Source organism: Pinus tabuliformis, chromosome 8, assembly GCF_031772625.1.
Source record: "Pinus tabuliformis cultivar Carrire ecotype Pingquan chromosome 8, CPIR1, whole genome shotgun sequence".
NCBI lineage: Eukaryota > Viridiplantae > Streptophyta > Pinopsida > Pinales > Pinaceae > Pinus > Pinus tabuliformis.
Window position 1 is genome coordinate 1025466573 of NC_142294.1, and position 72089 is coordinate 1025538661.

Sequence of the window (72089 nt, forward strand, 5' to 3'; positions counted from 1 at the left end):
GCACATGAGTGAAACCCAGGGTTCTCATGTTTTGTAGGTGGGATTGAATCCTTTGATAGACTTGTAGAAGCCTCCAATGTCTCGAAACATTTTTCGGAGCTGAGCCATAACAAAGTTTCTTGACCGAATTAATAATCAATTCAGAATCACCGTCAATTATAATGTTATGAAGATTTGAGTCCCTCAAGATTTCTAAGCATTGCTCAAGGGCCATGACCTCTGCCCTATTGTTTGTGGCTTTCCCCAAATTACTGTGAAAGATGATTTCTATACAACCCTTTTCATAGTTTCCTTTTGAAGCCCCATCTATATTTACCATAACGTTATTTTCATTTTAGCGTATTTTTTTATTAACTTTATTTTATTTTGACCCATAAAAAAATTCACAAAAAGTTATTTTTATTTTTTTTATTAACTTTATTTTATTTTGACCCATAAAAAAAATCACAAAAAGTTATTTTTATTTTTATTTTCACGAGTTAAAAATGAATATTTTATTAAAAAAATATTATAATATTTTAAAATAACAATACTACATTTTAAAATATTATATTCAAAATCTAGAGTCTAAAAATTGTTGATGGTACTTTAATCTTATTTTAATTTATAAATTTGTTTTATTTAATTTAATCTTTAATCTTATTTTAATTCATAAATTTGTTTTATTTAATTTTATCTTTATTTTTATTTTTATTTTATTTGTATTTATGTATTGGTTTATTTTATTTGTATTTATGTATTGGTCCATGGTACTTTAATCTTATTTTAATTTATAAATTTGTTTTTTTTATCTTTATTTTTATTATTATTTTATTTGTATTTATGTATTGGTAGCACTGGAGAAGAAAACAATATTGGTGAGGCGAAGGTTGGAGAACACAACTCAGGCAATTAATATTATTATATATTTTAATTATTATTATTATTATGTATTTTAATTATTATTATTATTATTATGTATTTTACAGGATTTTAGTTATTATACAGGCTGGGCTAGAGAAGACAATTATTATTATATATTTTAATTATTATTATTATGTATTTTGCTGGACTTTAATTATTATACAGGTTAGGCTGGAGAACAACATTATTATTATTATATATTTTTATCATCATTATGTATTTTGCATAATTAATGGTGAGACTTGAATCTTAAATATATATTATAATGTGTTTTACCTATTATAATTTTCCACTAAAAATAAAACGAAAATTTTTAATTTTTAAAAAAGCACACAAATCAAAACTTTACTTTCATTAAATTCATTGACCATTATCACCATTAACAAAAGATACCATAACGCCACTACTCTTAAAAACAAAATTGGATTAAATTCATGGACCATTATCACCCTCAGAAAATTATCACAATTAACAAAAGATAGCATAACGCCACTACTCCTAAAAACAAAAGTGCATACATTTTCCAGAAAGAAAATCTTAACTAAAAATCCATCTAATTACAAATCCAATTACTGCCATCCCAAAGCCACAAACACATGTTAACACAACAGAAGTTGAATTAATTTATGTAATCCTATCTTCTTGCATAAACAAGTCCTATATTTTTTTATCATCTGAAATATATGTATGTAAATGTTCCTCACTCCATGTTACGTTAAATGTAACAACTAAGAAGTGATAGAAGCATTTTACCTTGAAATAATTCCAAATTATAAGTTGAAATGTCTCCTTGAAATAATTCCAATATAAGTTGCGATGTCTCGTTAACAAAATTCAAATTATAAGTTGAGATGTCTCGATAACAATTTCGAAATTATGATCTGTACTATGATATTTTCCATTAAGGTCTAATCCCTATCCCTTAAAATAATCCACAATTGTGATTTGTACAATCAATTCCATGCCTACACAATAATGATTTGTACACTTTAATCGATTCCTAGCGTTACATTTTTTAATGTCTAATCGTCATCCTTCATCTATCTGGATTTAAGCCTGATTTGATTTCTAAGCTGCGTGATCTATTCCATGATTCCGTCGAGGAAAACTGAATTAGCAGATTTAAGCCTGATTTGCATTTCTATGCTCTGTGATCTATTCCATGATTCCGTCCAGCAAGATTGAATTAGCAACTGTCTGGATTTAAGCCTGCTTTGCATTTCTATGCTCTGTGATCTATTCCATGATTCCGTCGAGCAAGATTGAATTAGCATGTAATAAGTATCAACGGTGGCCAGTGCTAGATATTTAGGAGGAAAAGTTTCAGCTTTACGCCGCTTCAGTCTTCATATTTGCAGCATTCACTTTCAAATTCAAATTTTCATGTTCAGTGTTTTTCATTTCAGTTTCCGGGTTATTGGTGACGGAACCACACATATTTTTTCGTGTTTTGGGATTTTTCACATAAATTTTGAAAATAAATATATAGATCAATTTTACATGTGAAGTACCGTGGGGTACCCTGCACCCTCATTTCAAAAATTCCTGTCCTCTAAGGATTTCATCAATCACTCTTTTAACAGAATCAGATTTTCATGAAACTATTCCCACATCGAGTTTACTCCCACACCTCAATGGGAGACTGATATATATCCATCAATCAAAAATATCCATAAATGCCTGAAATCTCAAGCCCTTGTAGAGAATTCCAATAGCAATTATACAATAACAAAGCCATCTTTAAAAAGACATTTTGCCACGCAATCATCATGTATTTTCGAGCACACTGAATAAATATTATTGTACTACAGATGAAGCATGCTGAATTTTAAATCATGTTTGTATGTAGCGCAAGCAATGCTTCATGTTAAAAATAATCACTTGGAATAGAAAGACTCTTCTAACAGCAAAATTGAGAAAACTAAACAACGCTAGATTTCGAGAATTGCAGTCCGTTAATTAAATGATACAAAACAACTTTCTTGAAGGAAAATTGCTGTGCTGAGCACTGAAAATGTTGAAGATGCCGCAGGTGAATGTTGACTTAACCATAAAAAAACAGGCCACAAACATGTACAATCATGAATTTATGTTTCCCCTCAATGGGGTCATAAATCAATAATCGAGCAAATGTTATATGGTTGTTTCAACCAGGTCAGCTACGAATCAATATACTATACAAAAATTCAAAAATGAAAACAAACAGTGCCAAATCAGCTGAGCCAGGATAGCTAGCACGGTTTGTGCAATCCGTTGCCAAAAATATTTGATCCTACAACATGGTGATAGTCAACAGGTTGGAGAGATTTGAAGCTCCTCAACAGTAAACTTATTGTTTCACGATGGGCTCCTTGTAATTATTTTCTTGGTCAGAAATTTTTTGCTCTGCTGAAATATTGATGTCTCTTCTGCCAGATTGAGTTGACAGTCTCATCATATCAACATCAGAGTCCGGAATTTTGCTGAATTGCTGTTTGAAAACTTCATTTGTGTCAGACTGAACATTCAATCTTTCTTTGTACTCCTGCATTTCTTTTTTGTACCTTTCCTTGTCCTTCAATCCAAAATCTTGATAAACCTGCAATCATAAGGCAAAATCCTCAGCTATGTCCTGGAGCCCGCTAATGCATGAAATTATGTCCTATGTGCCCGCTACATAACACAAAAGAATTTTGTCTTAGCTTCATTTGGAAGAATCCTAGAGACACCAAATGCACATCAGACCAATATCTTACCCCTCTTTCCTCTTCACTGAGTTTATTCCACAACTCCCCAATCATTTTGCTGATCTCTCTATCCTTATCAGGATGCAACGCCTTCAGGCGTGCATGTTGCTCAGCGAAAAAGAAGTTATAACCACTCCTGTTTGGCTTTGGATGATTAGGATCCCTCTTTTTTATTCGCTCCTTTTTCTTCTTCTGGCAAGTACTGTTTCCCGGAGCTGCAGTATCAAAAACATTTCTGTCTTGCAAACAAGAAACGCCTGCAAACTGTGCCCCTAAACTTTCAGATGTTTTGTGATATAATACTCCTCTTAATATATCTGAACCCAGCTTTACAGTTACAAGGTAACCATACTCAAACTTCCCATCAATAACTCCTGTTACAGGTTGATCCACTGAAGATGTGGGATCAACTATCAAAGGGGAGAGAAAAGGCCAAGAGGTGTCAGTCCGTAGGCAACAGAACATTACAATATAAATTATTGTTATTGCAAAACATAGTAATACAAAAGAATGAAGCAGAAACCTCCAACAATTGGGAAACCTCCAACAATTGGCAAGGGCAAACTTCTCTTCTTTCGCTTCTTGACTTCTGGTTGCTTTTCATCTGAACCAGGATGGGCAGATCCATTATCTGATGACTGAGGAACAGGACTTACAGTAGACTGAGGAGCTGCATTCAACATAACAGTACTAAGATAAAATAAAAATAAAAAAAAAACCAGGTCTGATTTGCAATAAAAATGAGTTGTAATACACTGAATACTCAACATACCTGCAGGAAGCTGACCCTTCTTTTGAAAAAAGTAAACATGTTCATAATAACGAAGCAGGGTCATATAGTATTTTCGCAAGCCAAATGATGCACTGGTGGTAGTTGGAGCAAAGTTGAATGCACATGTTATTTCCTTCCATTTTCTGTCTTTGATTACCTGCCAACACGAGAATGTTTCAGAGACTTTCTCGGATGCTATGCAGCTTATATCACATACTACCAAAAAGCAATATGAAGCTTAGGGGAACAAATCTTGCTGCTGCAATAACAAATTTGCAGCAATTATCACATATATTTTGCATATAAATTTTCTGAGGGAAAATATCGGAATTAAAAAATAATAATAACTTAACAAAAACAACAAACTCAATACAGAATAGGCAATAAATCATTTTATTTGTCATTATTTCAAGATCATGTACCATAGATTCTGATGATGCAAGTTTAACACACTATAAAAGTGGTTGTGCAATCGAGTGTTATCCTCACCAACCGTGTTCTCTTATTGTAAGTGAGATGACAAAGCTTCACAAGCTTCCATGGAACCCAATTTACACTAGGAATCATGGTCAGAATGAGGGGAAGAGCCTATCCTTGGAATGAGGGGAAGAAACCAGTGGGCTTCCCCAAGAAATACAAATAAGAAAAAAAATTAAAAGAATAAAAGCAATCAAACAAATATCAGATGACAACAAAATGGAATATAGATTTATAATGAAAGGAAGCATAAAATATAATCTTAGATAAGTATCACAAGCTGCTTTCCATTGGATGGTTATACAAGCAAAATATTCAGACCGGGAAGAAATAAATGAATGTGTATTATGAACAGGGAATTGTACTTAAAACCCAATAAAAACCACTATTGGAAACTCTCTAGGCAGGAAAACGTTGCTTGGAAAACTCAAAACATTTCTCAAAGGCTTGGGATTGTTGTAAATGACTTGAACCCGAGATGAATCAAAATGAGAAGAATCTTGCCATATAACCACTTCTGAGAAATAACAAAATGACAACCAGCCCAATATAATGTAATAAAAGAACAAGGAAGCAGCCTCAACAAGAAAAAGAATAAGGAAATCTTAAAGGGCTGTCATTTTCTGTCCTAAAGAAGAAAGACTTTACTATCTATCACCCGATGTTGAGTGGGGAGATCACAATTTGGCATATAAAGCAACTGCAAGCTATAAATGGCTGTATGGATATCATTCATGAGATTGATGGGCTTTAAGGTTTGGATCACTACACAGCTAAATTCACAGGACATTTGCCAAACTCGTGCCCAACACATGCCCTCACAGTATGCCCTTTCAAAAAAGAATGTGTTTCCTGATGATATGGATTTCAACAGCAATGTTGAGTTCACACCAATGTTATCAGAATTGAACCAGTTGTCAAACTGGTCAACCCCAAAATCAGGAACTGGACCAGAACCACAAAAAGATGAGGATTACAAATTTTGAGAAAAACAACATATATATTCATGTGTAACCATATGAATCCAAACCATTACACACAAATATGCAAGTTTCTCATGTATATAACAAGGGTGCATATAACCAAAATAGCACAAACTGTAATCCATCTCTGAACCAATAACATATCAACAAAGAGGCTCTAGATGGCCTCTAGAGTCCAAAGAAAATCATGCTATATTGGGATCCTCATTGTCAATATCACCCTCTAAGCATTAAAATAAGATATAAAAAGCTTAACATGCCACATTGAGATTTTGTTTGAGTGATGGGTACATTTTACCAAGGGTAATGACAGAGGAATTCAACAATCATTGCCACCAACATCAAGGAGAACAAAGGGCTTGGTGCTCTCAATTAAATGCTAGTTCCAAACCCTCATGCATGACAGAATCCAATGGAAATGTTGCAATCCCCCAATCCTGAAATCCTGAAAATTGTTAAGACAACAGGGATTTTGAGCAAGATCTAATAATTTAACTTTCTCCATATGAAATCCAAAGAGGTTGGAACCACTCAAACATCCTGAAACAATTAACAGTAATGTTAAAAATTTAAGTAAAAGAATGAATTTAAGAATTTAATATTGGTAGGGCGCTAGGGTTGAACATTAAGCTGCCCCACTCATAAATTATTGTTTAAAAAAATTGTGTTCCGAGGATCCTTAATTACATTGTATGTAACCAGCTGATTCCATACTAAACTAACCAGTTCCATGAAAAAAGGCCAGTTCAGTACCAAACTGAATTTTTCCAGTTCAGTGCCACTAGTTAAATCAATTAAAGACTGGAAACGACCAGACCAACTAGTTCAACCAGTTCCAATCTGGCTCTGATAACACTAGTTGGCATTAGCCAACTTGGCTACTCATGCTAGAGACAGATACTCTTGATGATGGTGATCCTCTTGAGGGGTCATCCTCCACACCAACAAATGCAGATATTGGATTGGATATAGAGGAAAATGGAGGAGAGAGGAGTGGAAATGACACTGATTTTGATGATGATGACATGGAGGACTACTGACAGTCATGAGCTGTGAGATTCTTCCATCTACAGTTCTAGTATCTACCCTATTTTGTATCTGTCATTAGCATTCCCACATATAGCAGCAGTGATTCAATATCTATGAAATACATTCTGATTTGATGACTTAATGAGAAAACTGTAGCTTATGGTTATAATTTCTTTATGTTTGCCATTTGATCATCATTGATGTAGTACTAGTTGTATGATTGAATTTGTGTCATCACCATGTAAATGGTGGACACTCATATTTCCAGGTCCTCTTTGTCCCATGTAATCATGTGCACTGTCAAGTGATTTTGCTGCACAGATATATTTTCATTGCCACCTGACCTATATACAGCCAGCATAGAGTTGTATCCTAATCATTATTCGTAATCAATGGTTCTGTCTCAACCAGACTTCTTAAGAACACACTGATTTGAGTTGACAAATACCAGTTTCAACACAATGTCAAAGTATTTGAAAGCATTCAAACATTAAATCAGTTTTCCCTGAAAGGAATTTCATGACCGGTAAAATATGAAAGAAAAGTGCCAAAACCCCTATTGTTATAACACCCTATTGTTATAACAAGAAGCATATTATGGCAGCGGGTAGCCCTATTTTCTATGAGCACTTATCTCCCCATTTGCATCAACCATAGCATCACAAACTCCAAGAGAAAAAAAATTATCCGTGGGGAGTTTTAGGAGTTGTTAAACACTGAAAACATAATCCTAATCTTCAACTCTTCTAAACTTTAGACAAATATTGCTAAGGACACGGCAGCTTGAAAGCAAGAACCTCAAAGAAATCTGCTCAGTAACAAAAAGTGAATGATGTAGGACCTTCTAGATTGCTTAATACATTGTGAACATTACCTAATGTATATCAAATAAACCACAATAATTGAGTACACAGGAAGACAATTGTTAATATAGTTGTGTGAATGTATACCTTTTTCCCAATGTAAATCTCATGCGATTCCCCCCTCTTCCTAGGAATATTTGGAAAGAGGATGGCCCAACCACCAACCACAATAGCAGCTAGATGCCCCCCTCTTCCTAGGAATATTTGGAAAGAGGATGATCCAACCACCAACCACAATAGCAGCTAGTAACCCCAAGGGACTCAGCCAGATTTGAACCTGTAACCTGTGGCTGTCAACAAAGTGCCTTGGGCAAAGGTTTCAAGATCCCCCAAGGGACTCAGCCAGATTTGAACCTGTGACCTGTGGCTGTCAACAAAGTGCCTTGGGCAAAGGTTTCAAGATCATCACTCAACTGCTTGAGCTAAACCTTTTGGGTTCAGAGATAGAGTATAACTGGGGTACCCCTTTAATTAATTAAAAATAAAAATACTACTTTTTATCATATCTGTCATGCAATGAATTAACTATGACTGTTGGGTACACCAGCAAAGATCCATCTTAACTTTGTATCTATCAAGTGCCAAGAGGAATCAAATCTCTCAAGATGTGAACCTCTTTTTCAGTGCAGTGCAGAACTTGAGGAAAGGTTTGCACTTCAAGAGAATCGATGCATTTGATCTATGCTGGTTCTTACCAATGTTGTTAAAATCGCGATCGGGATTTATTCGGCGCCGGGAAAAAAGCGGAAAAAATCATAAAAATCGAGAAAAAAGCGGAAAAAATCGTTTGGCACAAAAATATTCATTTTTTTTCAATTTTTTTAATATCTAAACCATCTACAACATAAAATAAATACATTGACACATAAATATGATAAAAAAACTAATATATAAGATGTTGAATATCATTTCTAGCGCTAAAATCACACATAACATTGAATCATGTCCTGAATAGTAAGTCCTGAGTCCCAACTCAGCCTCAAAATATCAACAAAAAATACAATAATGTATCTCATCATGTCATAATGTCATATACAATAAAATGAAAGTCTAAGACTCTAATCCTATTGATTTCCTCTGCCCCTCTTGCGAGAAAATGTCACTGCTTTCACTGATGTCCTCCGCGCGGACAGCCAAATGAATAAAAAAAAAATCGATTTTTGCATATAAAAGCCCGCTGCCCGCGCCAGTAGGGATTTTTTCACAAAAAATCCCGATTTTTTCGAAAAAATCCCGATTTTTTGAAAAAATCCCGATTTTTTCGAAAAAATCCCGATTTTTTCGAAAAAATCGGTATAAAAAAAAATTGCGATTTGATCGGGTTATCGGGATTTTAACAACACTGGTTCTTACTAATATTATTTATATTTATATAAATCAATGTGGAAAATGTCAAGTTGGGATTAAATCAACAAGGGTCCAAAAGTTGAAAAAGTCCTTAAAGTCGGGAGTTTTTTGAAAAAGTAGGCAAAAAGAAAAAAATACAAAAATATTCATATTTTAAAAAATCCAGACTTTTTCAATAAAATCCCGATTTTTCCACACTTTATAAATCTCTCTCTCTCTCTCACATATATAATATTTCTTTAACATGTTTTATATTTTTTTGATTTGATTTTTTTCTTGTGATATACAAAGCACTGATGATATATATAGGATAGATAATTTAGGGAAAAAAAGTTTGCTGTAAATATTGAATTTTTATAAATGTAATAATTAAATTTAAATATGAAGTTCTGAAATATAAGTTACAATTATGAATCTATATATATATATATATATATATATTACCTTTTAATATATATAAATATTTTTATTTATATGTCTATTAATTATTAGTTCTGAAATATTATGGTTATGAATATGAATAATTATTATTTTAATTTATTTTAATTTGATATGCATATTATGATTTTTACATTCATTTACAGACATTACAACATCTACCCCACATTGGGCTGTAAAGTTCCTCTCAGCCGAATAACATATTAATTATTGGGTTCCACAGCCAAGCTGTGGCATGCCCAAACAGTATCCCACAAATCCAACTTATTCAAGAATCAAAACTTGCAAAGCTCCCAACCTTTTTCCTTCCCTTCTTATTTTTAAAACAGAAGCTACATGCACACTCAGAAAACCAAGTTTCCAAAAATGTCACCCAAACACCCATCCCGCATCTGTACCCATGAACCCTAGCACATATGCAAATATCCTATATAGACTGCAAAGTATTAAACACAGGTGAATAAATTTCAGTTAAACAGCACCTGGTTTGAGTGCCAAAACATAGAGAACGTGGCACTCCTGTTACAAGGAAAGAATACGGTTATTGCACAATATTTCCATTAGAACCAACTTAAGGGTGATCACTTATTCAGGACCGAAACTACTGCTGCACTATATCAGTACACCATACACTCCAAGTTCAAGCCCATCTCCGATTTCTCACATATTCACCAGGGCAGGTTGGGAATTTAGGACAAGGTAAGAATTGAAATAATGATTAGCCATCTTTGTTACATGGCGACAAAACAGGGTTCAAGAACTGCCAAAATTTAAAAGAAGAAATCAATGCCCAAGAAAGTAAACGTGTGGAAAACAGGGTCCAAGAACTGCCAAAATTTAAAAGAAGAAATCAATGCCCAAGAAAGAAAACGTATGGAAGATCTAAGAACAGAAGATAAACAATATGGACAGTAAGAAAGAGACCACATAAAAGCTGGCATTGATGTTTGTAGTTTACTTACATAATCAGAAGTATCTTGTTAAAATTAAAGGAAATTCAGTGAGGACTTGGATATAATGGTCAAGCGTTTGGATTTTTCCTATAACTGTTTTTATATAACAAGCTATAATAGTCGGATAATTTTCTGTATGTCTAAAGCTTCAATTATGCATTTGTTCCCAGATTTCACAAAATTAAGACTCTGATTGTGTTAAACTGTAGCCATCCAAAATAGGACTTTTCTATTTCACTCCTGATTATTCAACTAATTTTGGTATATTTGAAGTAACTCTATATTGTCTATTTTATCTGCCTCAATATGAAAGTACTGCGAATTACTCGTAAACATCAAGGTATCATGGACGCCTTCTAATCCTATTATACATATAATATTATAAACCTTGGCACTTTAAACTAGTTTTAGAAACTTTCCCGATAAAAATATTAGGTGAAGCATTTGTAAGGGCTACACAGCAACTATAATGCATATTTAGACACCAGAAAAGGCTAGTTTTCTAATATTCAATTGTGCAAATAAAACCAGAGTAGCTCTTACATGCGAGTACCTGACAATGTAGTTAAGAGAAAAACGCTAACCAAGTATTCCAACAAAACCAAACCCTTGAATTAATAGGAACAAAATAGAGAAAGGACCAAAATTTTATTACCTTATCAAGGCCACCACGAGCTGTAACCTCAATATAGAGAAGATGCAAATCCAGTTCCTTGCCTCCAATAGTTGGGACCCTAAAGGACAGCAGGACATTTCAAGATTTTAAAACCTTTAAAGCTCCATTTATGGCAGTGAATTTAGAAAATTGATGTAAGAAGATACAAATGCCAACTCTACAATTCTGCTGCCTGCAATAAACCTCAATACGAATATACAATGTTTAAAATATGGTCCTTCGCGTGAGACCCAACCACATTTTGCATCATATTTACTATAACTTTAAAGCTCAGCCTGGTGAGAAGTTACAAAATAGAATGGAAAGGGCTAGTGATTTCTGGCAATCCATTTTGCGAGGGAGGTTTCCAATTGCATCATGGAATTATGATAGACCTACGCATCTCAACTGAACTCTCTACCTATCCGGTAACGATCTGTACATTCAAAGCTGGATCTAGTGAAATGGGAGTGAACTCAACATTTTTGCTCAACCCTAACTTGCTTCATATTTTACAAGCACAAAACCCAGAATTAGCAAAGGCTTACTATTTTCTCCCAGACCATCTATTGCTTCTAAAGCATAAAGAATCAAGATCATGTTGATCGCTTGTAGGAATGAAAAAAATCTATATTCAAACAACGCATAACTGCACATTTTCCTAATCATGAAACCCATTTTTATCACATGGAAGAAAGACCTGGCAAGTCCCTCAACCCCGTCTTTCTTTCTCATTTATCAGAGATTAAAAGTTGACATTTCATAGACACAGAATGATATCTTTTACCAGTTACTCTGCCAAAAATAGGGTCATAACCAAGCTAGAGATTCTCCCAATTCCTGTTTGCTTTATGTTTTCTGTTCAGAATACCATCCAAACTGATAACATGGGGCTGAGAGAGGCAAATCTGTGTTGCTTATTTTATTACTTATCATGATTAATCAACCCTGCACTAGAATTCATATTCAACTCAGACACTAGAATGGTAGAAACATCACTTTGGTACCGCCGTTTTACATTAAATTCGACTAACCCAACAAGACCCTCTGAAATCATTATCGAGTCAAAGCCCAATAGAAGTGGTTAAAACACCAAACCCAGAAAAAAATATTCCCACATAGGCTAAAACTGATGAGGCTTTTCATTTCATCGTGCATACATCACCCCTGCCTAAATCTAATTTAATGACCATAAACCTTTGAAAAAGTAAACATACATTTGCAAAAACCAAGCAAGCCCCCTGATCGGTTTCAATCTAACACCCAGAACAGTTCGACCGCATATTTATTTCATTCACAAAAACCCACTGATTTCATAAGGACTCCACTCCAGCAATGCATTTCATATTGGGGGAAAAGAGTCAGGAGCCGACAGAACCGAAGGAGGAACAGGCCAAGAAAGGCACTTAACATTTAAGAAAGAAACTCGTAGAACTATCAAGATTTTAATGAAACAGTGCACCCACCCAAATGAAGATTTAAACCACCCAACTAGCGGCTGTCAATACCATATATTAATCCATGCCCAAACAGACCATCTACATTACAAATGCATACATGCTTTCAAATATAAAGCGCCAATACTTCGAACCCAAATGAAATACTTACATGAATTTGGTCCCCAGAGCCAAATGGAACTTGTTGAGAGTGTCGAAGAACAGATCACGATTGGCAACGACTTCCTCATGTTTGAAAAGCCGTGAGGGATAGAACCTGCAACCTCCTGCCGACTGAGGGGCGGGCAAGGGCAAGGGCAGGGGCTCACCCGGCGCTGATTGCAACTCCCCTGTACGCGGCTGACTCAACGGCCGTTGAACAGGAGGGGGAGGATGGATAGGTATAGCATGACCAGTTTGGTGTTGGTGATGCTGCTCCGACATAGTAAAAATTATACCATTCACCAACTATAACTATATAGTGCGTTTCTTTTTCTTTTTTTGATTTACAGGCGGATGGAACAATGTTTTAGCTTTACGCTATCACCCAAAAAATTTCATAAAATCTAATATGCTCACCCCCTTACTATTTCCTTGTCATTCATGCACAGCCTATTCGCATGCTTACATCAATCAAAGGGAAAAAAATATGAATAGAAACGTTAATAATAATACTGTCTCGTCTCGTCTCATCTCATCTCATCTGAGCAAACAAACCATACCAAATATCGAACTCTAGACCTTAGCTTGCAGAAGGCGAGGAGGATGAGGAGGAAAGGCAAAGAAAATAAAATAACAGTTTATGCCAAAATCAAAAATCAAACAAACAGAAATCAAAGATAGGGAGCGAGTGCATTGTATTGTATGTATAAATAAATTCATTCTCATCGCCGCGTGTATCCTAATAATGACCTTCGATTAAAAAGTTAATAAATAAGTATGACCACTTAACTAAGGACACCTTCCCACTTTTTAATTTATTAAATGTTCTTTTCTTTTTTTTGGCCTTTTGATTAGCGAGTGGGGGCAAAATATATTTAATATATAAATGTTGTTTATCTATGTTTTGCCCTAATTAGTTTTTTAATTCAACTAGTTGGATTTTATCATTTCATTTTAAGAGGGGTAGTTTAGGGTTAAGTCGGACCAACATTGGTGCATGGTTAGGTTTTTGAGATTAGTAATCCTATTCTTTGGGTTTTCTTTCCGGGTAGGTTTATGAGATAGCATTCCTATTTTTTGGGCTTTCTTTGATGTGTGGTCGTTATTCAAAGTAATAACTATTATATTATATTAGTATATTTCGTTATTTAGGTTTCGTTTTTTACTATAAAAACAATTTAATCCAGAAATCTTATTAAAATGAAAGTTAATAAAAAAATTCACAGAATAACATTACAAAATAAATTCATAATATAAGTGGTTAAATTGTTATACTTACCCACTTAACTTTGTCAATTTCAAATGGGAAAAATATATCTTACTCATTTTTAATGCTTCCTCTTAACTTACACCATACTTAATAAAAATATATATTATATTGAATTAGTAAAGTTATGTACATGAAATATTTTTATTTAATTATAAAAATATAGAGAATTAGTTTCTCGAAAGTTTTAGACATTAGTGTTTATTGTTAACTTGGACACTACTCAATAAAAACATATTATATTGAATTAGTAAAGTTGTGAATAGGATATAATTTATAATAACAAAAAATTATCGCCTTTGAAGAAATTAGTTCATATTTTATTGAGAAGCTTTATTATTATATAAGAATAGAAATAATATGATAGAAGTCTAAATATATTTTAAGTATTTATATTATATGATGTGAAATTAAAAAATTTTAAATTAATTTGGTTTAGTTAATTTAGAAAAAAATCTTCTCCCGGATGCAGGTGCTCAATAAGGATAATAAGGTGGCAGCAGAATGGAACAGCATGTCGCCAGACCACATGGTCCTCCGTACTCTGGCATATAAGTCTAAAAATGGCATTAATACCAGCCATAAATGGTATTTAAGGGAGCATCGTCCTCAACCAGTCTACAACTACCTACCTTGGCTCCACACAAAAATGACCTCCAGTGATAATCTTACCACTGCACCTATCTATTTTCCTCTGCCTGTGCAATGTCTCTGCCCTCAAGCTGCTGCAGCACCCAGCTCTTGCACGACCACCGGGAGACACTGCCACCTCCTCTGCTGCATTGATTTAGGCCCGGGAACTCACTTCACTCAGAGTCTGGCTTGCCATTTCGTCTTCCACTCGGCCTCTGCAGTTAGTCCCTCCTCCGAGTTGCCCATAAATTCTACTGATCCCTTGCATCACTCTGAGCCTAATCCCAGAAGAAATTATCAAACATCTAGTGCCAACATGCCGAGAACGCGTCATCGTATGCGCAGTCGCAGGGGTGGAAGCAAAGGAAGCTTAACTTGTCCCCCTCATTCTCCGGTTTTTGATTCCACTTTCTCTCTGGCCCAGCAGACTACAGGGTGTTACCCAAACACCCGCAGTGGAAGAGGCTGCTCTCAACCTCACCGCCTCCATCCGACGCCCCCTACTTCGCCTCCCAGCGGCATTCCTTCCAATCCTGCTTTGCCTCCCAGGGGCACTCCTTCCAATCCACAGCCGCATCTCCATTCCGCCCAATTCACCTTTCGTTCATCCATGAACAGGCCCATCATCACTGCCACCATCTCCATAACCTTTCACGAGACGGAGCAAGCAATTGAGGGTGGACACCATTCCAGAACAATTGAGGAGCAGGCCACTAAAGGTGGTGGCCACACCAGAGCAGAACTAGCCATGGCTCAAACGAGCACCCACGGAGCAGGGACGCGGCAAACTGGGAAGGAGACGGGACAAACGGGGAAGGAGACGGACCAAGACCAGCATGAAGAAGAAGACGTGGATCCTTACCGCTGTTTCATCGAGGAGGAACAAATGGCGCAGCAGGTAGACAACACGAAGGCTTCACAACAGGCAGGTGTCGACATGGAGGATTACAAGTGCTTCATCATGGAGGAACACTCGTCGTCTCCGCCTAGCACTTAATCAGCCACACGGCTTGCCACGTGTTTGCCACACAGCCCGCCACACAGCCTACCACGTGTCTACTATTCTCAAGTTTCTAGGAATTTTGCTTTCTAGTTTCTTTAAGGGGTTCCGGAAAAACTGATGGTGTTTAGTTACTTGGTTGGTTTTTGTTTCACCTTGAAAAACTGATAAAAAATTATGTGCAATTGTTGGTTTCCCCTGCGTGGGCAGCAAGTTAATTTTTGCAATCGTTTTTTGATTCGGACTGGTTTCCCATTATGGGCAGTCCAGACTCTGTTTCTGTTGTTTTTTGCCAACACTCAGGCATGGATATGCACAGGCTAAGGCCTCAGTGTACAATATTTTCAGTAATAGAATTAGCATAAGTTAAAAAAATAAAATAAAAATAAATAAATAATATACATTAGAAAAAAATCTTATTATTTTTAAAAGTAAAAAAAAAAAATTATTAGATTTTTATAAATATATTAATTAAATAAAAAATGGAATTAAAATTTGTAGTTTTTTATAATTTAATAAAATTATTTAAAATAAAATATTATTTAAATATATAAATATTTATTTTAGGATTTAAATAAAATAATATTAATAAAATAACTAAAAAAATCATTATTAAAACAATATCAATCAAATAAGTTATGATATAATAAATATTTTCTTAAAATAAAATACTAAAACTTATCTAACTATATTAAAATAAATTATAACTAGAATATTATTATAATATTATTTTATAATTAAAATACTATTATTAAAATATTATTTTATAATTAAAATACTATTATTAAAATATTATTATAAGTTGAGTTGTGATATATTATAATTAAAATATTATTATTTTATTATTTTATAATTAAAATATTATTATTTTATTATTTTATAATTAAAATTTTATTATTAAAATAATTATTCATAAGTTGAGTTTTGATAGAGAAGTAAATTAGTGAAAGTATATGTTTATCAATCAAAATTTGATTGTGAATAAAGGAAGAGATTTTGTAAAGAGAACTATAATTTTAAGTTTAAATATTAATAATTAAAAAAATGAATATATATATATATATATATATTGTATATATAGATTATTTTAATAAATTATTATTATTATATATATGTATTTTATAAATGTAAATTTAGATTATTAAGGTAGGAATTATTATTATTATATATATGTATTTTATAAATGTAAATTTAGATTATTAAGGTAGGAAGAAAAATTTAGTTTTTATTTAGAAAACATATTTTTATTTTGCTTTAAATTTTTATTTTTTTCTTGTTTATTTAGTATGGTGGGTGAGAATTTTATTATTTAAGTATTGATGCTAAGTGGACTATTCAAAAATCATGAGAAATTAGTGGGTTAAGACTACTTCTCATGGAAATGGTCATGGATAAATGACTTTCTTAAAATAGTTGAATCACAAAAAATAATATCTAATTTTATTATTGTTTTAAGATAAATAAATTCTAATCATATCGGTTTCAAGACTAGTTGAAAAATTCTCAAAAAATACAAATTAAAAGTAGTACAAGTCAAGGTTATTTTTCACAATTGAATTAGAGCCATTCTCCATCTCCATTAATCTCCCTTAGTTATGGTTCTAACTCCAAAGTAGAATTTGCTTCTTTTCTTCTTGTGTGGATACTTGTGTTTCAGACCAAAAAAAAATTGTTTTAAAAAAATCAAATTTTGAGACACTCAAATCTTGTCATCAATTGGGCCAAAATTAAGGTGAAGGCTCATGATATTAGTTTACAACCCACCCTTTGACCTATCGTGAGTGCATCTTGTCTTTCAAATACACATCATTTATCCACATTTAGGAGGGCAAAAAATGGCAAAGCAAACGGACTTTCAAAAGAGGTGTTGTCTTTTCCAATTGGGTCTTTCCTCGTAAATGAATTTTTTAAGAATAAGCTAGTACACGACATGTCATTTTCTCTAAAACATACATATGTATTACAAAAGTCCAACTTCAATGAAGTATGACACTCAAAGGTATAAAAACTAGTTAATTGTTTTTCAATGAAGAATAATTATTATAGAAAAACTATTTGAATCATAAAAAGATAAAAAGAGGTAGAAAATGATAATTTCTATTAAATGGTTAATAAATAATTAGTAAATATGTTTAGGTAAATTTTAAAATATATATATATATATAATAAAATAATTTTTTGTTTGTAATAAAAATTGATTAGATATATGATCAATAGTTAGCAACATGTATATTTTTTTATTTTAAATAATAATGATATTTTTGTATTTCAAAATAAAATGTAATTTAGAAAATTTATAATTAAATTAATCAAATTTGTTTTAAGAGGCAACTCAATAGGTGAACACTCAAAGATGCAAGGTTCAAATCCCCTTATTGTGACCTAGTTTACAGAGAGGAGGACATATTGTAGATACAGAGAGGAGGACGTATTGTAGACCGGAAGAGGTTTACTATTAGTTACGTGTTTACTATACTAGGTTCCTCTGGGATACAAAAAAAAAAAAAATCAATTTTATGAATTGAAAATGAAATTAATGTTCAAGTCTTAGATTAATCAAAAAATAAACTACATCCATAGTTTTAGCTATAGTCTTGCATGGGGGAAACCAAATCAACAATGGATGAAATCTTTTTTGTTCCAAAGACACTAATAAATTGCTAAACTACAAGTAGCACTATTGGGTCAAGTATAGGCCTTATAACTAGGGCTAAAGATAACTGCGAAAAGAGCACAAAAACCTACACAAAATTACATCATCATATAGTTATCTTATTGTCAACCAAAAGCCAAAAATAAACAGAAAAAGTCATAACAACTAAAAAGAAGTAGACACCTTAATTAAAGCTCCAGAACTAAAAGAAAAACCACCCATGCACAACGAATAGCCAATTATCATTGGCAAGAGCTAATGGGCATACCATTGGGCATTAAATGCCCGGCGACATGCCCCCGATAGCTGTTTAACACACACGTGCGCGGTGATAGATAAATAAAAATAAGCGGGTGTGTGTTAAGAGCTAATGGGCATACCATTGGGCATTAAATGCCCGGCTACATGCCCCCCGATAACTGTCTAACACACACGTGTGCAGTGATAGATAAATAAAAAATAAGTGAGTGTGTGTTGAACAGCTATCGGGGGCGCATGTAACCGGGCTTTAATGCCCAATAATACTATTATCATTTGTCAAAAAAAGTCAACGCAATAAATGTGTTGTATCATGGTCACAAACCAATAGATATAAAGCCCACCACTTGATTTCCACAACCAACTAACCTTAGAGTCTCGGAGCACCGAGAAGAGTGGCTCCTGTTAAAAAGATAATGAGAGAAGCCATAGATTTCCAAAACCAAAGGAGAGGAGAGTTAGGTGGAGATAATGAGAGAAGCAATAGATTTGCAAAACCAGAGAAGAGGAGAGGAGAGTTGGGTGGTGGAAGAGTGCAAGGCTACTTGTGCGAACAACAAAATCTTCAAGTTACCAAATTAATTTTATCCGGATAAGACTTCTCCCTTATCGATTTGAGGAAAGGAAAAATGAAATGAGCAGGGCAAAGGAGATCATTCCAACTCCCCTCTCATCATCGAGAATAGTGGATAGCAGAGATCGCATCCGTCGACCGCCTTCCAGCACTTGCATCTATCCATCCTGAGAAACCCGATCGATCGAAGGGCAATTAATATTGAATTATAAAATATGTTTCGATCCGAGGGAAATTAATTAATATTGAATTAATGTTTCATTTATTAATATTTTTAAGTGTCACTACAACGGCGTTAATAGTTTTGCATTTGCTAAGCCATGGTATATACTATAAGATTAGGAAATTAAGAAATACACGTGTTTTGAGGATGTAATGCATATAATTGAAGTTCCTTCCTTTGTGTTGAAAATAGTAAGGATGAGTTCATTTCAAAATAGGTTTCTTTGTCCATGCCAAAGGCAAAGCTATCTCCATTCCATCTTAAACACATCACATCATGCATGTAAATAGGGTAATCGATGATATAGACCTAATTGATTAATTAGGCCCGGAACATAAATTTTGCATCTAACGATAACGTACCTCTCCTTATCAGTCGAGTCACTAACGTACCTCTCCCGTTAGTCGAGAGTTCGGCAAGCTCACCCTCACCATATGAATAGTGAGCCCCCTAACGGGTCCTACCGGGCCTCGTGAAAAGAAAGGTGGAAAGCGAGTAAACTGATTGTTGAGCTTGCTACCCCGGCCATCCATCGCCGGTATTCTTGAATTTAGATATATTTATTTATATATAGTTTTATATCACAAAATAAATCTTTTTTTAGTATTGAAAAAATGATAAATCATATTGGTTGGTTTGAAACATGTGGCCTAAATATACCTGTGTGATTTTTTCCGAAATTGTTTTCAAATTAAAACCATAAACATTAATCTTTATTATTACATTATTATTATGTTTTATAGATTGATAATATGGTTTTTTCTTCTTTTTTACATTAAAAGATATTTCACAACTCAATATCAAGGAGATGTTTTAGTTTAAGAGAAAAAGTTTTTCAACGTAAATCACATGAAAAAGTTTTTCAAAGTTTCGAACCAACGAGTGTGGTTCGACAAGTTGAAGAATCAGACCATGGCTACATATTAAATAGGGAGAGCAGATCTTCCAACAACTAAGATAGACTGGACATGACAAACGACTATAATTGACCCAAAAACAGCTAGATTTGACTATTCAAATTGCTTAATTATAATAATATTATTATGTTTAAAAAAAATAAAAAATAAAAATAGGAGGAATCTTATTTTAATATTGATCGTGTTTTATTTTAAGTAAAAAGTTAACCAAATTTGAGTCAAAAATAATAAATCTAGGGAATATGATAATGAGTAAATTGTTAACGTGTATTATTAGTTTTTGAATAATATTAATATTATATTATTATAATAGTATTATTCTTATTATTAATGGCTTGGGTAACTATTTAATATAAATTAATTAGTAAAACACTAATAGATCTAGGGAAATTAGTTAGTGTAAAGATTTAATATTAACTAGAATAATATTAATTATTATCATATTAATTATTATTAGTTATAGTATTATTCCTATATTAATAGATCTAGGGATATTAGTAATGGTAAGGATTTAAAATAAAATAATATTAATTTTTATTATATTATTATTATTATTATTATTAATATAATAATGTTATAATAATATTATTATTATTAATGGTTTGGATAACTAACTAATATAAATATCTTAGTAAAGCTCTCTAATGGGAACATAAAATATCTTATACTAGATAATTTAACCCCTTTAGACAGTTATGAAAAGGACCATCTCCTAAATATAAGGAAAAGAACTTGAGGAAGATTAAAAAATCAAAGAATTAAGGATAAAGAAAGCAGCTTGAAGGATAATAAGGGGAAAATTATAGAATTCTAGAACAAGTCATTAATAGAGGGAGGGGAAGAAACTACTAGGAAGAGAGGGCAGGGATCCAGCAACTACTAATCTTCCAACCGTCATCTCTATTGAGATTGCTTGGCTTTTTTCAATCTCGAGGGCTTCCCTAAATTTAAGCTGAGTGTAAATTTAGTGTTTATAAATGAGTGTAAATGTTTTAATGTCACTTTTGATAAAAGTTTAGGATACGCGAGTGTAAACATTCAAATATCGACTCAATAAAAATTTGTTTTGAAGATTATATATGTTTATATTGGGATAGAGACTAATATGGGGAAATGTTGTAGTGTATGCAAACCAATATAGATTCATCTTAACTTCGGATCTACCAAGCATCCAAAACGATCAAATCTCTCAAAATGCAAACTTCTTTTTGAGTGCAAAACTTGAGGAAAAGCTTGCACTTCCAGAGAGATTTGATATTTCTCAATGTTTTGTAAATCCTTAGTTAAGATGGATCTACTTTGGTTCTTTTTCTTTTTTTTTAGACAAAGTTCGGTTGCTATATATTAATCTGAAAAAAAAGAAGGCAGTTTGCCATACATAAGATGCTTCCTGAGCATTCTGAATCCAAGGAATTACAAAAAAGTTACTTTCCTTGATTCTTACTTTTGTTTTACTGCCCCTAAGACTGCTTATACTACTGTAGATTCTTACAAACTGCAAGCCCCAAAATTTACATCTACAAACCATGACTAATCTATGTCTATATGACTGATCTTCCTTGCAGTAGACCCTTCTGGGTCCATGTCTGGTTCGTTCTGCTTTGCACTAGAAGAGGATGATGCGTCTTTGAATTTTTTATCCATCATAAACTTGAGGATGGATATCTTTTCTTCAGCATGGCTGTGTCTGTTACTCAAACTGCTAAACTGTTCATGTAGGGAATGAACTCTATGCAAGAAGAGATTCATCTCAGCCCTATATTTCTCATGGAGAATTCTGCATTGTTCTTCAAGCCTAGCTTCCAGACTACGCACTTGATCCTCCAGGGCTTGCTGTTGTGCACGCACCTCTTCGATTTCTGCTTGTAAGTCCCTGCAATGAAAGCACTGTTCTAGACGCTCCATTGGGTCTGGAAAATAATTGTAGGCGCTAATCAGCGTCTTATCTCGGTGCCTCTGAGGACTTTTCTTACTACTGGTGAGAGCCTCCTTTCGCGCAGTGGCAGCACCGCTCTTGAAAATGCAGAAGCCACTTGAGGGTATAACCTCGAGCTTGAAGAGACTATCGCAAACAGCTTGGAGAGGAGCAGCAGCTATTCCACTCTTGAGACTGTGAATACAAATTTCTCCTGTGGGAAGATGAGTCTGGACACCAGGGGCATATAAAGACTTTTTCGGTATGCTGTGATGGGAGGAAGGTCTGCGCTTCCCAATGGTCCACCGCACCTTCCAACGCATATCTTGGCCAGGATCTAGGATCTGATGGTTAGGACGATTTCCTTCTGCGTGATGTCTGATTCCCATGCTCTGAGTAGATTTCCTAATCTGGATTCTGATACAAGTCCTTTCTACCTTACCTGTGTTGTCCCCTGCGCTGTTGATTTGCCTGCAGTCATGGATTCTGTTGATTACGGTTCCCCTAACGTTGACTAGCTGCGTAGTTCTCATGGTAACGGTTGGAAGGATGAGATGTTATTACAGCTAAGGTTGCCTTTGGAACGTTCACAGGCCTTGTTGGCGTACTTGTCAGCATCTTTATTTAGTCCACGTAATATATGGTAATATCGGACCTCCTCCAGCAAGTCGTGAAGGATCTGGTTCCTACAGTTGATTTGCTGCAGTAGGGTGTTTGGCGTGCTCTGCCTTTGCACCATGAGTCTGATGATGATTGCTGAATCGCCGAAGACTATCACCTTCTTAATTCCTATCTTGATCAGTTGGGTGAGTCCTTGGTACAAAGCCAATCCCTCTGCCCTGTTATTGGATAGTTCTCCCAACCCCCATTCAAAATGAAGAATAGTCTCGCCATTGGCATTGCAGATAAGACCCCCTGCACCTGCTAGGTCGGGATTTGATTTTGAGGCACCGTCAAAGAACATGTAGAACCTATTGCAATTGCTCAGCCAGAGTGCGAATTCCTCTTCCTTGAGCCTCAGTTTCCAAACGCTGCTTGTCTCCTTCGATTGTAGATTTCCTTGCCTTGGTGCCTGGATGCTGGTTTTGTTTCCTTGTACATAGTTGATCAAATTTCTTTCTTCAACGTTGTAATTGGTGGCCTCGATCTTGCCTTGAGTGTGGACTATAATTGCTTCCACCGCTAAATTCTTAGCTTTGTGACACATGACTCTAGTATTGCATCCTTTGTCTTGAAATACCTTTCTGTTTCTTGCCAGCCAGATGCGCCAAACAAGGGTTAAAGGTATAGTATTCCATATCCTTTGCGTTAATTTGCTCTTCTTTTCTTTCCATGGACAATTTTTCCTCCAATTGTAGACAGTTTCTGCAATGGTTGCCTTTGGTTCCCATGTGACTTCCCCGATTGAGGCCATCTGTCTCCAGCAATCATCTGCTACCTGGCAATCTATGAACAGGTGTTGTATTGTTTCTTCTGCTTGACAGCAGTTTGGGCACCTGGACGGTCCCATAATGCCCCTTTTTTTTAAGTTTTCTGCTGTTAGAATCTTCCCTTTCAGGAGAAGCCAGAAGAAGAATTTGACTTTAGGGGGAGCTTCAGCTCTCCAAACCAATTTCCATTGACTCCATATGGCCTGTGGGAAAGTGTTGTCGCAAAGATGTTGATACCCTGCCTTGGCTGTGTATTGAGTTCCCGTGGGGTCCCAGCGATAGCCATCTTGCTTGCCTCTTTGGGTCGGAGCTTTACTGTGCAGAAGGTTCTTTAAAGCTACGACGCTTGTTTCTAGCTCTCTAGGGTAATCCGGTAGTTTCCAACCTGCCCAAGCTTGAGAATGATTTCCCCAATGCGTTATTTGAGCTAAGCACCATATACCTCTGTCATTAAGCCAACTTATGGCAGGAGTTGCCTCTATGTTTGATCCCATAGGTTGCTGTCCTAATATTCTGTCAGTGGAAAAATTAATGCTGCTCCCCCCTCCTGGGACCTTTGATATGTTTTGGGACATAAAGGGTATGACTTTCTTGCAGAGCTTCCAGATTTTTGTGCTGTCTCTATTGGGAATATTGGTGTCCAAGAGTTGATGCCTTGTGCTGTTCAGATACTTGGCCTCTAGGACCGTCTTCCACCATGCTGTGGCCCCTGAAATCAGTCTCCAAATTATTTTAGCTCCAAGGGCTAAGTTCAGCAGTTTTGGAGATCTTATTCCAAGCCCTCCTTTCTCATGAGGCTGAATGACATTCTTCCAGCTAACCAGATTGAACTTTTTTTTCTCCGTTTTTCCTCCTTGCCAGAGAAAGTGTCTAAGAGCTCTTTCCATTTTTTGATGGAAGGCCATTGGAGCTTGGTACAAAGAAAAGCGATAAATGGGCAGAGAGGCCAGACCAGATTTTAGAAGTACAAGGCGTCCTGCTGGGTTCAGCCACATAGATCCCCATTGTTGGATTTTTCTCTTTATTTTGTCAAGGATTTCATTCCATGTATCGGCTTTCAGAGGTCCCATACTCACCGGCATCCCTAGGTATGTGAAGTGGCTCCAGTTTAGCTTGTATGAGACTCCTAGAGTGTTTGCAATGCTGTGGATGGTTTGAGTTGTTGCGTTCCATCCATAGATGCAACTTTTTACCTGATTAACTTTCCCTCCTGAATAATCCATGAATTGATCTAGTATCTTTTTGAAGCGCCTTGCAATAGTGATGGACGCTCCTCCCATCAAGAGGGTATCATCTGCAAATTGGGAGTGATTGATGTTCTTTGTACCTTGCTCAAATTTGATGCCAGTGATTAGACCAATTCTTCGGTTGTAATCCAAGGCTTTGCTAAGAGACTCAGCCATGAGAATAAATAAGTAAGGGGACAGGGGGCAGCCTTGTCTAAGGCCTCAAGAGGATTGGAAAGCAACACAAGGTCTACCATTGATCAGAGGGGAGATCCAAGGATTCGAAATGCAGGCTTTGATCATATTAATGAAGGAGAAGTTAAATCCCATTTTATGAAGCACTGCAAACAGAAAGGAGTGTCTAACCCTATCAAAGGCATTGGCAAGATCTAGCTTTAGGACAAATCCTTTCTCCTTTCGACTTATGCTTGAATGTATGGCCTCTTGCACGAGAAGGATGGAATCAGAGATGTGTCTATTGGGCAGAAAGCCTCCTTGGTTTTCTGAGATCAAAGAGGAGAGAAGAGGCTTGAGCCTTGTTGACAGAATTTTTGTAATTATTTTGTATGCTGAATTGCATAAGGATATGGGTCGAAATCTTGAGAAGGTAGAGGGCCTGTTTTCTTTTGGGATTAAGGCTAGATGGGTTGAGTTGGTGTATCCCCCCAGTTTGCCTTTCCGTAGAACCCAACGTATCATCTTTAGGAGATCTTTTTTGATCAGCTGCCAGTACTCTCTGTAAAAACTAATTGGAAACCCATCAGGTCCTGGAGCTTTGTCTGGGTGAAGACTCCAGATTGCTTTTTGGACTTCTTCTTCTTCTACTTCTTGTGTGAGCCTGTTGTTCGTTTCTTGGGTGACTTCTTTAGTCATGTATTGAAGTATGCTTGAGTAGTCCTCCTCACTTTTGTCCTCTGTCAGGAGATTTTTGAAGTGGATGGTGGCTGCTTCTTTTATGGAGTCCTGGGTGTCGTAGCTGTTCCCTTCACTATCTCTAATTGTACTCACAGTGTTCCTGGTCTTTCTAACTGTAGCCTGCTTATGGAAATAAGATGTATTTTTATCTCCCTCGTGCAGCCATAACTGTCTTGACTTTAACCTCCATTTGGTCTCTTCGTCCCTTATTGTTTGTCTCAGCTGGGAGTACAGTCTTATCTCATTTTCTTTGTCTTGCTAGGAGAGTCCAACAACTTCAATATTTTGTTGCACTTCCTCAAGATTTTTCTTGATGTCCTTTTTAATCAACTCGGGCTCCTGGTAATTAGTCTTTGCCCAGGTTTTAAGAGCCTGTCTAGTTTGCTTCAATTTTGTTTCCCATATATATGTCGGGGAGCCTTCCACATGCTGGGTCCAAGCCTGCCACACCGCGTCTCTAGCTGCAGGGATTCGATTCCAGAGGGAACAATATTTGAAAGGAAGAGGTCCAAGCTGGCAATGACTGTGCAAAGTGAGCGTTATTGGATAATGATCCGAGGCGGAGATGTTGAGGATGTTTGACTGGCCGGTAGAGAAGGAGGACAGATATGCAATATTAATGAGGAACCGGTCAAGCCTCTCCATGATATTGCCTGCTCCTAGCTGCCTATTGCTCCAGGTGTACCTGCGGTTCTTGGGTTTTATATCAACCAAATCTTGCTCCTGCATAATATGCTCAAGTCGGTTTCTGAATGGGTCTGGGCTGAAGTTTCCCCCTCTTTTCTCATTGGCATGCAAAACCAGATTTAAATCCCCTGCAAGAATGAGATTGTTGTCTTGGTCTTCTTCTATATTTGTTTCCAAAGTGTTCCAGCACACTTCTTTTTCCCTGTATTGATTCGGTGAATAGATATTGTATATTTTTACAGTTGTTCCGTTTTCCTTGCTTTCTAGATTAACACTGATCCAGTTCTGATGTATTTTGGCAAAGTTGCAGCTCCATTTACTGTTGTCCCACATTGTTAGGATGCCACCCGAGGCTCCTCTTGCTTCACTGGCACAACCGTTGTAATGCTTTTGCTGATTGATGATGCTGTTGATTTCAGAGTGATCTTGCTTTGTCTCTTGAATAAGGATGATTTTAGGTTTTTCACTTTGGATTAATTCCTTAAGGGCTGCTATCTTGGAGGGGTGCCCTAATCCCCTATTGTTCCAGGATAGCATTTTCATCATGATTTACCGGTAGCATGGAGAGGTGCTCGCCTCTCTTTGCCTTTGTTATTGTTTTCTTTATCCGAATGTCCAAGAATGAAGGATTCTATAGGAGTCTGAGATCCCATAGCAATATCTTTATGTGCACTTTCTTCTCTCTGCTGTTTAGCCGATTTTCTGCCAGGCCCGTGTTTTTTGGGTATATCGCTGGGCGCTCCATGATCCTTTGATGAACTTCTGGTGATCCGAGAGTTTCCCCTGCTAGCTTGGGCTTCATAATATGCTACACTCCATCTCGATATGCCTCACTCTCGTGGCATGATATCAATCTAGTCCATGTCCCTGGCTTATTGTTCAGAAATATTCAGAAAAGGCTAAGTAATGTTGATTGTTAAAGCAAATTTGATGGTGTGTCCCTCGCAAAAGTTTGTTCCCACTCCCCCACCTCTATGTATAGCCTTGTGCTCTAACTTGGACTCTTATCCCTTCATATTGAAACTCCAACTCTCCACAAGAGAGGTCACCCACCACCCCTTATTATTTGTTAGTATATTATCCAAGATAGGACCTTAACCGAACTAGACTCTGAGGAAGCAGGTAATGAGTCTTGTTTCCTATGAATGGCCTTGAGATTCATATTAGGTTTACCAAAGGTGGAAAATCCAATTTGATAAATAGCCACCTTAGAGTATGGAGAGTGCCAATACCTACCTCCACCACCCAAAAAATTTCCCAAGCTCCCTTTCCTTGCCTTATGCTTCCACTCACCCAATTACAAGACCAATCCACAATAGCATGGGGACCCAATTCTCCCAAAGCGAATGTGGTAGAGATATTGGAATTCTAAATATAAACTTTTTGGAAAGTTGATTATAGGACTAAAAAGAAAAGAGCAACTATCATGGGGAGAATAATTACCTAGGTGCCCCACGTCAGGTAGTCATCTAGAGTATTTAATATCCCTCAATCAAACCCAGTTCTAGACTTCATCACCTTATTGAATCCATCGCCATGGAGACTCCAATTTCTAAACTAGTTTTCCTCAAAGAGCTTTTTGAGCTAATATATAACCATTCCTCATATAGACTATCTAGCCTTTTCTGTATGTGCTTATCACCTGAGGGAGGTCTCATTGCCCATCAAAAAGATTGGAAATTTGATTATCCCTTATTGTAGCTTTTAGATTTATCCTCTATCTGGATGGAGTAGCGCCAATTAAAGCGCTTATGTGAGCCTAATTGAATTTTCCCATGCTACAATATATGTTTTCCTTGTCTCTGTAATTACTCTTGTCACCCCTCCTTCATTATTCTCTCCTCACTCTATTAGCCCAAAGGCTCTCATCAAGTGCATCAAACAACTCATAGCAGGTTTCTTTACTGGTTTTTTCCATCATGACGATACACATGATCCTTGCTCCATCCCCCTCCATTAAAACTTGCATGCTTGGCACCTAAAAATTTCTTTGCTCCCACGTTGATCTGCTTAAGTGATTTTACTAGGAACTTTTTTGTTGGCTCCTGCTCCAAGGATTCATTAAGGTATTGTATTTTCTAGCTACAAGGGGTGTGTTTCCATGTCCCTACCTATTGGTCAGATGGGGCAGTGACATCTTGACCTGACCTGCTCTCGTCTCAATTTATAACAAGTTTCTTTTGCAGGGGACATTGGCCAACTATCCCATTCCATGGCTAAGGTTGACGATGCTTCCATGCATCCAAAATTTACCAATACATTTGCACCATGTTCCCTATTCATCTTATATGAATCAATATTAAATCCCTAGTGCCGATCACTAGATTATACTCCTGTTCCAGCATGGATTCTAGTCTCTGACATCTCGAGACTTTGTGTAGGTGGGAGCTTGCTTGTACCCGTGATTTAGGAGTCTCCTTCTATATATAGGCTTTGGTACCCCTGATTTTTAACAAATTCGAAATCAATCCTTAATGTTGAGAGCATTGTTGTGTTATGTTATGCAACCAGCTCACAAAATAGAATAAAAGATAGAGTAAAGCCTTCAAAATCAGCCTCTTCGAGGAGGAAACCTACTTTACATTACACAAATGAACAATTCTTGAATGATACAAATGACAAAACCTCCTTTCTATATATAAGAGTCTAAGGGGTTACAATATAATCAAAGCTGACATAACAACAATAATATAAGGGCACAACAATAACAATAGTGGGCTTTTATGGGGCACAATAATAGCAATATGGGGACAATAGGGGCATAACCATAACAATAAGGTCTACAATGACAATAGTAATGGGGGAATTACTAGTATTATAGGGACCTAACATGCCCCTCTCCTTCAAAAAAGTGTTGTCCTCAATGCTTGAGTAGTTTTGGATGCTTCTGTATAAAATTCTCACCCTCCCATGTGGAATATTCAACGAGTAAGTTCTTCCACTTGATGAGATACTCCGAATTGATTTCATAGATGTCGAGTTCTTGTTTCTATGATTGCTTCAGGTTCCAATATGATTTTTCATTCCTCGTTAAGTTCTGGAAATATTGTTTGAACTGGGAGTTTGTCACCTATAACCTTCTTTAAGCATGAAACATGGAAAGTTGGGTGCACTCGGGAAGCTGCAGGAAGCTCCAATTTGTATGCCATAGCACCAATCTTTTGTAATGCCTTATACGAACCATAATACTTTGGTGATAATTTATTATCCTTCTTATCTTGCTTGAGGGATATTTGTTTATATGGTTGTAGCCGTAGGAATACCCAGTCATCTACATCAAAACTTCTTTCACTGTGATGTTGATATGCCTGTTGTTTCATTCTATTCTGCGCCAAAGTGAGGTTATCCTTTAAGAGTTGGGGAACCTGTTGTTGATGCTCAATGTGATCTTCCACTGCTTGAACCTTAGAATTTTCTCTTAAATATGATGTGATGGACGATGGATGATATCCATAAAGTGCCATAAATGGGGTCATTTTTGTTGTAGTATGGAAGGAGCTATTATACCACCATTCAGTAAGAGGAAACCATTTGACCCATTGTGTATGTTTATCAGATACAAAGCAATGAAGATATCCTTCCAAACATTGGTTTACTATCTCAGTTTTCCCATCAGATTGAGGATGATAAGATGAGCTATGAGCTAACTGAGTACCAAGACAAGAAAATAATTTTGTCCAAAAATTTCTAGTGAAAATGGGATCTTTGTCGCTTATAATAATCTTTTCATTTCCATGTATCTTTTGAATTGTTTCCATAAATGGAGTAGAAACTGTACTTGCTTGAAATGGATGCGATAGTGCACAAAAGTGTGCATACTTGGTAAGTTTGTCAACTACCACCATGATGACACTCTTTCCTTCGGACTTGGGTAAACTTGTGATAAAATCCAGTAAAACCTCCTCCCAACATTGGCTTGGAATGGATAAAGGTTGTAATAGACCTAGGGTCTTAATTGTTTCAACTTTATTTTGTTGGCAAACCAAACATTCCGTCACAAACTTTTGAATACCCGATTTAAGGCCATCCCAAAAAAATTCCTTCTTAACCCTGTGGTAAGTTTTTAAAAATCCTGAGTGCCCTCCTAAGGGAGAGGTGTGAAATTCCATTAGAATTTTTGTTTGAGTTGGGAATTCTTACATAGGTATAAGCGATCTTTGTACCATAACGAATCATTTTTCCAGCTAAATGTATCATATGTACTGGGATCTTGTTGTAACTTTTGAATAAGTGCCCACACTTATTTGTCATTCTTCCATTCATCCCTTGCTTTTTTTATCCAATCTGGTTGGATAATAGAAATGGCGCAAAGCAATGCATGCACATCCTCATCCTTTCTTGAGAGTGCATCTGCCACAACATTTTGCTTCCCTTTTTTGTAGATGATTTCAAAGTCATAACCCAACATCTTTGTGACCCATTTTTGTTGCTCTTCTGAAGATAATCTTTGTTCTAAAAAGTATTTAAGACTATCATGATCCATTTTTACCTTGAAGAGTCTTCCCATTAGGTAGGGTCGCCATTTCTTAAGTGCATGTAGTATTGCCAACATTTCCTTCTCATAAATAGCTTTGTGTAAATACTTTCTTTTGATTGGAAGACTTTCGAAAGCAATGGGTCTTTCTTCTTGCATTAAAACAACACCAATTCCATTTCCTGAGGCATCACATTCCATAATAAAGGTTTTGTGAAGTCTGGCGTAGCTAAGACTGGTGCTTGGCACATTGCCTCTTTAAGATGCTCAAAGGCTTTCGTTGCTTCTGGAGTCCATGAAAATGCATCTTTCTTCAATAACGTTGTTAGAGGTGCTGCTATTCTCCCATAATTCTTAACAAACTTGCGATAATACCATGTCAACCTGAGAAATCCTCGTAGATGCTTTATGGATGTGGGGATTTTCCATTCCTTAATGGCTTTAATTTTGCTACGGTCTACCTTAACACCTTCATGAGATACAATAATACCCAAATATTCCACCTCTTATACTCCAAAGAAACATTTGGAGTTTTTTTCATATAATTGTTTCTCCTCCAATAGTTTGAGCACCCTGTCAATGTGTTAAACATGATCCTTCCAAGACTTGTCGTAGATTAGTATATGATCAAAAAATACTAACATAAATTTTCTAAGGAAGGGTTTGAAAATGGAATTCACCAAACCTTGAAATGTAGAAGGTGCATCGGTAAGGCCAAAAGGCATGACCAAAAATTCATAATGACCCTCATGAGTTCTAAATGTTTCTTTCGAAATGTCTTCAGTCTTCATTCTGATTTGATGATATCCTCAATGAAGATTCAACTTGGTGAAGTAAATTGATCCATGCAATTCATCCAATAATTCATCAATGACAGGAATGAGAAATTTATCTTTAATAGTGAGCTTGTTGAGCTCCCTATAATTAGAACACATGTGCCATGACCCATCCTTCTTGTGAATGAAAGAACTTTGACTAGGTTGAATTATACCAGCCTCTAGCATTTCTGCAATCATACGTTCAATTTCACTCTTTTGGGCATAGGAATATATGTAAGGCTTGATGTTTGGAGGAACACTTCCTGGAATCAAATGAATAGCATGATCATGATCACGAATAGGTGGGAGGCCTTTGGGAGTCTTAAATACCTTGGAATGATTGTCCAAGACTTTTTGGAGATTTGGAGAAATAGATGATTTCTAACCTATAGAACATAATTGTGAAATTACGCCTCATTGTTCTTTCTTTAGAAGCTTTTTCATTCCATTAGCGCTGATTATCTTTCCCGGTTTCCCTGTGATACCCCTTAATTCAACTTCCTTTCCTTCCGAAGAAAATTTCATTAAAATTTCTTGAAAATTAAAAGCTATTGTACACAAGGATTGTAGCCATTGGACTCCTTGTACAACATCAACACCACCCATTGGAATGGAAAGCATTGGGATATTCAATACATATTCTCCCATGGATAGCTTGATATTATGGCACTTTCCAGAGCAATTTATGGTTCCTCCACTTGCAACCTTCACTTGACACTCTATTGTTGGATATAAGAAGAAATTCAATTCCTTGGCTATCTTACAATGAATAAAATTATGGGTACTACCCGAATCAATCAACACTATTACCTTTTTGTTCTTGTTATGTCCTTCTATCTTGATAGTTTGAGGAGTGGTAATTCTAGCCAATGCATTACAAGATATGGTCAGATTCATTTATTCTCTCTCTATGGTTTGTCCCTAGTGTATATCCTCTTCTTTTGATGTTTCCTGTTCCTTTTCTTCCTCCTCTTCACAATCTAGTTAAAATAATTTCTTCTCAGCGCAATTATGACCTTTAGTTTATTTGCTATCACAACTGTAACAAAGCCCTTTTACTCTTTTTTCTTCCAATTGTTGTGGTGTCAACCTTGTAGGTTGTGGAAGGCTAGGAGAAACAACACTTCCATCTTTATAGTTGTGAGTGTTAGGCTTCCTTATTGCCATAATTTTTCTTTCCATTTTTCTTTCCAATCTGAACGCCTTCTGCAATGAATTAGGTTCCCAAAGGCAAACCTCATGTTGGATTTTATCCTTTATAGTCCCTATGAACACATCAATCCTATGCTCCTGTGGAATATCTTTTACCCTTATATTCAATTTTGGAAGTCCTCAATGTGCTCCATTATTGAACCCTTTTGTTTGAGATTTATCAATTGGCTAAAAAATGTGTTGCTTTTTGTATCCTTATAGATAATACTAAGAGGGGGGGTGAATCAGTATTATCAAATCAATAAATTTTTCATTTCATACTCAGATTTATATATGCTACTTCAATGAAGGTAACTCGCATGTACACACAACTATCTTTAAAGAAACCAACGTATATCCAACAAACTCGTGATTCAGTTAATTCATAATATGTTGATATTTAATCAGTGCATCAATACTTCATTAACCATATAAACAGTAACCATGTGTAGTAATAACAAAATAAACCATCACACATAAGCAACATACATGAACACCAAGTTTTAAGGTGGAAACCCAATGCGGGACAAAAAACACCTGTTGTTGTCTTCTTTTAATATAAGAAAAACCTGTTTACAATCTTGTACTAGTGCAGACTCATACCAGTACGCAGGCAACCATCTGCAGAAGGCTACAACCTTCTCTCATTCTCTAGCTTCTACTAGAAGGGAGCTACAACCCCCTAGCTCTTGTACTAGCCAATCTATTTACTAGTACGTAGGCGCCAGCCTACAGAAGGCTCCAACCTTCACTCATTTTCTAGCTGCTGCCAGAAGGGAGCTCCAACCCCCTGGCTCTTGTACTGGCCCATATGTTTACTAGTACGTAGGTGTCGACCTACAGAAGGCTACGACCTTCTCTCTTCCTCCAGGGACTACATTTCATAAATTTTCAGACTGGACCCATCAACAACATTGAAGCTCAAAATCAATCACCACTGCAATACAACCAATCACTGAAAACCCATCATCACTGAAGCAAATCACAATCAATCAATTTGAACATTCAAAACATTGTCACCAGAACATAGAGAAGAACCCATAACTCTGCATCAACAACCAGAACCAAATGCAACTTCAAACATCATACTTCATAATGTATACGCTACTTCGATGTGCCAAACCAGCGTGTATACATGCTTTTATCAAAGCGAATCAACGTACAAATATGAAAATACTAACTTAAAACTTCACAACTATTCCAAAATTTTGTCATACCCAAATTATAACATTTACATATTAAAACATGCGTTAGTATTCAGATATAACCCAATCAACATCAGATCATGAAATGATAAGTCATTTCAGCTCTTATGATCCTGATCTAACATTGTATCCAAGGTGCACAAAATATTTCAGATCATCTCATAATCATAGCCCCTGCAACATAACATATACTTCAGATAGAAGTATTCCTCATAAACCCATTCACTTGCACACCATGGCCTAATGATCTTCTCCTCCGTATATAGTTTTAGGCCTTCCTCAATACCTTGGACCAAAACCACTTAGGACCAATACCTCAGACCAAATACCTCAGACCAATACCTTGGACCAAATACCTCGGACCAATACCTTGGACCAAATACCTTGGACCAAATACCTTGGACCAAATACCTCGGACCAATGCCTTGGACCAAATACCTTGGACCAATACCTTAGACCAAAACCTTGATTATCCATCCCATATGTGTTTTTCCTTCTGTGAAAGTGTGTGTATATGTATACACTCCTTTTGTTTTGTTAACCCGTGTGTATATGCTACTTGGACAAAATGAACTAGAATATACTTCTTAAACCATTTCTGGAGTCTGATCTGTAATCCTTTGTTGTTAATTTGTTGCACTGTAAACTGTCATCTATGTGGGTTTCCATCAAGGACAACACTTATATCATAATGCCAACAATTTATTCCGTAAAAATTTCCCAAGTGACAATTTGTTTATGAGAGCAAAGCCATCGATACCATACAAACTGATTTGGTTCCAAATATAAAGTTGCAATGCGTACCTTTTGTGTGTTTTTCACATTATGGAGATCAAAGTATTGTTCCATCTGTAGTATCCATGTTACAACCATCAAACTTCCTTATATCAATCTTTGGAATGTGGTGGGTCTTTGTTCCAACGTTAGAGTCTATGAAATCATGATTAACATTTCTTTTGTTTTCATCATGAGTTTCCTCTAGGAGCTTGATATTGAATCTGTTGTATCTCTATAATTTCGGATCTCCAAGGTCTAAAATTATGTCTTGCAGCATCCCTCTGAGTCCTCTTTCTAACCCCTCAAGTCTGATCAAGATTGGATTCTCCAAGGAAGAGTTATGCCAAATCTCCCACGATGACTTGATTATAGACTAGTTCAGTAGAACAAACTTACGAAGTGCCACATGTCATTGTTTTGACCTTAGGACCTGAAACCAATACAAAGAAAACTATAGGTCATCCTCTTTATGTAACTTCTTACGAAATTTTAATCTAATGCTCAAAAAGAAAGTTATGACGATTTTCCCTAGGTCACCTGTTTGAGATATAATTCAGGATCTTGCAAAAACCCTAACTTCCTTGGATCATATCTCCAAATCTATAGTGAGACAAGATCTTAAATTCAGACCTGAGGTTCAGAGCAATTTTGGTTGAAATGGGTTTTCTTTTAGCTTCTGAAATGTCGCGGAAAAAAAATTTATAGTGAAAATTCCACGATGACTTGTTTGGAGCAGCGAAACCCTAGATTCCAGAGCTCTGATACCAAATGTTATGCAACCAGATCACAAAATAGAAGAAAAGATAGATCAACGCTTTCAAAATTAGCCTCTTTGAGGGGGAGACCTCCTTTACATTACACAAATGAACGATTCTTGGATGATACAAAAGACAAAACCTCCTTTCTATATATAGGAGTCTAAGGCGTTACAATATAATCAAAGTCGACATAACAATAATAATATAAGGGCACAACAATAACAATAAGGGCTACAATGACAATAGTAATGGGGGAATCACTAGTATTATAGGGACTTAACATGTTCTTTGTGTTAATGCCAATCAATCTCAAGAAGAAAAATAAAGGCTTCCCGTTATGGTCTCTTATAATGCCTCTGTAGCCAATTGGGCGTATATTTCCTTTAGTTTCTCCATCAAAATTTGTTAAATTGTGCAACTAGGACCAAATTCCACATCAGGTAGCTCATTTGATAGATATAATGATTGCATTTAACTCCTCTTTTTGAGAGGACCAAAATCAACCTAAATATCATCTTATTTGGATAAGAAGAAGTTGGATTTTGAAATTATGTACCCACATGTGCATATTTGATCAGGTCGGCCCTAAAGCAAATTAGATACCCTTGGAATGTTATAAATACAAGTGACATCAACCTCATTTTGACATCATCATGGGACATTCTTATGTTCTCTTTCTTGTTTTTGGCTCGCACAGGTCTGAGACAGGTCCACGGAGGAATAGGTTCACTCTAAGGTGAAATGCGAGGTCTGGAGCTCGCATCTCAGTTTTAGGGTTTTGGGCCTCAGTCGTTGGCACAACACAGGAAGAATTTGACTGCAGTCACTCGCACTGAGCTCATCCATATGACTGGAGCCTTCCAGTCGCGCAAACAACTCTCCATCTGTGCGACTGGGAGTTAGGGTTTCAGAATCACAGTTACACACTTGCTACAGTTCAGATCCTACCATAGTCACTTGCATACCAGGATTAAGGGAGAAACTGGGCTACTAGAGTCACTCAGATGACTCCTCCTCTGTAAGACTGGGATCTAAAAGATAAAATCTCAGTCTTCCAAATTTTGTTCTTGTTGATTACAGAGTTCGACAATTGACTGCAAATAGTGACAGTTCATTATAGGTTTCTGAATCAGGGTTTTGAGTATAAACATGTTTTGGTTCATTTCATAGATATTTTTTAGTCGGAGTTGTTGTATGGATGAAGATATGGATCATTGTACTCTCTCTTTTCTAAACATTTTATGACAATTTAATAAGAAGAAGAATTTGGAAGGGTTTTTCCCCATGTGGGGTTTTTCCCTAGTCTCGACCAATCCTAGTGTCTATATGTGTCAATGTTTTTCTTCTATTGTTATTTTATGTTTCGCTTCGTTGATGATGATATTGTTCTTTCTATATAGTTGCATATGCTTCTGACTAATGAAGTAAATCTAAAATGTTATGATGTCATGGGGTGAAATGAAAATGGAAATGATAAAATGCAATTATCAAAGCAAAGAACAATATATTCGTAAGAAAAATTAACATGGTATTAGAGTTGGGTTCAATAAAAGTCATTGAAAAGTCACCCTTATAGAGACACCTTTAATGGAAGCAAGAGAAGATGGAGGAGACCTAAAAGAACATTAGGGTTTGAAGGAAACCCGAGGCAACTCATGTATTAGGGTTTGATGGATATTATGAGGTTAAGGTTTGAGAGAAACCATGGTTTATGGCAAAGACTTGAGATATGCACTCTAGAAACCCTAACATGGTCAATATGAAGATATTCAAGAACTTGTGATTGATTTGATGGAGTCCTAGATGGGATAGTCTCGATTAAGCATGGGTTTTGATGGAAATATTGAAGGCAACATTGTCATATGGACAATGGACAGTGATGGCTCTTGAAGGTTGGTTCAAGAGGGAGATGATCACCTCTCATTGAAGATAAGTATTCTTTCTATGCTCCTTTATGCCTTTACTTTTATTTAGACTTATTGATCTGATTATTGTTTTGATTATTATACCTCCTACATATATATGTGAGTAGTTGGATGCTTCTAACCTCCTAATAAGTTGTGATAAGTGAATCTTTCTTGAGGATCATGGCTAGTGAAGGAAGATAAGAACTAGCATTGAGAGGCACTTGATGAAAAGTGGACAATGTGCTACAACTACTTATGTAAAATTAGAAGGTGCACGGGTATTTGAATACTACATGGTATGTATGGTGTATTGTTTCTATGATTATCTTTCAGCTGCAATATTGAATGGCAAGATAAGTTCTAAGGTATGATGAATGTCACCTTCACAAATGGCTCATGCATATAAAGGTTTGATTCATGATACTCTTGATGAGATCATGTACTTGATAGTGAACGAGTATCTTACCTTTTAGATATGATGATCTTCTTGACCCTTTGATGCTACTTAATATTGATCTTTGATATATTGGTATAATTGATATTTGTCATGCATCTTTCATTATAGTCATGATGGATTCCATAAAGAAGGCTAGCTCATTGATTCTTATATATGGTGCCTTTATTCTATTGATAATGATAAGCATGGTAACTATGATAATAGAAGTGTAATAATGAGATTGATATTCATGATCTTCTTGTTGACCTTGGTGAGTTAGTGATTATGTCCTATGGTAAATCTAGATGACTTGATTTTATGGATTAAGCTATTTGAGTCATGTTTTGTTCTTTGAAGTATGATGTCACACCTGTCAGTTTCCCTTATCATATGAATCTAACTCTTGATGAAAGTTTGATGCATAAGTAGTTGATGCTGACATGTTATGTCCATGATGAATATATGCATTAGAACTTGATATAGTTTGATTTCTTTATCTAACAATTATGTTGATGCGTGATAGTATTATGATAGACATATTGATGTTTTGAATGATGATTACTAAAGTGGTTTCCCATTCAGAGGGAGAATCTCTTCATAAGATTCCTACATCTATTGTTATTTTGCATTAAATGTATAAAAGATTCTTTACTGTTGCAATATGATTTCTCAACATGAATGGACAAATATCTGATATTGTTTGTTTGTAGCAAGTTCTATTTTGAGGGAAGAGAGATATCCTTACTTTAAGCCTCACTCACATGAAAGAAGGTCCATGACACAAAGTGAATCTTTGTGCATGAAATTAGAAGTAGACCTGAAGGATGACAGTCCTACAAGACAAGGAGTAGACATAAGAAATATCTATGAGCAAGGAAGTTTGAATATTTGACTTACTATAATGTGAACATGTTGACTAAACTTGTGTTTGCAGGTGACCGAAATATGCATATTCATATGTCATCTTGATTTGATCATTGAAGCTAGTATATGACAGTGCCTCATAACAATTACAATAGTTTGAAAAGATTTGGCTTATTGATGGGAAACATTGGAAGTTTGTCATAATGCTTGACAATGATTTAGAATTTTGGCTTGATGTTGAGATTTGTTTGGGCTTTGACTTGGTAACTAATGATTTGACTTGATACTTGGTGATTTTCCTTTATGACAACGTTATGTGGACATAGTGACTTTCTATGATTGATGTTGATTTTGTATTAACCTCATTGTCTTTGGTACATTGGTTGAAGTATAAACAAAGTGATTCAACATGAAGAAATGATTGGATGAAATTTGCATGACTCATTCTTGATATACACATGAAAATTATATGATTTGTCCCTGATGTATACATTCATATTTAGTAGTAGAAATGTTCATGCTATGATCATGAGGATAGCCTAATAAAGTTTGATTGGATGGTGCTTGATAGATAAAAGATTGTTGTAACTTGATAGATTAGTTTGATATCATTTTTGATCTGAAATCTAAGTCTTGATAAACTAACTTAGTTGATTTAATTACACAATGTTTATTTATGCAAGGCTAAGCATATTGCTTTGATCAAGTGTTATGTTTGCATAAAGCATTGCATGAAGCAAGCTCCTCAAGTCTGATATGTCTGCATTGACATGTAGTTGTGTTGATCCAAACCTTTATTTAAAATGTGATCCAAGATATGACTTTGATTTTGGTTTTATATGCTAATGATTTATGATTTGACAAGTGATGTGCTTCTGATAATCAAAGTAAGCTGGAGATTGCCTCTGAATTTCAAAATGGAAAAATCATGGCATGATGAATTACTCTATGGTGTTTGGAAAAGGAAAAAATTTATCATCAGACTATTGAAGAATTGTTGGAAAGTGGAAATACAAATCCTTGGACATTCTGATTGAATTTGAAGAAGTTATGAATAGAATTGGCAACCCATAGTTGATTGAAGCATTGAGGCTCCATGTGGACACCCGTTTGTATGTGTGCATGTTTGTTTGGTTTCATGATTGAGCTGTTTCATACACATAGAGTTTCCACCGAGCACCCTTCGAGATATTTGCATGAGATTATCTATTTTTGGTTTGAGATATGATGTGATGCATAGATGTATTGATGTTGTTTGGGATTGTTATTGATAAGATAAAGCTCATTTGGGTGTCACCTCAATACAAGATCTGCCATGATATCTTCATGAATCTATAACTTTGAGCATGATTGAGGTTAAGCATGATATTTCTGACATGAATAGTTATGAGGCATGATGAAGAAATTATTTAAAGAGTTGTTTATGATAGTGATACATTGCGATAACATTAAGTAGGATCTGATTGGAAGAGAATCATGTATATTGCTAAGACTGAGATACCTTCATATATTTAGGCAATGCTGCAATGTGAGACAAACTTAGGCTTTTCGTTGGCACCTCCATGAGAGGGAGGATGAATATGGTATCCTTTTTGTGATATATATGATTATTTAGGTTCTAATATGATATTTGGTTTGATGACCTATATGAACAAGAGATTGCTACTATTACAACATGATGATCAAGTTGATACAAGATATGAGTATGATGAGAGCATCACTGATTGAGGACACTGAGCTAGCTCTTCCTCCCTATTGAGTTCCCAAGGTGTGGAATTGAGATGGAGGACTCCCAGGGTTGAGGGATCTCTAGACAATAGGGTATCACCCCTATCTGGCACTCACGGTATATGTGTGATCCTTGTCTGCTTTGACAAGTTGGGTACCTCTCCCACCTTGGTCATTGTAGAGTGTACCCTATTTGGCATCATACCCACAAGTGGGGCTTGTTGGGATTATCCCTCCCCGTCTAGCCAATGGGTTGAGGAGGCTTGGAGGCATGTGATCCTTACCTCCTGGTAATTTGGGTATCTCATCTAAGATCAGATTATAATTCAGGTGTTCTACCATATGACTGCTTAGAGTCATCGATGGGAAGCTTGACAGGCAATAGGATTGGGTGGATGTTTTCTCCCTTATGTAGTTTTGGGTTAAGAATGATCTCCTCGATGTGATTCTAGGGTTGAGATGTGCTCCCCTATGTTTTTGGATATCCTATTGCTCGATATGGGGTTGTAGATGTATATCTCCCCCATGAGATTTCGGGTCGAGATGTGCTCCTCGATGTGGTTCCAGGTTGAGATGTGCTCCTTGATGATGTGCTTTCCAATGATTATGTAGATCATAGAATTGACTCCTCACTAAGGTTTCCTGGTTGGTAGCATTGGGCTTCCCACTAACAGTGATTCCGGGTGGTAGCAGTGGCTCCAATGAATAAAGGGTTTTAGAATAAGCTCCGATAACAAATTTTTCTTCTTTTAGATTCAAGAATGTTCATCATATGAGCAGGGAAAATCAAGGGTCAAACAAGGTGAAGCAAGAGATGTGAAGAGATGATCAATGAAGACATTTAATGATGAGATACATAAGATTGAATATAACTTTATTATAGGATGATATGATGATTGATAGACATATATTGGTAGGTGGAATTCCTAGTTGAGAGGGAGTGTTAAATTGTGCAACTAGGATCAAATTCTACCTTGGGAAAATTATTTGATGGAGATGATGATTTCATTGAACTCCTCTTTTCGAGAGGAACAAATTTTACCTAAAAATCATCTTAATTGGATAGTCAAAAGTTGGATTTTGAATTTATGTACCCACATGTGCATATTTGATCAAGTTGGCCCTAAATCAGATTTGATACCCTTGGAAGGTTATAAATACAAGTGACCTCAACTTCATTTGGACATCATCATGGGAAATTATTTTGTTATCTTTCATGTTTTTGGCTCGCACAAGTCTAAGGTAGGTCTGTGAAGGAATGGGTTTGCTTTGAGGTGAAATTGCAGGGTCTAAAGGTCGCATCTTAGTTTTAGGGTTTTGGGCTTCAGTCGCTGGTACAATATAGGAAGAATTCGAATGCATTCGCTCGAAAAGAAGCTCATCCATGCAACTGGAGCATTCTAGTTGCACAGACAATTATCCATCCATATGACTGGGAGTTGGGTTTTTCAAAATCATAGCCGCATGCTTGCCACAGTTCAAATTTGACCATAGTCGCTCACATACCAGGCTTAAGGGAGCGACCGGGCTACTACAATCGCTCAAATGACTCCTCACTTGTGTGACTAGGACCTAAAATATGAAATCTCAGTCTTCCAAAATTTTCACTTGTTGAGCACAGAGTTTGACAGTTGACCGCAAACAATGATAGTTCATTATGAGTTTCCCGAATTAGGGTTTTGAGTATAAACATGTTTGGGTTAATTTCATAGATAGTATTTAGCCAATGTTGATGTATAGTTGTATGGATGAATATATGGATCCTTTTACTCTCCCTTTGTTGAACATTTTATGACAATCTAATCAGAAGAATAATTTGGAAGGGTTTCCCCCATGTGGGGTTTTTCCCTTGTCTCCAACCAATCCCGGTGTCTCTATGTGTGAATGATTTTCTTCTATTGTTCCTTTATGTTCCGTTGCATTGATGATGATATTGTTCTTTCTATATAGTTGCATGTGTTGCTAAATAATGAATTAAATCTAAATAATGTTATGATGTCATGGGGTGAAATGAATAGGGAAATGATAAAATGCAATTATCATAGCAAAGAACAATATATCTGTAAGAAAAATGAACATAGTATTAGAGTTGGCAAGAAAATTCATTAAAAGATCACCCCTATGGAGACACCTTTGACGGAAGTAAGAGAAGATGGAGGAATATGGGGCGGTTTCCATGTCCTTGCTTGTTGGTCAGATGGGGCAGTGACAACCTAACTTGCCATGCTCTAGTCTCAATTTCTAGCAAGCTTCTTTTGCAAGGGACATTAGCCAACTATCCCATTCCATGGCCAAGGTTGACAATGCTTCCATGCATCCAAAATTTACCCATAGATATGCCGCCATGTTCCCTATTTGTCTTATATAAAATCCCTAGTGTTGGTCACTAGATTATACACATGTTCTAGCATGGATTATAGTCTCGAGCATCTCAAGAATTTGTGTAGGTGGGAGATTACTTGTACCCATAATTTGGGTGTATCCTTCTATGTATAGGCTTTGGTGCCCCTGATTTTTAACAAATTCCAAACCAACCCTTAGTGTTGAGAGCTTTGTTGTGTTATTTGTGTTAATCCCAATCAATCTAGAGAAGACAAATAAGGCTTCCCATTATTCCTTCGTAGACTTAGCAGTCAAATCGTTGCATGGAGGTGGGTCCACTGTCCCACAGACAAGGGGGTATCATACACCAATTTGGTGTCTAGCTTGGTCGTGACCTTAAAATTGCATAATAATAATAATAATGCCTCTGTATCCAGTTGGGCCTAGATCTCCTTTAATTTATCCATCAAAATTGAGTTTAATAAACAAGGTTGTAGGAGGGATATATATCGATGGCATAAAATTTGTGGTTGGAATTGTGGTGATAGTGGAGAAGTCCCAAGGAATGTGAGGGAACCACTAACACATTATGTTAGCTTTTGATCCACTTGTCTGCTAGTCTTGGGTGGACCATCTTAATTTCATAATCATTTACCTTACATTCTTAACAAAGTTATTCCATAGAATCTCCACTGAGGATGCATCTCCTTTAAATATCCTCTTGTTTATTTCCTTCCATATACCCCGCAAAAAGAATCCATGAGAAATTCTCCAATTTCAATTCAAGACCGGGTTATTATTTGCATACCATCTCCAGCCTCTAATAGTGTTATGTGGGCTCTCTTGGGCCTAGTCTATTTTTTAGAGATAGTCTCCAAAATTCTTCCATAGACCTCAGAATATGTACACTGGTTGAGAAAGTGTTCTAAGGTTTCATTATTGTCCTTGCAGAAGGGACACCAAGAGGGACCCTGCATATTTCTTTTTGGTAAATTCTCCCATGATAGTTTCTTGTTTTATACCAACAACCAAATAATACTGAGAATTTAGGGCAGAGGTTTTTTTTCCAAATTTTAGTCCATACCACATCAACCTGCTACTCTTGGTGTTATGTTCCCAGGTGGTATGCTTCCTTGATCGAGAAGGTGTCTTTAGATCTATAGCCCCATGTGAGTTTGTCTACTTGTGTTGAAGAGGAGATTTTCCTAAGTTGTAGGTAATGCCAAAATTTCCTCCAATGTTCTTCCCATGGCTTGGGGTTCTAGTGCTCCAGGTTCAACCATTTGTGCCACTCCTGGTTTGGCCTATCCTCCTCCTAGTAATCTTGGATTTTAACTTTTCCTTGGGTAGCCATTTGGTCTTCAAACTATGCTAGTTATGTTTTTTCCCCCACTTTAAGTAATTGTTCCCACGAATCTTCCCAAAAGAGTGTTGTTTGGCCATTCTTCAACTCCCAAAAATGGTGGTTTTTTATCAGTTCTATTCCCTTTTTAGCTAAGGTCCATATTGATGACCCTGGGTTGAGACCACTCAATCTGATGAGTTTCCAAGAAGATATGGTGGGATCATATTTCCATTACCATATATTTTTCCAAAGGCCCATTCCTCCTTGAAGCCATCTCCACCATATCTTCACCCCCAACACCTTGTCCATTATTTTAGGATCTTGTAGGCCTAACCCTCCCTTCAACCTTAGTTGTAACATTTTATCCCATGCAACTAGTGGCCATTTTTTATCTAATCGTGAGCCCCCTAGAGGAAATCCCTTTGTGTTCTTCGTATCTCTTATGGGATGGAGATTAGGGCCATCATCCCCAAGAACATATAGATAGGTAGTGCTTGTAATATAGACTCAAGGAGGATGAGACAACCTACCATGTTTAGAGCTCTAAAGGTTTAGAATGGTAATTTTATTTGAAATTTTGTTATCACTTCTTCCCATACCTTCCATCGTAATGAGTTGTCTACTAAGGGAGCACCCAGGTTGTAACACCTCCTCCCACATTTACCCAAGCTAACCATTCCACTGGGGTAAACATGTGACTAAGAGTTACTATGATATGATTCAACTCCCCATGTATAGTTAAGGAAGTGGAACCGACATGACAAAACCAAATTGACCTTCCTTAGAGGTTACAGGACCTTTAAGAGCCTACCAACCCCTTCAGGTGTCCAACCCTTGAGAGAAATTACTTGTTGACTGCTCTAGAGCCTCAATCTCTCCCATGAAAAGGCATGCATGTGACTAGGACCCTCTAGTCACTCCCGTAGCAAGGCATCCATGTGATTGTGGCCTTTTTCAAGTTGTTTTGTGCCAACAATCCCAGATTTTGTGCCACTTTTTTCAAGGCCATGACTCAGGCCACTGCCCATAACTTCATGAAACTTCCATAAATGATAAATAACATAGAAAGGAGGGTAATAATGCAAATACTTGGACAAGTACCTATTCTAACCCCTACTAGACATGACAAACATTTCGCCAAACATATCAAAAACATGTAATCTACAGGCCAAAACAACAAATCTAAGGATAAGGGTCTCATACTTATATCGGAATCATCAAAGAGGATTGGTATCTCCTCACAATAGCTACATTGTTATCTATTAGGCCATTCATTCATTAAAATTTCATATACTAACCAAAACATGATGAGATCCATACATCATAATTTTCATAAAACATACCTATAACCAGCAAATAACCAAAGATATATCAATGAGGAAACAACCATTAAAGCCACATAATATCAAGCACATTTACTCATGAAAATACCAAGGAAAACGAACTCTCATTAACATATGCAAATCCAACCAAGTCAGGGACCTCCACCTACCACTTGACCATAGATTGGGCCGAACCAAATCTCTCTTTCAACCAATCGACACCACGCCATATTCCAAGCATGAATGTGAGATCTCCTGAAACAAATAAAACAAGACCAAACCAGTGCTTCTAGAGGCCAAACCACCTCAACCCTCAATAAGTGATTCCACCTCATGGTCAGACATTACTAATCATCACCATATTGGTCTCTACACGAGTTGTCTAGGGCTCCAAAGTGTTTGTTCCAACCAAGTCTTCCAGGACTAGTAACTCAACCCATAGTTGTTATCGGGCTCCAAAGCGTTTGTCCAACCAGATTTTCCAAGACTAGTAACTCAACCCAGCAAGGGCTCCAGAGTGTTTTTCCAACCAAGGCTTCCAAGACTAGTAACTCAACCCAAGCTGTTACAAGGCTTCCAAAGCGTTTGTCCAACCAAGGCTCCAGGAACTAGTAACTCAACCCACATCCAAAGGAACATGAGAACCAACTAGAAAAAGAAAAAAAAAGAAACCCACAACACCATGGCTATCCAGGAAATGGTAAGTATAGGAAAAACCACTGTTAATCCAGGAAATCCTCCATGCCAATGACAATCACGACTAATAAACCACATGCATGTGTCATGCATGCCAAAACTAGCAAGGAAATCATACATGCAACTCGGTACCTACAAGTAAAACCTGTTGTAGTTACTGATCTAGATGTCCTCTTGTGCTTTCCCACTCTTCTTTTTACTTCTTGCTCCAAACCACAAGTATGACATACTCCTCTAAGAGTGCTCCAAGAAAACTCTAAGTGTCCATGAGTACGAGAGAGAGAGTATAGACTGAGAGCTCCAAAAATGAACTCACAAAAAGATACAAATTGATCCCCAGAAGCCTTTTTATTAATGATGCCTCTATTTTCTTCAATTTTCCATTATTTTCCATCATTATCCTCCTCACATGCAACATGTGACCATTCACCTCCCTTTTCTCCTAATTTCCATTATTTTCATAAATAAAATTGCCAATAAATGCCTCATGCCTTTCCAAAGTCTTTGCCATTTCCTTTGCTAATTTCTATAACCATTAATTAATCACAAATGTTCCCCATCACTTATGTTTTTCCCAACATTTAGCTTGGAATATGTGTCCCATGACATTAGTTATTATTTTTCCTTTGTTAACTTTATTACATGGATTTTTGACCAGGCTTGTTACAGAACGCTCCCCCTTAGGGGAACATCGTCCTTGGTGTTCAATGACACCTATAACCAGCAAGATCACTGAAAAGAAAAATATACTACCCATGGAGCTTTATAACTTATCTCGTTGTAGTATTTACAATGATCATCTTGTTGAGAAGCAAACCAGCATGAGAAACATAACAAACTAAAAATCATAACGACATGACATCCATATCACTTATTGGAGCTTTATAACACAACTCATGGCAATATTTACATCCATATACATATATACATATACCAACAAATCACACCAAAATATATGCCAAAAAAATTCAATCAACCAACAAATAGGGAAGGATACATAACTTGCATCTAATCAACCATCTCCCATGTAGCTTCATTGGGCCTAAAGTGCTTCCATTGCACTTTAACTTGCTTGATTGCTCAGTTTCAGAGCATGAGCATCTTTCTCTGCAAAATTCACTGAGGTTTTGGTTGGAATTCACCATCTAGTTCCACCTGCAATACAAACAAGTCAATCACATGATCAACATCTTTAACATACTTCTTAAGCAATGACACATGGAAAACATCATGGACTTTCACTGTCGAATGCAGTGCAAGTCAATAGGCTACTGGTCCAATCCTTTCAGGAATCCTGGAAGATCCAAATACTGAGGTGTCATCTTGGCACATGATCCAATCCTCAAGGAGCTCTTCTTGGGCTTGATGCGCAAGTACGCATGTTCCCCAACCTGAAACTCCTTAAACATCTTGTTCTAATCTACATAACTTTTATGTCTATCATGTGTTACCTTTAGATTCTTCTTGAGTACCTGCATTTCCCATTCCATCTCTGCCAACATGTTTGGTCCAATCAACACCATATTCACTAAATCACTCCAACTGATGTGAGTATTACAATTTTTCCCATACAATGCCTCAAACAGACTCATCCTCAAAGATTTCTGGTACTCGTTGTTGTAAGAAAACTCAACCAGTGGAAGATACTCTTCCCACCTCCATTGTTGATGCATCACATACATCCTCAACATGTCCTCCAATATCCTATTGATCCTCTTTGTATGTCCATCTGTTTGTGGATGATAAGTTGTGTTAAAGGCCAACTTTGTCCCAAACCTCAAAATAACTCTTTCTAGAATCTAGAAGTGAACTTGGCATCCATGTCTGACACAATCTTCTTCGGAACACCATGCAACCTCACTACATCTAAGATGAATACCTGTGCTACATCATTAGCTGAATATGTAAACTTTACTAGAATGAAGTGTGCTACCTTTGTCAACCTATCAACCATGACAATTATAGAATCATGTTATCTAGATGTCCTCGACAAACCTATAATGAAATCCATGGAAATGACCTCCCATTTCCACTCTGGAATTAGAATAAACTTTAATAGTCCACCTAGATGCTTACACTTTGACTTTACCTGTTGACAATCCAAGCACCTAGCCACAAGCTCTACCACTTATTTCTTCAATTTTGGACAATAATAGAACTTCTTCATTGCTGTCAATGTCTTATGATATCTTGAGTGACCTGAATATGGATTAGCATTAAATTCCCTCAATATAAACTTATTGAGCTCACTGTTTCTTGTTACATATATCTTGCACCTAAATTTGACTAAACCATCTTTTGTGAGACAATAGTCCCCATCCTGATCACCTATACCCTTTTGTAACTAGTGCATAAGCTCCCTATACCTATCATCCTGTTAACCTACCTACAAGATCTAATCTTGTAAATCTATCCCATAGGAGCTCATAGTTTCTATATGATTCACTTGTATCCTCCTTCTAAGAGAATCTGCAACCCTGTTCTCTTTCCCCTTGATGTACCTGATATAAAAGATAAACTCACTAATCATGGACAACCATCTAGCTTGCATGGCATTCAAATTCAGTTGGTTGAACAGATAACTCATCCACTATGATCACTCATCAGTACAAACCTCCTTCCAAGAAGATAATGTCTCCACATCTTCAATGCATGAATGATCGCTTCCAACTCAATATCATGTGTCGGATAATTATACTCGTGATCATTAAGTTTCCTTGATTCAGATCATACCACCTGTCCTTCGAACATTAGGACTCCACCAAGTCCTCTCTTCTAAGGATATGTACATGCCACAAATTCTTTTTCCGCAACTGCAATATTTATAATTGGAGCATTTTTCAACAACTACTTTAACTGCTCAAAATTGGTTGCACATTCCTCTGTCCATTCCAATTTCTTACCTTTCCTTTGCAATGACGTAATAGGATATGCAATCTGTGAGAAGTTCCTGATGAACCTCATGTAATAACCTGATAACCCCATGAATAATCTTACCTCATCCACATTTCTAGGAGCTTTCCACTCCATGATAGCCCTTATCTTTTCTGGATCCACTGCTATGCCTTCCTTGGAAACCACATGCCCCAAGTAGTGTACCTCTATCTGAAAGAAACTGCATTTACTGATCTTAGCATACAACTGATGCTCTCTCAACAATCTCAATACTATTTCTAAATGTTTGAGATGTTCTTCCTCATTCTTAGAATATACTAATATATCATCAATGAATACAATAACAAACCTATCTAGATAAGGATGCAATACACTATTCATCAAGCACATAAAAGTAGTTGGAGCATTACTCAAACCAAATGGAACTACAAAAAACTCATAATGCCCATACTAGGTTTGGAAAGAAGTCTTGTAGATGTCCTCTTCCTTAACGCGTACCTAATGGTACCTTGATCTGAGATCAATCTTCAAGAACATTGCTGCTCCCTTCAACCAATTGAACAAGTCATCAATCCTCGAAAATGAATACCTGTTCTTGATGGTCCCTTTGTTCAATTGCCTGTAATCAATGCACAACCTGAGAGTGCCATCTTTCTTCTTCACAAACAACACTAGTGCACCTCAAGACGACACAGTTGGCCTAATGTATCCCTTTTCAATCATGTCCTTCAATTGCAACTTCAACTCCACCAACTCTGGTGTGCTCGTCCTATAAGGTGCCTTTGATGCTAGTGCTGCCCTTGGTACCAACTCAATAGAAAAGTCCACTTCCTTGTGAAGCGACAATTCTGAAATCTTTGCTGGAAACACATCCTGAAACTGTTTTAAAATGGGTACTTACTCAAGAAATCCCCATCCTCAACTTCCTTACCTTTGTCATTGGAAATATTCACTACAAATAACACACACCCTTTCCTGTGACTGCGCTTTGCCTGCATAGTTGTCACCATTTTAACTAATTTTTCCTTATTACCATGCAAGACTCTTTGTTCCCTATTGTCATTCGGACACTCAATAGCCTTGTCATAACAATCCACCTTGGTCCTATGAAGATACAACCAATCGATACCCAACAACATATTGTATGATCCCATTGGAAGTACATTCAAATGTGCTAATATAGGCATACTATTCAACTCAAATGCGCAAGCTCTTACCTAATGATGAACTCTCTTCTTTGTACCTGTAGGCAACTGCACTAACCAAGATTCTGCATGCACTTATTTATTCGAACCACACTTATCCACCAGGTCATGATTAACATAACTATAATTAGATCCAGGGTCAATCAAAATTGAAACAACTTGATCACAAATCTTACCGTCCATCTCGATAATAGGTGCTTGGTGATCTTCCTAGTTTTCCAATGCTGCATAGATAAGTGGAATATTCTGTCCAACATCCCCTACTGTCTGTGCCTCCTGCACACTGTAGATCTGTGGTCTACTACCCTGATGTTGTGGACAATCTCTCCTACGATGCTCTCCACCACAAGTCTGTTAGTTTTTGTAGCATCACATGTGTTTTAGCCATGAAATTTGGTGGAGAGGCTAGAATACATGTATTCTCCAAAACCCAAAAATCGTTTATGGAAATTCCACATAGATATAACTTAATTAAAACAATTAATGACTTTTTAATGTTTCCTAAGTCTAAACTTAGGGAATATGATTAATTAAAGGGTATTAATTAAGTCATGGTGAGAATCTTCTAGAAAAAGGCATGGATCGAGTTCCAGTTAATCTTAGCCATCGATTAATTTTTAATCATGGTTGCTGATGTCTCAACGGGAGATTATAAGAAGAAACTTGATGGGGCTTTGAGAACACACATTAGTAGATAGATTTCACTGGTAGATCGATTTCCTGAGTAGCAGCGCTAAGTTGCCGGAGAGAGAGCTAGTGAGTTCGAAGTAGTGAGAGAGGGGAAGGGATAGTAACGTCGGAGGAAGTTTTTCCAGTTTTGGTGAGTGCACTGCAAAGAGGTAGTGAGTGCCACAGAGAGGCAGCGCAAAGCCACGCAGAGGCAGTGCAGTGCTTTAGAGGGGATTTTGTATTTTGCTGGGGAGAAGCAGTGATTCAATGCCAGAAGACGGAGAGAGATTCAAGAGGCAAGGAGGATCCATCTTCCAGACAATATTTGATCAGATAGCAAGAGGGAAAACAATTTCGAGTTGTGGGATGCAGTATTGCGTAGGCTAATGCAATGACTACGTAGAGGCAGCAAAGAGTAGCTCAACTTGAGCCAAGGTCAATGTCGGATTGCTAGTGGGAGTGAGATTTTTCTCACTATATTTATTGTCAGCCATTTCTCTGTATGGATTGGTATATTTGAGCATCCACAATATTGTACTCAGATTTACTATTGCATAATATTTAAACCCTCAGTTGATGCACCAGTTTTCCCAAGTTGGGTTTTTCCGGGGACTTTAGTCCAAAAATAATTGTATATTTGTGTGTGTGTGCATCTATTCTTCTAGTGTTTTTATTTCTTCCATAGTATTTATTTTGTGAAGGTTGTAGTGTATTTGATTCAATATTTTTCGTAGCACACAACAAGTAAATTGTTTAATCAAATTAACAATTACAATAATTAACATCACTTGCTACAATAATATTCAGAGTTTGTTGAATTTCCACATGGTATCAGAGCACAAATTGTAATATGGAGAGCTCAGTGGCAGAAGGGAAGGGGAATTTTGAAGCTCTGCGTAGGCAACAGTTCAAAACACTCAGAGGCAATGCAGTTCCTTTCACCAGGAGGGTCAATTTTTTGAGGAAAAAATTATTTCTCTAAGAGAGTCGACAGAGAATAAATTTTACAGATCAAAGATTACCATAGGCAGAGGAAGAAGCAATATTTTACTTGCAGAGAAGATCTTTAGCTAGGACGCAGTTATTTTGCAGCAGTTTGCTGGTGAAAAATAGTGCTAGGAGAAAGAAAGAGCACATACCAAGGGAATTATTTCCTCATAAAACTTCTATTCCAGAAGTTTGATTTTTCACTGCAGAGCAACATAAGTTGTGAGCAAATTTTCCCACTACAATAGGAAGTGCATAGAGCCAGTCAGCAGCTAAGTAGAGGAGAAGAGGAGTTCAAATTTTTGCAGAAATGGCATCAATAGGGCTGAGATATCAGGATCGTTTGGATGAAGCCTCCAACTACGTGATCTGGAAGGAAATAATTTCCTGTCTTCTAGATGAATACGAACTCAAAGCCTACATCGATGTAGTGGTATCTATCCCCATGGATGCAGATCAGATAAAAACTTACAAGAAGGAGATGGCGAAAGCAAAGAGGTTGATTCTCGATGGGGTTCGAGATCATGTGGTGTCTCACATAGCTGGAAAAGATACTACTAGACATATGTGGGAAGCCCTCGCTACGCTATACTAGGGATCTTCTGAGCAACAGAAGATGTATCTTGAGGAGAAGATGAGATGTACAAGGATGCAGAAAGGGGAGTGCATAAACCCCTTCCTCACTAGGATTCAGGATGTCTGAGACCAGTTGTCTGCAATAGGGTTAGTGCCCCAACCTACAAAATTGGTGCGATTAGCTCTAAACAATGTTTCCAAAGATTGGCAGGTCTTCGTCCATAGTATTCTGGGCAAAGATAAGTTTCCAGAGTGGGATCAAATGTAGGTTGATCTACAACAAGAAGAGATCAGATGAGGTTTGGTGAAGAGCACCATCAATGGCATAAGAAAAAACAATGGGACGAAGCAAGTGAAGGAAGAAGAGAATGTGGCCCTCACATCAAATGGGAAACATGAGAAACACAAGAGGAAGAAGGACCTTTCCAAGGTCAAATTCTTCATATGTGGTGAGCTTGGACACTATAGTACCTAGTGTCCTCTCAGGAAGAAGGACAAGGAGGAGAAGCGGGACTAGGTGGCAGCTCATGCAGAGATTGACAGCTTGTCCTCCAGATTGGAGGAAGAGTTTGCCATGATCATCGATATAACTTGAGGAGTGAGGTGGGGTGATTTGGTTTTGTAGCTCCAGAGAGCTACAATCAGTGGAAGATGGTACAATCATATGCCAGAGTGACAAATGTAGTGGCCGGTAGCAGTCGGATACTAGACAAAACAATGCAGAGTTGGAAGCAGTGCAGTTGGCACAGAGCAGAGTTAGAAGCAACACAAGGCTTCAGTGACAGCGTAAAGACTAGAAGCAATTAGAGACTCATGAGATAGATGCATCATATTGATCACAATTGATTCAATATTTTGGATGCTTTTCAGTTGTATTTATTGCAGTTGCAACACCAACAGATGGAGAGGGAGTTGTAGTGTTGGCAACAGTTCAGCAGGGCTAGCAACAATACAGATGCAACGTATATCAGAGTTGCACAGTAGTTGGTGGGAAGAAACATCCAGACATAAAAAATGTGATAAGAGGTGGTACAGAGACCAAATGTTGCTTCAATGGATTGCAATGCCATAACACATTCCTCGCTAAGAGGGAGTGTTAGTTTTTGTAGCATCAAATGTATTCTAGCCACAAAATTTGGTGGAGAGGCTAGAATACGTGTATTCACCAAAACCTAGAAATTGTTTCTGTAAATCCCACCTAGAGACGACTTAACTAAAATAATTAATCAGTTTTTAATGTTTCTTAAGTCTAAACTTAGGGAATATGATTAATTAAAGGGTATTAATTAAGTCATGGTGAGAATCTTCTAGAAAAAGACATGGATCGAGTTCTAGTTAATCTTAGCCATCAATTAAGTTTTAATCGTGGTCATTGATGTCTCAACGAGAGATTATAAAAATAAACTCGATGGGGCTTGGAGAACACACATCAGCAGTTCGATTTCACTAGCAGATTGATTTCCTGAGTAGCAACGTTGAGTTGTTGGAGAGAGAGCTAGCCAGATCGAATAAATGAGAGAGGGGAAGGGATAGTAAGGCCAAAGGAAGTTTTTCTAGTTCCGGTGAATGCACTGCAGAGAGGCAGTGAGTGCGACAAAGAGGCAGCACAGTGCTTCAGAGGGAATTTCGTATTTTTCTAGGGAGAAGTAGTGATTCAGTGCCAGAAGCAGGAGAGACAGTCTAGAGGCCGGAGGATCCATCTTCCAGAAATCAACTGATTAGATAGAAGTAGGGAAAGAAGTTCCGAGTTGTGGGACACAATACTGTGTAGGCTAATGCAGTGACTGCGCAGAGGTAGCAAAGAGCAGCTCAACTTGAACTAGGGTCAATATCGGATTGCCAATAGGAGTGATATTTTTCTCACTAGAATTATTGTCAGTCATTTCTTTGTATGGATTGCTAGATTTGAGCATCCATAGTCTTGTACTCAGATTTACTACTGCATAATATTAAAACCCTCAGCTTTTGCACCATTTTTCCCAAGTTAGGTTTTTCCGGGGACTTTAGTCCAAAAATAATTGTGTATGTGTGTGTGTGTGTGCATATATTCTCCCAACATTTTTATTTATTCCACAATATTTATTTTGTGAAGGTTGCAGTGTATTTAATTCGATATTTGTCGTAGCACACAACAAGTAAATTGTTTAATTAAATTAACAATTAGAAGAATTAACATCAGTTGCTACAATAGTATTTGGGGTTTGCCGAATTTTCACAAAGTCCAACACTGTAAAGGTTTCCTATCATCACCTTTGTTATGCTCCTCAAACTGAAATTCCTGCTCTCTGTGAGATGCATTGAACTCCTTAGGTGGTGTTTCATTCTATTAGTTACCTATGCCTTGAGGTCTTGTTCACTTCTTATCCCATTTCCATTTATTCTTATCTTTACTTTTTTAGTCTTGCTTAGTCTCAAATATGATCTTTGATTGCTCATAACAATGCTTTATATTCTAGATGGGATCCTCCACTGATCTAGCCTCATCAAAATCAATCCTGTCTTTGAATCCTACCAACAACCCACTGATGAATCTATGAGTCTTGGCCTTCTCCTCCTTGAGGTAAGGCACATATCTCAATAACTCCAAAAAATTTCTAGTGTACTCCTCATCAGTCATAAATACCATCTTCAAATCTTAGAATTCATTTACCATGTCGTCATAATATCTCTCCGATAGATAATTCTTCCTGAATAGTCTCTCGAACTCACTCCAATTCAACTCCTCTTCATTAATACCTATGACATTCTTTACATCTTCCCACCAAATATTTGTTTTATCTTTAAGATTGAAAGTAGTTATTTTGGTCTTTATGTTCTCTAAGTAATCGTGCAATCTGAAGAACTTCATCCCAAGCAACCACGATTTTGCATCCCGTGACTTATTCACTTCCCCATCAAATGTAGTCAATTTTTTTTTCTTGAACTCATCTGCCAAATATCCCTTGTCACTCCTCCTATAAGGATGATAATGATGATGACCATGATACCTGTCAGAACTAGAACCAGAGTAAATCCCATGTCCACTATCTAAGAAACTTCCATCTCTTACTGTGTCATCTCCATCCAACCTATGCCCACCATGTGACCTACTACCATATGCTCCATTAGTCCTATCCTCTTATCCATGACTGATTCTAAGCGGTCCTTGTCTCTGCAAGTCTGACAATCTCTGAAGAATCACTGCATTGACCTCTAATTGTTTCTCATATGCCCTAGCAAGTCTATCTTGCGATTGAATGATTAAGTCATTATATTCTTTGCAACTCCTTATTTTTACCTTCAAAATTCTCAAAGTGTTTACTATGTCAGGAGAATATCCCTCACCATGCTGCTCATCTAATCTATAGGGAGAATCTCGTGAGTTGTAGTCTACCATCTTGTTAGTCATCTTTGATCTTCTCTTCTTGCAAGGTATATCATGTCAGCTAAACCAAATCATAAACCAACCAATGTATCTCAGTGTAGTTTAGGGGAGGATCTCTTGTCTGCAAGATCAAACAAATTAGCACAATACATGTATAATCATAATCATCACAGTATATAGAAATCATCTTAATTATCATCCAATTACCATGCATAATGCACAAATACACACCAAATAGACACAATTCATGCATAACAACATATGCACGACACACATGCATACATGATACATACAAACACTAACATGCATTCATGGTGAACATATTCCAACAACAACACCATCAAATTCTGCACGACATTAAAACGACAACCATGACCACAACCATGCATACACAATAAGCATATAGACCACAAGCCCAAGTACACATATGCAATTGACATGTACATATGACAACACATTCATCCAAGGAGAACGTAAAACAAACATCACCCAAGGGGAACGAAACCATGCTCTGATACCACTCTGTAACACCCTCTTCCCACATTCACCCGAGCTAACCTATCCATCGAGGTAAACATGTGCTGAAGAGTTACTATGATATGATTCACCTCCCCATGTACAGTTAAGGAAGTGGAACTAACATGACAAGACCAAATTGACCTTCCTTAGAGGCTACAGGACCTTTATAATCCTACCAATTCCCTTAGGTGTCCAACCCCTGAGAGAAATTGCTTTTTCACTGCTCTAGAGCCTCAGTCGCTCCCATGACAAGGCATGCATGTGACTGGGACCCTCCAGTCACACTCATAGCAAGGCATCCATGTGACTTTGGCATTTTCTAGGTTGTTTTGTGCCAACGATCTCAGATTTTATGCCACTTTTTTAGGGCAAGGACTTAGGCCACTGCCCAAAACTTCATGAAACTTCTAGAAATGATAAATAACGTAGAAGCAAGTGTACTAATGTTAACAGTTGAATAAGGACTTGACCTGATCCCTACTAGCCATGACAAACATTTCGTCAAACATATCACAAACATGTAATCTACAGGTCACAACAACAGATCTGAGCATAGGGGTATCATACTTATCTGAGAATCGTCAAAGAGGATTGATATCTCCTCAAAATAGCTGCATTGTTATCTATTAGGTCATTCATTCATTAACATTTCATAGACTAACCAAAACATGATGAGATCCACACATCATAACTGTCATAAAACATACTTATTACCAACAAATAACCAGAGATGTATCAATGAGGAAACAAACATTAAAGCCACATAATATCAAGCACATTTACTCATTAAAATACCAAGGGGAAGGAGCTCTTATTAACATATGCAAATCCAACCAAGTCAGGGACTTCCATGTACCACCTGACCATAGATTGGGCTAAACCAAATATCTCTTTCATCCAATCACCCCCACGCCATATTCCAAGCATGAAAGTTGGATCTCCTGAAAAAAATCAAACAAAACCAAACTAGGGCTTTTAGAGGTAAAACTACCTCAACCCTCGACCAATGATTCCACGTCATGGTTGGACATCACTAACCGTCACTAGATCACTCTCTACCCGAGCTATCAAGGGATCCAGTGCATTTGTTCCAACCAAGGCTTGCATGACTAGCAACTTAACCCACCAAGGGCTCTAGAGATGTTTTCCAACCAAGGGTTCCAGGACTAGTAACTCAACCAAAGCTATTACAGGGCGTTTATAGCGTTTGTCTAACAAAGGCTCCATGAACTAGTAACTCAACCCACAAGCAAAGGAACATGAGAACCAACCAAAAAACTAAAGGAAAGAAACCCACAACACCATGGCTATCCAAGAAATGGAAAGTCTAGGAGAAACCACTATCAATCCAGGCAATCCTCCATGCCAATGACAAATCTCGACCAAGAAACTACATGCATGTGCCATGCATGCCAAAACTAGCAAGGAAATCATACATGCAACTCGGTACCTGCATGTAAAACCCGCTATAGTTGTTGATCTCGATGTCCTCTTGTGCTTTCCTACTCTACTTTTTCCTTCCTCCAACAAATCCCAAGTATGCCACACTCCACCAAGAGTGCTCCAAGAAATCCATGAGTATGAGAGATAGAGTAGAGAATAATAGCTCCAAAAATTAATTGACAAAAAGCTACAAACTAATCCTCATAAGCCTTTTCATTAATGAAGCCTCTATTTTCTTTAATTTTCCATTGCTTTCCTTCATTTCCTCCTCACATGCAACCTATGATCTTTCACCTCCCTTTTCTCCTAATTTCCATTATTTTCATAAATAAAATTTCAATAAATTCCTCATGCCTTTCCAAAGCCTTTTCCATTGCCTTTTCCAATTTCCATAGCCATTAATTAATCACAAGTGATCCCCATCACTTATGTTCTTTCCCAACATTTAGCTTGGAATATGTGTCCCATGACATTGGTTATTATTTTTCCTTTATTAACTTTATTACATGGATTTTTGACCAGGGTTGTTACACAAGTACTTGGATGGGAGAGTGTTGGTATGGATCCCCAGGACCCTAGAAACATTCTGTTGCACATTCGTCGAAGTATTAAAGAAGAATATTTATGATTTTTCTCTATTTAGTTCCATACCTAAGGCAAAATAAAAGGTGTCTAGGATATTGTTGAAAATCATTGCTTCATGTACTGTAGGCACTTTGATGCCAAGTGTGCCATTAATGAATTGTTGGTGAGTTAGAGGAAAGTTGTTGTCAAATAAGTGGATACCTTTCATTTTTTTATTTGAAGTCACCTTCTTAAGCATGTGCCCAAGGCCTTCCACTACGATAATGAATAGAAACGGGGATAAAGGATCCCCTTATCGTATACCTTGAGAGGATTATAATGAACATCGAGGAGATAATTTTGGATATCCATTGGATCCAATCCTTTGAAAAACCAAAAATTCTCTTAGGCTGTTGTACAAGAAATTCCAGTTGAACTTATCATATGCCTTACACAAGTCTAACTTGGTCAATATCCCTAGTTTTTTTGTGGCTTTTAGTGAGTGGATAGTTTCAGGAGCCACCATAATACCATCAAAGATTCCTTGCACATATTTGGTTTGATTTGGGGAGATAAGTTGAGAAAGGAGAGGTTTTAACTGATTAGCAATAATCTTGGTTATAATTTTATAAATCACATTACATAAGGAGATAGGTTTGTATTCACTTAGGATCTATGCCTTCTCCTTTTTTGGGATCAATGCCAAGAAAGTGCCATCCAATGCTTTCAAAATAGTTTTTGCTTTTTGGGATTCCTCCATTTCTCTCTAGAAATCCACCTCGATTGTTGACCAACCGTATCGGAAAAATTAAATAGTGAATCCATCAAGTCCAAGAAACTTATTAGGGGGCATCACTTTGATGGTTGCCTCAATCTCTTCCTAGGTTATTTCTCTGAAGTGTGCTACATTTTGCTCTGTCATTACTATTGAGGGAATATTGTTGGTGACCTTTCTGATGGTTGCATGCCTATCCTGATCAGGCTCCATGAGTTTGTGTTGAAAAAATTGGACTAATTTATGTGAAATATCCCATATGCACCTTTTAATGCCCAGATTCGATTATGGTGGAAATGTTGTAGCATAGGTTTATCAAAAAATGAGGTGTTCTTCTCCCCCTCATTTAACCATTGGATTCATGACTTTTTCCTCCATAGAATTTCATCTTGTTTCATGTGTTCCTCAAGATCCTTTAGGGTCTCCGCCTCAGCCTTAATGAGGTCTTCTGATATTTTATTTTGATTTGATTCCTATTGGATGCCAACCATCCTAAGCTCTATTTTTCTCTTTTCCTTCATACTATTTATCAAATTAGAAAGGGCGATTACAAGGGCACTTTATTATGTCTAGACTTAACTTGGTTTTCCAATGATTTGTTCCATGGTTGGGGATGATGGTAGGTTCAAGGAATGCATCCCACTGTAGAATATTCTATGTTACGAAAAAACTGTGCAATTTTGAAAGAAACCTATTTATGACCTATTCTTATATTGTTCTTGGTGTATACTCTATTCACCATGAAAATATCAATAAGCCCTAAACCATTTTTTGTATCCTAGAATAGGCAACTTCTGTGACTAACCTTCATATCCCCCCTTTTTTCTTCCAAAGATTTAATTAGGTTGAAATCCTCCATATTATCAATGGACAAAATGATGTTATCTTTCCAATATGAGAGACTGATTTAAGAAACGATGTCTTATCATGCAGGTTATTTGGTCCGTATATATTGGATTAGAAAAACCGCTCCCCTAAACTTTTAAGTTGTGCGTGAAATGTTAGGATTTGAAAAGTTGAAAATACATTCAACACATGTATCTCTTGATCATCCCATGGCATTGTGATTCCTCTTGATTTCCCTTGTGCATTGACCACCACTAATTGGAATTGTCTTCTCCAATTATGAGTGATAGTGGTCAGGGTTTCCCCTGAAATTTTTATTTATTGTATCATCATTAATGTAGGTTTATCTTCTATCCATTTATATTTTAGGAGCCTTTGTTTGCCAAGGTTGTTCAGGCCTCGTATATTGTAGGAGATGATGATCATGGGTAGAGTTTGTTGAAGCCACATAAGACATCCGTGATGGCCCTGACTCTCACTAAATTCATCAAATGATCTCCTATTTCATCTAAAATTTGAAGTTTGTTTTTCCTACCCTATTTTTTCATCTCTTCATGGGATTTCCTTGCTTCCTTGAATATTTGAGCTTGGATTCCAAGTGGTCCTAATCCCAAGCTTGTTTTCGCTGTTATATGCCTATATTTGAGGTGTGCTCTACCAATACTTGAAACTTTCTTTTAAGGGAGGGTAAATGGGTCCTTAACTTGCAAAGACGTGGCTAGTTCTTATAGATTCAAAGCCTCCAAGTTTGTTTCCATCTCCTTCACCACCTATATGGTTGTATTTGTGTTTATCTCCTCTACATGTATGTCGATTGGTGGATAGTCTGGGGGGGAAAACAGAGCAAGGGTGGAATTTTCGAAAGATGTTGAGATTTCCTTTTGAGATAAACTTAGGTCCACTAATTGAATGGGACCATTTGGATCAACTACATATGTGTTTCTAGTAGGGCCTGTTGAAAGTCATACCTTCTCCCTCATTTCCACATCCTATGCTTGGACCAGTTCCACATTGGCGGTCGTTTTTGAATTTTCCATAGTTGCATGTGTGACAATGTTAGGGATTAGCATTTCTCTTGTCCACCATCTCTATATCCTTTGAGTGGTTCGGATCTACAACATCTTCATAGTTGACATTCACTAGCAGATCAAATCGGTTTGTTGTCCCTTCCTTATGATCAACCTTGTTCTACCGTGGGGGTTGCTACTTCTGAATTTTCCAACCTCGATCAACTATTTTAAGCCGATCCTCCATCAAATTCATCTTGATTTATTGGGTTTCAGTCTTCTTCACCAACGGGAAATCATGATATAGGTTCCCATATTTGTGGCATCTCCTGGAAGAAAAAAGAAAAAAAAAGGAAAAAAAAAAGAGGGTTAGTAAATAACTTATGTAAACAATATTTAATGAGTTTTACCATTCTTGTAAAAATTAATAAATAGTATATGCAAAATTTAAGTAATAAGTTTTACTATTTTTGTAAAAAATTTAAAGAAAATTGATCATGAAAATATAGTTATAAATTAAATATATAAATAAAAAATAAATTGTTATACTTTCTAGCTTAACTATGTATATAACTTAATTAATGAGTTTTATCCTTTTAATTGTTTTTTTAAAGAAAATTGATTGTGAAAATATCATAATTCATTGTAAATTAAAAAAAAAGGATTGTTATGTTGATGATGATGATTAACATCCACTAGGACTAATATTGTCTATCAAACCTTAACTAAGCAATAAATTACTATTAATTCATTAATATTTTAATTTTGACACTCGAAAAGCATTAGGACAAGTGTTACAAGATCACTATAGTTTTGTTGGCTTAAAAGGTCAAGAAGGCTTGTAGTGTGACAAATATTTTGAAAATTAGATCGAATGTGAGTATAATATGGACAATCTAATAGAAAGTGTTTTTTATTTTCAACCCTCTTAATGTCGCAAAGATGACAAAATCTTTCATCCCATGGTGTTTTGGGAATTGGCCAATGCTCAGTTTCACTATGAAGCCTATGAGAATTTGTTCTTATTTTAACATTGTTCATTTTCTTCTTAACATAATCCAAGACACGAAGATACTTTTAATTTTCAATATTGGGGATGATCACCTCCTTATAATATCATAGTTTCCTTTTTCCCTCTAATTCTTTATCACCCCACAATTTCACTTTAAAATTTCAACTAATAATATGCATTATTCTTATTCTAATTAATGATCTCCTCCTGTATCCCCCAATGGTCAAACCAATATTGGGCATCCTTATGTCATCCCCACTTAAGCTAAAGGTGGGGTTTTGGTTAGAGTTGGAAGCAATTTTAGGAAACCTTTTGGCTTCCATGTTGTTTAATTTATTCTTATAGATAAGACACATAGTCATAGCCATGATTTTAATGGGGGGAAAACTTGCTTCAATTAGGAAAATAGGATAACAAATATTTCCCTTAATCTTGAGATTGTAAGTTATAAATTGATTTTGGATATGTTCTATCTGCTTCCATGACCCTTTGGATATACTACAACCCCAAACCTCACATCCATATAAAATAACGGGAGTGACAAGAGTCTCAAATAAGAGGTTATTTTTATCCCATATCCAAAGATCTCGTGACTTACAATTATTTTCAAGTCCATAGTAAGATTTCCATCTTCCATTTATTATTTTATCAATGCTATAATTCCAATTGAGTTTGTGATGGATATTGATTCCTAGGTATTTGTATGAAGGAGCTTCCTCCAAGTAGTTGTCATATATTTAAGTATCATGTGTGATCTTTTTGGATTTAATTATCATGACTTTAGTGTTGTCAATATTAATAGTCATACCCATATTGGAGCAAAAATCATGGGGGATTCTTAGTTGCTTACCAAGATAGTAATGGATTCTTGCCAAGAGAGCAATATTTTCAGCACAAGGAGAAGAGTTACGATTGTACCAATGATTGAGGGACCAACAAAACCTGCATGTTCCAAACACTCTTCTAACTTATCAATGTATATGCCAAAAAGGGTAAGGGATAAGGGACACCCTTGCTTGACTCTGATATTGCATTTAATTTCTTCTGACCAACCCTAAGTGGTCCTAAACTTAGGAATAACATTCTCGTACAACCTTGTCATAACAACCCTTAACTTAAGAGGAACCATTTTCTCTTCCAGCCTCTTCCATAGATTTTTCCTAGGAATGGTGTAAAAAGCTTTTCTAAAGTCAACAAAACAACATAAAATATTAGTTTTATTATTGCGACATTCCTTCACCCAAGAGTAACAAGGTGGTCCCTAATTAAATGATATCTCCTAAACCTAGCTTGGCGTTTGGCTTTTTTACCATGGATTTTTAGCCATAGACTAATGTTCTTTTCCAAAATAATTCCATACAACTTGGCTAGAGTATCGCTATTCACAATGGTCCTATAATTAGAGTGAATTCTTTTATCCCAACTTTTAAAGATAGAAACAATGAGGCTTTACATCCAAGGCTTAGGTAAACCTTGTTTTATTGCTAATTAAAGAGCTTATGTATATGAGGGATAAGGATATGCCCTCCCAGTGTAAAAATTTCAGCTTTGTAGCCTTTAATATCCTTAGCTTTCCCATTAACGATTTGCTTAACCCCAAGCTCAATTTATTCCAACGAAATGATAACATCCTATAAACCAGCGTAGATCCATCTTAACTCTAGATCTGCCAATTATCAAAAGGAATCAAATCTCTTTTCACTTTAAAAGAGGTTTGCATCTCAAGAGATTTGATCCCTATAGGTGCTTGATGGATCCAAAGTTAAGATGGATCTCTGCTGGTTTTATTATTAATTGTAATTATAAATACAATTATTTTATTTTATTTTATTTTTGTTTTCAATTTTATGTAATTTGAACAAGTCAAAATATTTACAGGACATTACAACGTCTCTACCATACTGAGTTGAAGAGCACCTGTCCATGCAATTACTTTTAACCTTTTATTATTTTTCAATTGAGCCCACATGTAAATGTTTACAAACATTTTCATACAACGTCTCCCCCATACCTTTTTTCTTTTAGATTTAATTTTAAAAATGTTATAAAATAAAATAAAAATAAAATATTTATACAATATTTTGATTTTGAAATGAGTTATGGTTTTTGGGCATGTGGAATTTATTAGCCATAGTATTGGGCCATGGTATTGTAACAAAACCTATTTCCAAGTTAATAATATCCATGGTAAAATGGGGGTGAAAGTTAGTAATTTTATTAATAAAAATAAAATTACAATATAACAAATTGAATTTTATTATTTTTATTAGTTTAAACTTTTTATTATTAATTGAGCCAACAGTTAAATGCTTACGCTCATTTATAGACACTACGACTCCACCATAGTGGGTTGTTTATTATTTGTACCATTTTATTATTTTTTAATTTAGTCCACATGTAAATGTTTATAAACATTTACACCACTACAACATCTCCCCCACACCTTTTTGCTTTTAGATTTAATTTTAAAAATGTTATAAGATTAAACTAAACTAAAATATTTTGATTTTGAAATGAGTTTTTTTTTTTTGACCATGTGTTATTGATAATCCATTATATTGGTGCAAGGTATTGTAACAACGCCTACTTAGAAGTTAATAATATCCATGATAAAGTGGGGGTGATATTCATAGTTAAGAATCTTGTTATTTGTAAGTATTAAATGTTTATGTGCTTATTAATTAAATTTAAATATGGCTATGGAATCATTATTATAATTTATATGGAAAAACACACACACACACACATAAGTTTGGAAGTTCCTTTCTATTCCATTTCAAAATTAGGCAGGTATTCCATAAACGTCATCCATGATCAAATGGCCTCAACCTGCCCATTGGGAAACCATGTCTGTTGGCCATATGACAACATTATAAGCCATCCAAAATCTAAAAAGTTTGAGAATGTTTAGCAAGGCTATATAAACCTTATTGTTTTTTAGTCTCCTATTTATTGTATGTCTATAACAAAAAAACAAAGACTGCATACAATTCACTTATACATAGCAAAATTAAATATCCAAACTATGCTAAGCAAATTGTTAATCATCAGAAGATTCTATTAGCAATGGGTCTTTGGCAGTGGAGCCCAACAGTTCAGTTTGTGGAAGGCAAGGAATATGCTTCTCAATGCGACTTAGATGAGCATTTTTCTGTTGAATCTGGCGTTGAATGAGCTGAAATTCCCTGTGGATTTCATGTATTTCTGTAGTTGACTTTGAAGTTCCTGCAGATGTGGTAGTCAAATCTTTTTCCAAGAGATTTTTCACCATCTAATAAAGATAGAGGGTCTGTTGAACTGGGTGTATCGAACTTTGGAATGGCCCATGTCTGGGACAAGATCCTGCCATTCATCTAACTCCAAATCATTGGCCTTTGCCTGTTGCTTCAATTCATTCTCCCACCCTGAGATAATCTGGTGGGCCTGAGGATGTGTATTAGTCTAATAGTACTAGGTTGGTTCTAAGATTAAGTCATTGTTATTTCTACGACCTCGATTTTTGGTTGGTCAAGGTTGAGATTGACGTCTTCCACGACCACAACCTTGGCCTTGGCTACGATCACAACCACCCCTTGCATTTCTCCCCCTATTCTAGGAAGGGAAAGTGTAACATCCCTAGTCAAAATTCCACGTAATAAAACTAATCAAGGAAAAATAATAACCATGGCCATGGGACAATTATTCCAAGCTAAATGTTGTGCAAAACATCCTAGCGGGTGTTCATTTGGCTTATTATGTCTAAAGGAAATTGTCAAAGGCAATGATAAAGGCTTTAGAGAGGCATGCCACATTAATTGGCATTTCATTTATGGAAATGATGTAAATTAGGAGAAAAGGAAGGTGAAATGTCACAGGTTGCATGTCAGGAGGAAAATGAAGAAAATAGAGGCCTCATTAATAAAAAGGCTTCTCATGAACATTTGGTACCTTTTTTCAGTTCAGTTTTGGAGCTCTATCTCTCTATACTCTCTCTCACACTCTTGGACACTTAGAGCATTCTTGGAGCACTCTAGCATTGGATCAAGGAAGGTGAAGGAAGGAAAAAGAAGGTAAAGGGAAGAAAAGATCAAGCAAGGAAGAGAAGGATCAAGCGACTACAATGATATTACTTATAGTTATCAAATTGCATGTGTGATATCCTTGCTAGATTTGGCATGCATGGTACAAGCATGTGTGTTTTTGGTTCTATTGCTATCAGTGGCATGGGTTTTTCCAAGTGTGACAATATTTTTCAACCTTGCCTTGCCATTTATGGATAGCCATGGTGTGGTGGGTTCTCTTGTATTTGGTTGAGTTGGATTTCCAGGTGGATTCGAAGTTAAGTAGGGTGGTCTCAGGATTATTCATAAGGCCTAGGAATCTATTGTAGCGGCTACAACCACCCTCCAAAATTTTGGCCTGCACCCAAATTCAAAGCCTCCCTTGAAAGCTTCACTTGACAGTTGCATACACTCAGGTTCACTCCATGAGCTCGTGTGAGCCTTCACACCCACCTTTCTTGTTCATTCCACCAAAGCTTTTGCATGTTGATGTCAATGTCTTGCTTGCAACCATGTTCTAGTCATGCTCAAGATCTTCACTTGATGTGTACATGTTATATTCGTTATGAAAACATCTGTCAGACTCACACACGGAGTCCCATTCACTATCGCGCAAGCATCGTCACGATCGATCAATGATCAATCACAAGTGTCATGCTTGTTGCTTGCACCATCGGTTAGTCATGTTGAACATTTGTGTCTGGATGGTTTGATTCATCTCATCTTCGAGTCATGTAAGTGTGTGTTTGCAGGATCACATTTGAATCTTTCACTCATTCACACACTTAGTCATTTTAATGAAGTTCTGACAACCAGAATCCCCTCTAACAGTCAGACCATCACCCCACCATCGAATCGATCGACTGTCACACAAAAGCACCAAGCAAGTCTTTTCAAGTTGCGTTGCCCGCAAGTAATTCAATCAACCTTCATGATGGCCACCCGAAGAGTTGGACCCGACAGCCACCCTGGGACTGACTCCCCTCAAAAATTGTGCAGAGTCTACTGACCTTTCCCACTCTACTGACTGAGAAAATTGCCTAGATAGGCCAGACAAACACCTAGTGCTTGTGCCTGTCTCCCTCAGAAAATTGAGTAGTTTTTACAGCCAATCCTCCCAACAGTTGACCGGCTGCTCATCAAAAAAATTGCACAAATTTTATGCGCAGGCCCTCTACTACCTAGTAGTCTGCTGAGCTCAAAAATTGCGCATATATGATCAATAAGACGACCTCCCAGCATCAGTGCAATTTCTCTTGCCAACAATAGACTGACAATTCCCTCTAGGAATTGAGTAGTTTCTGTTGCCAAGCTCCCGACAGTTGATTGCCTATTCCTCTTGGGAATTGCGCAGTTTCTGCTGCTAGTGACCCAACAACTAGCTGCTAGTTCCCTCTAGGAATTGCGTAGATTTGGCTGCCAAGCTCCCAACCAGTTCCTCCAAAAAACTGTGCAAATCATGTCTGCTAATCCTCCCCAGCCTAGCTTGTTCCTCCAAGAGATTGTACAAATTTTGCTATCAAGCCCTCGCTACCAGCTTGGTTCAGAAAAAGCGCAGATTTTGTCTGCCCTGCCTTCCCGCAATTGAGACTGTTCCTCCCAAAATTTGCGCAGTTTTTCCCTCCAGCCGAGCTAGACCTTGCAGACAGTCACTTGTCGACTCAGATTGCCCATATTCATAACCTAGTGACCCTTGCACAGTTTTCATTAGCAGTGCCCGGAGCCATCATCCTACCTCACAACCTTATTACCTCTCCCAGTCACCTACATCCGAAATGATCATGTGTCATGGTAGACTAGGAGGTTTTTAGATTTGATGTTGTCTTGTCATGAGTGACTGTAGGTATAGGTACACCAACAAACATGGCGTGACGACGAATGGGATGAAAGAAGGGAGCTCATGCAGAAGGTTAGGTTCACCAACGGACGAATGAACGATGCATGCGAAGAGATGTGCTCGCAAATGGATGATCATGAAAAGATGTGTTCGTGGACGGACGAATGAGCACACATGCAAGATGTGCTCACAAACAGACTAACAGACGAACATGTAGCTTTCGCGAACAGACGAACCTGTCAAGCCTTCCAACATACAAGCAAGGAGAAACATGCCAAAGCAACATCAAGCGCACCAATGACCATTGAAGACTCTACGCACCTTGCCATGTGTAGGTGAAGTTGTGACACACCATGAAGACATCCACCACCAAGTAGTGTTGCAACTCAACATGCACTCCAGCAACAACACGAATGTACCAACAATGTAATGTCAAGTCTTTTCATGATTCATGTCGTCCACATCACTACTGTGGGCTATATTGTCAATCAATGTAATGTAACATGGAAGTCCAGGAGACCCACTTGTTGTACAAAGAGGCATGTAAAGTCGAAAAGGCATGAAAGTCAAACAGTCATGAGGGTAGTCAAACAACCACAAGGGTCAGTTTCACCCTTGGCTATAAATACCCCCTCATTTGTACATGCAAAAGACTTTTCTCCTAAGCTCCTCCCACATAGCCAAGATAGTCTGTGATATTTTCTTTGAGGAGTAAGTGGTGGCTCCAATGCCCCGTGCATGGGGTTAGTGATGTATGGTGTAACTATGTGTCTTGGAACTTTCACTTAATTCAGAATCCTACTAACAGGCCATCACGTTTTCACACATGTATTGTAACTGTTGTAAGACTAATCTTGAACACTTGTAATGCATGTTGCTTTAACCTGTGTTGAACACTTGAACTCATTTCACTTGTTGTGATGCATAATATGTTAATAGTTGTACGTGTTATCTTTCCTTGTGTGTTGTGACTACCGCATCCGTGTGGATTGCTCCTCTGGAAGCTGTGCACATCTTGTTGTGTTGTGTATTCCTAGCAGAGTTGGAGCTTCCTTCCAACTGACTTGGGACTCATTTACACCCTTCACATCTACAGTGAAAGAACCATTGAAACAAGTAACACTAGCAACCACCAGGCAGACGAAACTCACTTCTTGAAGACAAAGTAGACCACTCTCTTGTGCTGACAAGAAAGAGTTGAGGCAAATCCTTAAGACAATGGAAACTGGGTCATCATACTAGATGGGACTCCCATACTAACGATGTGAGGTCTAGTTGGGACTTCATACCGGGGTGATCCCTTGAATGTTGGTGGGTCTAGCACCATCAACATTTCTAGCGCTAGAAGGAGGGAATCCAGTTGTATATGGCTGAACATCCTCTCACACTCATTCATCAACCATTTGGCCAAGGCAGTAACTCGCACTCCCTCTCACCTACACGCGACTCTGCAGTTGGTTACTCCTCACCACCCAGGACTGAACACGAGATTTCAGATCAACACCTTCACTCTGTCCATCCCATCACTTGCCAGTTCGCGAAAGCAGTCGAACTGATCCCACGCATACATCATCTTCCATATGCATTAAGGAAGCCAAATGCCACTCACACAGGAGTTTTTGTATCATCAGTGGAAGAAGCAGTCCTTTCCACACTTGAAGGTCTGGCAGAAGCTATTGAATATGGAGAGGAACCTCCGGTCTTCTGGCAAGGTGAACAAGACACTCTTATGATCCTGGGATCGAATTGCGGAGGAGGCGGAGGTAGAGATGAACCAATGGACTCAGAGCCAAAACCATCGGATTCTAAGGAAGAGGACGAGGAAGAAGAAGAGATGGCTTACCCAAGTTTGGAATGGATGACTTAGGGACCATTAGCTCTCTTAGCTGTTCTGCACAAGATTCTAAAACAAGCGGAGAGAATGAACATCAAGTTCAACCCTGACAACACAGCGAAGGCAAAGACCACTTGGAAAACTTCTACCTACAGCTACAGACCCTTGAGGTACGGTATGAAAAAGTAGTATCTAGATTGTTCCCACCTACCTTGGACTGTCACGCAGCTACATGGTATCACATCCTTCCACCAAAATCTATATAGAACTAGGGTGCATTCAAATGCATGTTCCTTAAAAAGTTTGTCGATGAAAAGACCCCAGCCATGCTACTCAAAGAATTGGGAAGCCTCAATATGGAGGGAAAAGAAAAAGTAAAATACTTCAATAAGATGTTTACACACATATTGAACAAGTTTGCAGCGGACACTAAACCTCATGACTTCATCACTGTTGATTACTATACATCTGCACTGCTAACTAGCATTGCACAATTCATCAAGCGAGCTGCAAAACCAACACTCTTAGAAAGTTGCCAATAAGCTATTGCTGTTGAGAAAGACCTGCACGCAATCATAGTCATTAAGGATGAAGAATCAATAAAGGACTCCAAGGATGTGAGTAGGAAGTCCCAAGCAATGGTGAGCAAGGGTAAAGACAAGGAAGCAACCGATATTGAGACCTTCGCTCAATTTTTTTTTAATTTTTCATTCATATTGATAATGCAAAAGTTACATTTTGTAGACACATATTTCTGTGTGTATTCTTGTTGGATTAGAGTGCTTGATCGGTGAGCCTTTCTCATATCTTCAGTGTGGATCATATACAAAAAGGTTTGATAAATACATTTATCAAAACTTGAGATATACTATGTCAAGTCATATAGTGGGGCAAATGTCTTAATTTTTTTTTTCAATCCAAGGTAGGTAATGTTATGAGGTGAAGACACTGTGTGTGCAAAATAGTTACTTAGGAGTTACTATGCAAAATTAAGAATAACTCAAGACAGGTAATTCTCATAAGTGATTTGGGCGTAAGACCATTTTTAGTGATTTTTAAGTTCAACTGTCAACCTTACTGAGGTAAAACCATAGATCCAAATAAATACATCACACCAACACAATAGATGCTCTTTTGGAAATGTACATTTTTCAGTCAAGATGGTTTATAAAGTCTAATGAAAGAGTTTAAGGTGAAAACTAGTGTTCTGAGATTAAAAATAAAATTCACTCCAAACAATTGCAAATTCTTTTAACTTTTAAATTCAAATTCCTTTTGATCCATCATTATAATTATCACTCAAAGAATGCTAATTTTAACTAGTTCAATGTCTAACATCTAACTTCTAAAACACAAGCAATTATGGAAACAAACTCTAACTGAATCTCGTTCTTCAACCAACATTCTATGACCAAAACAATCATGCATAGTAAATTATAGGAAAAAGAAAGTTATTGCAGGAAAAAATAGAGTATTCACAGCCCGTGTACTATTTGACAAAAAACGATTGTAGATTTAAACAAAAATGAACCTATAAAACAACTGAAATGACCAATACAACACATACTAGGGGGCCCTCCTAGAATACATTGTTAAAAGATATACTCAAAAGGGAAAAGGTCATTACACTATGTCACAAAAGAGTCTCTTTGTATTAATGCAACTCAAAAAATTAATACAAAACAAAAATATTATTTAGAAATAACAAGTGAAAATGTCTCACTAACTATATTTGTCCCTAATTCATTCCTTTTATACAAAAATTACTAAGATGGAACCAAATTTGCCCAAACACAGGGTTCAATTCAACATATTAGGTAGGTTAGAATATCTAAGATATATAGTAGGGATCTAATGTGGTGATGCATAATCCTCCTTGATATCTTTTGACTTCAAATCCTGATTCTCAGGCCTTGATATTCAAATTCCAATTGTTAGAGACAATTTTGTTTATTTTTTTAACTGATTGCAGGAATTTTTAAATGGACACCCTGCCTTGACTTCAAGGAGGCCAAATATATATTTATCCATCTTATGAATATTCTATATGTCCTGCAAGTGTCAATTTTTTTTATTTTTTGACGTGTGACCATATAAACCTTGGATGAATTGTAAGAATTCACCTTTCACTGATATCTTGTGATTGTAGGAAATTCCTGTAGCTAATGACTTTGCAAGTTAGAGACATCAATAAATGTTTCTAATTAATATTTATAAATTAAAAAGATAAT

General features: G+C 36.8%; 1 protein-coding gene across 2 annotated transcripts; it reads right to left on the bottom strand.

The window, feature by feature from the left end:
- Positions 1-2815: 2815 nt before the first annotated feature.
- LOC149238870 (high mobility group B protein 9-like) lies at positions 2816-13428 on the bottom strand. 2 transcript variants are annotated; one of them, XM_089373211.1, is made up of 6 exons: positions 12755-13428; positions 11147-11225; positions 4402-4558; positions 4171-4299; positions 3639-4039; positions 2816-3481 (listed from the first exon to the last, which is right to left on the bottom strand). In XM_089373211.1, exons 1-6 carry the CDS (start codon positions 13024-13026, stop codon positions 3233-3235), a joined length of 1287 nt encoding a protein of 428 aa, XP_089229337.1. In that variant the 5' UTR covers positions 13027-13428; the 3' UTR covers positions 2816-3232. The 2 variants fall into 2 exon arrangements, with proteins under 2 accessions (XP_089229337.1, XP_089229336.1); XM_089373210.1 differs by having other exon boundaries at positions 4153-4299; positions 12755-13427.
- Between the last annotated feature and the right edge of the window lie 58661 nt (positions 13429-72089).

Coding starts and splice junctions, on each gene's coding strand:
- LOC149238870 (XM_089373210.1), bottom strand. CDS start 13,026: ATGTCGGAGCAGCATCACCAACACCAAACTGGTCATGCTATACCTATC. Junction 4,300..4,401: donor GAAGGGTCAGCTTCCTGCAG/GTATGTTGAGTA, acceptor TGTTGAATGCAG/CTCCTCAGTCTACTGTAAGT. Junction 3,482..3,638: donor TCAGTGAAGAGGAAAGAGGG/GTAAGATATTGG, acceptor TTATGATTGCAG/GTTTATCAAGATTTTGGATT.